This window comes from Drosophila grimshawi, unplaced genomic scaffold (genome assembly GCF_018153295.1).
Source record: "Drosophila grimshawi isolate 15287-2541.00 unplaced genomic scaffold, ASM1815329v1 contig_1377, whole genome shotgun sequence".
NCBI lineage: Eukaryota > Metazoa > Arthropoda > Insecta > Diptera > Drosophilidae > Drosophila > Drosophila grimshawi.
In genome coordinates, this window is record NW_025062900.1 from 1,178,937 (window position 1) to 1,249,084 (window position 70,148).

The 70,148-nt window shown below is 41.3% G+C and overlaps 8 protein-coding genes across 12 annotated transcripts; 3 read left to right on the forward strand and 5 right to left on the reverse strand.

Annotated features, from left to right (window-relative positions):
- Positions 1–4,403: 4,403 nt before the first annotated feature.
- Positions 4,404–30,469, reverse strand: LOC6562548 (transmembrane protein KIAA1109 homolog). Of its 5 annotated transcripts, XM_032736293.2 has the most exons (23): positions 30,279–30,469; positions 27,377–27,656; positions 24,167–27,317; positions 23,905–24,108; positions 23,201–23,759; positions 22,877–23,139; positions 22,686–22,806; positions 22,145–22,240; positions 20,833–21,413; positions 17,706–18,042; positions 16,406–17,641; positions 16,139–16,303; positions 15,822–16,074; positions 14,778–14,886; positions 14,512–14,627; positions 13,616–14,446; positions 12,660–13,530; positions 11,602–12,211; positions 10,458–11,378; positions 6,465–10,191; positions 6,197–6,397; positions 5,991–6,121; positions 4,405–5,693 (listed from the first exon to the last, which is right to left on the reverse strand). In XM_032736293.2, the coding sequence occupies exons 1-23, from the start codon at positions 30,393–30,395 to the stop codon at positions 4,971–4,973; spliced, it is 15,603 nt and encodes a 5,200-aa protein (XP_032592184.1). In that variant the 5' UTR covers positions 30,396–30,469; the 3' UTR covers positions 4,405–4,970. The 5 variants fall into 5 exon arrangements, with proteins under 5 accessions (XP_032592181.1, XP_032592177.1, XP_032592184.1 ...); XM_032736290.2 differs by having other exon boundaries at positions 4,404–5,693; positions 5,991–6,397; XM_032736291.2 differs by lacking the exon at positions 22,145–22,240 and having other exon boundaries at positions 14,512–14,567.
- LOC6562547 (putative mediator of RNA polymerase II transcription subunit 26) lies at positions 18,600–20,543 on the forward strand. Its single transcript, XM_032736294.2, has 5 exons — positions 18,600–18,694; positions 18,753–18,930; positions 19,003–19,837; positions 19,950–20,211; positions 20,268–20,543. Exons 1-5 carry the CDS (start codon positions 18,632–18,634, stop codon positions 20,394–20,396), a joined length of 1,467 nt encoding a protein of 488 aa, XP_032592185.1. The 5' UTR covers positions 18,600–18,631; the 3' UTR covers positions 20,397–20,543.
- Positions 28,598–29,583, reverse strand: LOC116805277. The gene has a single exon (XM_032736295.2). The coding sequence runs from the start codon at positions 29,448–29,450 to the stop codon at positions 28,698–28,700; it is 753 nt and encodes a 250-aa protein (XP_032592186.1). The 5' UTR covers positions 29,451–29,583; the 3' UTR covers positions 28,598–28,697.
- A 496-nt stretch (positions 30,470–30,965) lies between the features above and the next one.
- Positions 30,966–31,692, reverse strand: LOC6562371 (transcription initiation factor TFIID subunit 10). Its single transcript, XM_001989342.2, has 3 exons — positions 31,379–31,692; positions 31,170–31,319; positions 30,966–31,113 (listed from the first exon to the last, which is right to left on the reverse strand). The coding sequence occupies exons 1-3, from the start codon at positions 31,607–31,609 to the stop codon at positions 31,006–31,008; spliced, it is 489 nt and encodes a 162-aa protein (XP_001989378.1). The 5' UTR covers positions 31,610–31,692; the 3' UTR covers positions 30,966–31,005.
- A 471-nt stretch (positions 31,693–32,163) lies between these two features.
- LOC6562370 (KIF-binding protein) lies at positions 32,164–34,153 on the forward strand. The gene has a single exon (XM_001989341.2). It carries the CDS (start codon positions 32,250–32,252, stop codon positions 34,035–34,037), a length of 1,788 nt encoding a protein of 595 aa, XP_001989377.1. The 5' UTR covers positions 32,164–32,249; the 3' UTR covers positions 34,038–34,153.
- A 195-nt stretch (positions 34,154–34,348) lies between these two features.
- On the reverse strand, positions 34,349–42,326 carry LOC6562369 (cilia- and flagella-associated protein 44). Its single transcript, XM_001989340.3, has 9 exons — positions 42,184–42,326; positions 41,947–42,109; positions 39,961–41,777; positions 38,904–39,548; positions 38,736–38,843; positions 36,590–38,210; positions 35,938–36,360; positions 35,486–35,710; positions 34,349–35,423 (listed from the first exon to the last, which is right to left on the reverse strand). Exons 1-9 carry the CDS (start codon positions 42,288–42,290, stop codon positions 34,530–34,532), a joined length of 6,003 nt encoding a protein of 2,000 aa, XP_001989376.1. The 5' UTR covers positions 42,291–42,326; the 3' UTR covers positions 34,349–34,529.
- A 488-nt stretch (positions 42,327–42,814) lies between these two features.
- On the reverse strand, positions 42,815–45,820 carry LOC6562368 (SWI/SNF-related matrix-associated actin-dependent regulator of chromatin subfamily A-like protein 1). The gene is made up of 7 exons (XM_001989339.3): positions 44,930–45,820; positions 44,374–44,861; positions 44,119–44,269; positions 43,897–44,061; positions 43,484–43,766; positions 43,234–43,428; positions 42,815–43,180 (listed from the first exon to the last, which is right to left on the reverse strand). The coding sequence occupies exons 1-7, from the start codon at positions 45,649–45,651 to the stop codon at positions 42,977–42,979; spliced, it is 2,208 nt and encodes a 735-aa protein (XP_001989375.1). The 5' UTR covers positions 45,652–45,820; the 3' UTR covers positions 42,815–42,976.
- An 11,939-nt stretch (positions 45,821–57,759) lies between these two features.
- LOC6562367 lies at positions 57,760–58,581 on the forward strand. The gene has a single exon (XM_001989338.3). The coding sequence runs from the start codon at positions 57,792–57,794 to the stop codon at positions 58,206–58,208; it is 417 nt and encodes a 138-aa protein (XP_001989374.1). The 5' UTR covers positions 57,760–57,791; the 3' UTR covers positions 58,209–58,581.
- Positions 58,582–70,148: the final 11,567 nt, after the last annotated feature.

Genomic DNA, 70,148 nt, shown 5'->3' on the forward strand with positions numbered 1-70,148 from the left:
AGTTTAATCCAGCAACAAGTCACACTTTTATAGCATCCACCAAGTAATTAGTTTTAGTATTTGTTCTCATAATACCCCAGTTGGATTGTGAGTCAAAGAACATGGTCACATATTATATATACTTCCATATAGCACTTGTGTAGCAGTTCATTTTCTATGCAGGAGTGCGAATCGTATAACAATGAGCCAAGGAAGTGCGCGTTGTTTGCCACTTGGCGGCAAGTAATTTTATAATTATGCAAGCGCAACTGGCATTGTGTGACCTCCGGACACACTAACACACACACATACACACACACACACTAGCACACACACACTCGCGCACACAGTCAAGTGCATTCAAAGTATGTAATTATTTCTTGTGCCTTGTAATTTTTCACTTAATTTGCATGGTCGGGCGACATCCGGTTTGTGGCAGAGTGTGGAATTATTCTAACCATTTTTGCAGATTTTATAGCCAAGAACTTAAAACTTTAATATACCAAGAGAAAATAAGGAAATCAAATAACCAAATATAATATTTATATTAATTCCTTAACACTTTTAATCTGCTGGCAGTGCAATAAGAAAATACAAAATATATTTCAGCTATAAGAAAAAACCAAATAACAAAATCTAATTAAAATAGTAACATTTACACAATACTTATATTAATTTTTGGGCAAATTAAATACGCTGTCACAGTTATAGAAAATTAAATTAAATAATAAAACTCATTAATTTGAAAAATATTTGACTAAAAGTGATGAAATGAAAAGTAGAAAACTTCTAAACAAATTCTAAAATTAGCAGTAATATTTGTAAAATACGCAATTTTAATTTCTGTTCAATTTTTAACTTCTGTTAATGCAAATTAAAGTGAAATTAAATAAATCAAAAACGGTCATTAAATTTTAATTGCTTGGGGCAACTGTAAGAAGAATAAGTGATAAGAAGAAAACCATAAAATAAAATCGAATATAAATAACAATATTTATTAAATATGCAATATTTATATAGGTCAATTTTTAACCGCTGTCAATGCAATTAAAAACTGAAACAAAACCGAATATAAATAGTAATATTAATAAAATAAACAACCTTTATATTAATTTCTGCTACATTTCTTACCGATGTCAATGCAATTAAATAAAAGTATCCACATTTAAAGGAAATTAAAAAACTGTAAGCTGATCCACAGCCAAAAAAAGCAGTCAAGACAATTCCCACTTGAGACTGAAATGAAACAGTGCATCATTAAATTTGATAATGTCCCAGTTGTTGAGTGCTTTTTATGGACGCCACCACTTGATTATATGCGGCACATAATTGAGCTGGAGCTGGCACAGAGAGTAGTGGGGCAGGGGGAGAGGGGGTGGATGCTTTTGGTGCCCCACGAGAGGGCGACATGAAGTGACACACATTTGCATAATTATTAGAAACAGTTAAATGTCCACAAATGGTAATCGTAGTACTTGGTCACTTCAACAGGCACACGGGGGAGTCATTATTTGCTTGGCCAGGGGAACACAGATCTAGGAGGGGAGTGGTGTGGGTGGAGGGGTGTGGCACATTATTCAAAGTATGCGGCATCAATTTCTTGCTGTTGTTTCCTATTTGTTGTCGTTGTCATTGTTGTTGTTGTTGTTGTTTGCTGGCCACGCAATCTAGGGACAAAAATATCTTAACGTAATTTGTGACAGGACTTTAGCCTGTAGCCTGTTGATGTGCGTGTGTATTTAAAAATGCTGTATCTTTACAACAACAGCAGCAATCGCAACAACAACAACAAGAACAACCACAACACACAAGAAATAAAATAAAATGTAATTTTTATTATGCTCAGTGGTTTTTATTGCCTGCTTTATCGTTCTACAAGTTTGTACGTATTGCCCTTGTCTTGTCTTGTCTTGTCTGATATTTGTCTATGGCATGTCCTTTGTGTATGTGTGTGTTCTATGTGTGTGTGTATGTCTTGGGCATGCCACAATAGCCACACACATACACAGTTAGACAAATAGACTTGGACATGCCAAGCGCCTTGGCCTTTTGCGATATTTTCGGTTTTTTATGGCTTTTTTATTGACTTGATTATTATGTTGCTTCTTGTGTTTTCTGCAACAACACGAAAGAAAAAAAAAAACTTTTCTTAGGCCTCTCAACCCAGGGAAATTAAAAAATAATTTAGCGCCCGGCTCGAGGGCTGTTGCATAAATTTACGAATGTCTGAGCAGGGTGTGTCTGATTGCCCAACGGCTTTGGGCCACATAAATAAGGCTCAATTCCAGCAAAACGCAAGTTTTCTAATGACGCCTTCTGCAATTTATGTGCATATGTGTGTACTTTTTGTATGGGTGGAATCACATTTGTTATGACAGACCCAAGACTCATATTTCATGGTTTCACCGTCAACTAAATCACAGCAATTTGTGAGAGTCTGTGAAGTGCTGCCTCTCAATAAATTGACAAATATTTTTTAGCAAGTTGTTTGCACATTTAATTGAAAAATGTTCAACACTCACGTTTGTAATGTGAGCAGTTTGCTCAACTTGCCGTGGGTCAACAGCTCACAGTGCAAAAACTAATAAAATTTCGGGCGAGTATTGGTTTTTTTGTTTTTTGGCATCATATGTCAAACAAAATTACTAGCTTTGGGCCACAAAATCGCTTGCCGACAAAATCAAATGTCAATTGTTGTTGTCAGTCGCACGCGGCGTATACTTAATTTGATAACAAGATCTTCAGAAGAGTCTTTTAACTATTTTTAAAATTACTTAACTAGCCAATTAAAGTGAAAAAACTAGCTTAGCTGCTGCATTAATTTTACGATTGTTTTGATCCCATTTTAACAATTTAATTTAAAAATAAAGCCAATCTCCGCATTTGTTTCGCTTTTAAAATGCCATTTTTTAAGCCCGCATGTTGCCGGTGGCTCTGTGCCAAAATGACAAAAATTAAATGCCATAGCATCAAGACACAAGTGAACAAAAAAAAATGGAAAAAAAACCAGATGAAACAAAAACATAAAGAAGCGAACCACAAAAATGTAAGGGAAACAGAAAACACAAGGACTGAAAAGGGAGAAACCAAGTCTCATAATTAAAAATTAAGCCATTCGCCTATTAGTTTTAACCCTCATTAACTTTAGATAAACTAATCTCCAAAGTAAACCACTCGCATTCATGGCCTTTTGTGTGTGGGTGACCCTGCCCGAGGGTGTTACCCCCCTCAAACTCAATCCCCATTTGTACCCCTATATGCAATGACTATCAGGGCGCGCCTACAGTGCGTGAAAAGCTCATCAAATGGGCGACTTTCTCTTAGAAAGCGCCCAATGTCTTTTTTGTGTTGTTTCTTCTTCAGTTGCTGCACAAAATGATGTAGAAACAGGCCGAGCCTAATAGTATGCCAAGCAAAATAAAAAAAAGCAAAGAAAAGAAGCTGGGCGCACAAAAAAGCGCCATGAGACAAGAGAAAGGAAAAATAATTAAAAACGCAACCTTGATGAAAATGAAATGTTTACAGAGAGACACAGGCGCACAAAATAAAGAACTGTGACAGGCAAAAAATAAAAAGGAAAAGAAAAAATACATAAAGTTGAAAGGCTAAAAAAGCGAAGAAACAAAAAATAAAAAAACAACATTTGCGCTCTGCTCAAGCAGCGGCACAAAACGAAAACAAAACCGGATACACGCAACGGATGCAAAGTTTACTCAAGCAAGCTCGGAAGACTCTGGGTGGGGGAGAGGGGAGGATGGAAAAGAAACTCGAACTGAAACGGAATGCAAAGTCAGGCAAAAATTAACCGAGAATTTTGTTCAAAGCCATCGCTTTTTAAAATGCCCAAGCCATATGCTACCCAAATAATATCCAACAAACTATCAGAATTACTTAAACTTCTCTTTACTCGCCAGAGCGACAAGCAAATTGCTAAACTTTCAGTTATACTCAGCATTTTAATCCAAGCAGCAGTCCACAAATTGAATAGGCGAGAATTCTTACATAAATATTTCTTAATACTTAAATGTTTTATTGGAGAGGCAGAGCCATGATCAAAAAGACCTGGTCTTTTAAAATCGGTTCAATTTTGACCAAGTTGTGGCTGAGGAATGTTTGGACAAGTCCCTAGAAGCACTTTTTGTCAATTTAATTTTATCCCGTTTTCAACTTTAAACGTAGTATTATTCTAGAGGTGAAACCATAATCAAAAAGTCCTCCCATTTTTTGGAAATATAAAATTAACATGGAATTCGAGGCAAAATTACCTTTCAACTTTGAATATAGTATTAAATTGGAGGTCAAACAATCATCCAAAAAGAACATCAATTAAGTCAAATAATCATTAATAATCTCAATAACTTAAGTAGCCATTCTATAAGTGCCTATAAAGTAAAAACATTACAAGATTTATCGTATGTTGTAAGTATGCACTTTTAAAAGTTGACTTTATTGCCTATTTAGAAACTTATACAGTTTTCGTTTAATAATATAGTAAGTAAGTGTATACATATATATATATAGATATATTTATCAATTAGAGCTACTTATAGTTTAAACATTGGCTCTGCACAATCAGTTTTAAAAACAATAGGTTTAACAAAGCGCTAAAATTGAGCAAATTACGCGATGCGCTTGATTTTATACTTAGATCGAAATGAAACACATTCAAAAGGGGGAAAACGCGAGCAAACAATTTACAATTTAACAAAGCTGACCATTTGGCTAGTTATTAATAATAGTAATAATAATAATTATAATAATAGTAATAAGCCGACGAACTTGGAGCGCAATCAAACTATTCCTTATACAATACATAAGAAATGTTCAAGAACTCGACATACGTATATATATATATAAATTACACAAATCACACAGATATTACAAGTATTAAATGGGCTATAAAGATCGCTATACAATGCTGATTTGCTGATTAAAGCTAATTGATAGATTTCTTAATTGTCATTTTCGAATTGCTCTCTTCCGCTTCAGGCCTATTTTGGAGCTGGTCGATGATGTTGCTGCTGCTTGGCATTTCCCGCATCCGATTTATTTTCGCGCACCATTAGCAACAGTTGGAGCATCATCAGAGCCTCCACCTTGTCCAGTGGGTCCATGAAACCACGCTGCAACCACTTGGGTATTGTGGTGCGCGCGTGGCTAAAGCCCAGCTTATTGAGTATATAGTCGACGCCATATGGCTCAATGGACTTACCGGCCCACGAAAGCAGACGCACTGTCGGCTCCAGGTGCCACGTCTGACACTCAAAGTGGCGCCAATCCCGTACAAAGGACTCAATATCAAAGCTGGGCAGCTGAGCATTTCCATCTGCTCCTGGCTTGCTCTGCGCACTGCCATCTTTGACATCACCTGTTGCTGGATTTGTTGTCGTTGACGGAGTTGCTGCTGTTGTTGCAGTTGTTGTTACCGTTGTCGTATTTGTTACTGTTGTTGTGTTTGTTGTTGTCGTCGTGCTTGGTGTTGTTGTCGTTGCATTTGTTGCCGCATTGCTTGTGGAGTTGGCCAGATTTGTGTGGCTACCCTGCAGCGGCTCCAGGCTGCTCTTGCTGCCGCTCAACTTCTGGGCCTGCTGCACAGTCAAGTTCGTATTAGAGTTGCTCTTCTTCTCCTTGAGTATCTCATCTGTTAGGTATGGCTTCAGGTTGGTCTTTTGCGATAGATTTGGCGAGGCGGCACGCGCCGATTGAGCTCCGATCTGCAAAAGGGTTAAGTTGAATGAATAAAGATACGTTTGTATGGCATACTAGCTGGTATTAATTATTAGTCATTAACTACTTATTTGACAAATATTCATTTTATTTGTTTAGTCCTTAGCTAATTCTTTGGCAGGTATTTATTTTGATTTTATATTGAGTCTTCTTTATTGAAAGCTGTTCAGATTAATCGAATAGTAATCATTTTCCATTATTGTGGGATATTTGCAAAAACTCCAATTACTACCCAGGCATTGATTGCAAATAGTTCCATTTATGGTTATATAAGAAGTACGCACCACTTTCTCCTTTTCGGTGACATAGGACGTAATCAGATCATGCAGAAAGAAGAAAGCATCCGCATCGACGGTGACAAATATATGATCATCAAAATCGGTCATAAAACTGCACAAGACTTCAGGTTTCGTTTCTAGTAAAAAGAACAAATATTTTAATAATGTTTTCGAATGAGTTTTCATGATTTTTTTTGTGTGTTTTTTTTTACCCGTTGGTTCTGGCGTTGTTGGCCCCTGTTTGTGCTCAGTCTTGAAGTGCAGCTGGAGACTGGGCAGTGCAAAGATGACCTCGCGATTGTGATTGTGCTCCTGGGATTTGGCTGCACTGCTGCTGCCCGAGGCACGAGTGCGCTCAATGGAATTGGAGGCAATCTCACGCTCGCACTCCAACATCGGGAAGCGATCAACAGCTGTAAGAGGGAATATATAAGAAGATTCGTAATTAGATTGGAACTAAAAATTGCTGGATAGACTCACCATCGATCTCGCTGTTGGCGAAGGCATAGTGGAACCACTCATTAAGCGTCTTGAACTGTGGCGGGAAGATAATATTACGCGTGATGCGACTAACGATGGCCATGGAATGATTCTGTTGCTGCTGTCCCTCGACTGTCTGGCCCAGACTCGAGGTCAAAGTCTGACAGACGAGCACCTCGCTGGTGTCCTCCAACTGACGCGCCTCGGTGGCAAAATTAATCGAAGGCGACTTGAGACTGAACAACGCCCAAGCCTTGGACTTGAAATTGATGCCATGGAAGCAGGCGAGGGAGATGTTCTGGCCACGCAGCTCAACGGTGCCGCCGAGTACGTTGCCATGCCGTGGCAGCCGTGTGACCAGCGATGGCACCACCAAGCCAATGGCCTGCGCCAGCGGCTTCTGCCAGTGGCGATGATGACGTGCATCCGTATTGTCCACGCCACAATAGTTGGGGGCAGCCGTGGCAGCAACAGCTGCTTGTGGCAACTCTCCGTTGGGCTTCTTCTTGTGCTGCTGGCGACGCCGAATGCTGGCCGAACGATCCTGCAAACGTGGCTCCAAGCTGGAGAAGACACGTTTGGAGGACTTGAATTGCTGGGTGAAGAACTCCTCGAGTTTAAAATACATCTTCATTAAATCGGCTGTCGTCGATTTGGATATCATAATCTGTAGCTGATCCCAGCTGAGATCACCGTGTATGAAAATCAGCGCACGCGGTTGATCCTTGCCACAGGTGGCCGCCGCCTGTGTGGCGGTGCGCCACTCATCCTTCATGGCGGCGGCAAAGGTGCTGATGCGTGTCATCAGCACCGAGGTGCCCATGTAGTCCAAACGCAACTCCAACGCCATAAAGCTCAGTCCCAGCGTATGATACGGCTCCATGCCGGACTCCTCCTTGATGTGGAAACGTTTGTTGATCTTGTTCACCTCAAAACTGCCGCCGACAATGCCACCCTTGGCATCCAGTGCCGAGCCACCCAAATAGATGCCCGCATACATATTCTTATAGCCTGTGCTGCCTATGGACAGCCGGCCATCCGACCGGAAATCCTTGGTCAGCCAGACCACATTGCCGCACACGTTGCCAATGTTCATCTGCACATTCAGCTTGGTGAAGTTGACAGCAAAAATGACAAGAGTTTCCCACGCTGTAATCTGATTCTTCTCCGAGGGAGGAGTGCCCGAAGATTCAGCACTCGAGGATTTACCCAATGATTTCAGTTTGCGGACGGCGCCAAAGTGACCAAGTTGCTGGTGCGATTGTTGCTGCGATTGTTGCTCAAAGTCGAGCCGGAGTTTATCCTTGGAGCGACCCTCGCTCGGAGTGGGTGTGGTTGGTGCACAACCCGTTGGAGTTTCAGCGCCCGCTTGTTGCTGCTGCTGCTGCTGTTGCTGATGAACACTGAGATCGCCAAGGAAGAGACGCCGCACAATGCGACGACGATACCAGGCCTTGGGAAAGGCCAAAATCTCGGTGAGGCGACGCATATCGTATTTGAAACTGGCGCTGCCAATGTCCACAATTGTGGAGAAGCGTATGACAGCCCTGGATTGATCTAGAGCCCTCTTCGAGCTGGGCAGTGGTTCAATGTAGACTTTCCTGCAGCGAGTTATGTGAAACTTGACAAACTCCACATTGATGCTGAGCGAATCTTTGCGTTCGCTGTCGCTCAGCGGTGAGAATTGGGTCTCCTTTGAGGTCTTCTTGCCGCCATAAGGATGGAAGATGTACACATTGAAATCGGCGAGGCAACCAGTGACGCTCAGACCACCAGTGGGCAGCTGTTGATCTGCATGCGAGTGGGTTTGCGACTGCTGCTGCTCCTCCTCGCCACTGCTGCGCTTGGAGCTAAACACAATATCCAAGCTGGGCAGTTGCAGCATGCACTCCACACGCGACACGGGCAGACAGCTAAATCTAAACGTGGATGGTTGCATGTGGAAATATACGATGACATCGACGGGAAACGAGGCATAGGTGGCATAATTTGCCGGCAATATGTCCAGATTGACGGGTGTCGCATGTGAGGGCGTCACGGGAATACTATTCGCCTGCTGACGGGTCGGAATGGGTTCGAGTGTCTGCTCGAGAAACTCGAGGATGTGCGGCGAGATGATTGTCTCCTCGGGTATGCTTTGCAGCGTCATCCAGGCACTCAAAGTGGCACGCTTGTTGCCCAGGCGACGACCAGCAATTGCTGCTGCTGCTGCAGTTGCTGTTGCTGCTGGAGTTGTGGGCAACTCCTGCCCGAGTTCCGGCAGCGTACGCGATTGATAATGCAACTTGACATCCAAGCCGGGTATGTGAAAGATGGTCAGATCTGCGAGCAGAGCATTATGGGCACTCGCATTAAACCTGAGCTTGCTTTTGTCGCGCTGTCGACGCGACGGAGTTGGACTGCCCCAATCATTGCCAATGCTGCGCTCTCGTTTGTGCGTCTTCACGCTGGAGGCGGCGGCTGCAGCTGCAGCGGCACCGGCTGCACTCTCCTCGCCCGCATGATTCTCCTTGGTGTGCAGCACACACTTACCCGAATTGACCAGCACTTTCACATCCAGTTCGAAGTCGATGTTCGGCTCTGGCTGCTGTTTCTGGGCATGCGCATAGGCGTGCTTGCGTCGCATCTCCACTGAGATGCCATCCACATCCATTTCACTGGGCGTACAACAATCCTGACGCCAATCCAATTCATTATCTGCCGTCTCCGCATCGGTGTCCGCATTTGGCAACGACGTTTGACGCATGGCATCCGTAAAAGTCACTCGACTGACGCCCGTTTTGAGCGAAGCGCTGCGCGAATGACAAGATGCGGGGGTGCTCTGCAAACTGGAGATCTCATCGTTAGAGGCAATCGTGTCGAGACGTCGTCCCGCATAGCTATGACTGCCATTGTCCAGTGGCAACTCGCGTTGCAAACTGGCAACACCAGCGGGCAACACCACATTACCAGCAGCTGCTCCAGCAACACCGCTGCCAATATACGAATGGGAGCGACTGTAATTCTTGAGAGATCTACGCAAGGAGGGCCGTTTCCACTTTTGTATCATATCACGTCGAAAGTATTTATAGCAAATAGCTTGCAGCTCCTGCAGTCGTCGCTCCTCGTGCGCCACCGTATTGTGGGAGGCGCCCAACGTGCGCAAGTCGTTGATGATCTTCAGCTGCTCGGCCATCTCCTTTTCCATCATGAACGATCGCTTCTTGGAGTCGATTGTGGGATCAAAGACAAACGCTGGCAGATTATCAAATTCGCCGCGACGTCGCACATAAGTGTCCCGGCTGCTCTGGTCACCCTCATCGCTGTCAGGCGATTCCATCTGGGTTTGATCGTCCTCCTCGAAGCCGGTGAGCATGGTCAGCGTGTGTCCCAGTGATGACAGCTGTTTGCCAATGTTCACATCCAAATGGATGTCGACGCCCTCCATTTGCCACTTGACATTCAACAGCCACTTGGCATTCTCACCCTTCTTGGCCGCCGTGGTGCGGGAGCAGACCTCAAATGTGCCCTCGGAGACAACGCACACATTCATAATGGGCTCCACACTGCTCGGCTTCCAGTCGTCCAGATTCGTCTCAAAATCATCGGCAAAACGCAGACAAAGTCCTTGAAATTTACCCTTCGACACCAACGAACCCGAATTGCAAGCCGAGATTATTGTGTTCTCCAGCGTGATGACAACGGCGCCCTTGGCATCAAAATCCTGATACGAACGAGAACCATAAGGCTGCAGAGAGTAGATATGGGAAATCAAATACTAAATAAAAGTAAACAAGTGCAAAATACACTGATACCAAAGATTAATACCAGCTGATAACAGGTAGCAAAGAACAGGGTGGCTATAGAATAATATCGATCTGTAGATGGGGCGTGATCGACAACAAATGTTGCAGGAGTTTCTAAGTAATCTTTCTATCTATCCTTACGACAGCACAAAATCAATATACCCCTTTGCACCTTTGGTATCAGAGTATAATAATAAATTAAACTCACCACCGTATTGACTTGTTTCAGGGGCAAACAGATGCCCATATCCTCGACGGTTAGTTGCAGAAAGAGCGTAGATAAATTCGAGCTTGCTATTTGACCAAAGGCGACCCGGTCAAAGACCTGCTGGGTGGCATTCGGTGCATGATCATAGCAGAGATTCGCACGCTTCTCCGCCCAATATTCGTAGGCATTCTTATAGTTCAGCCAGACCAATATGGCCTTGTCCACGGCTATCGGCTGTACGTAGACCAGGGGACGCTTTAGCGTCAACAATATGAGCTCCTTGTCTTCATTGAGCAGCTCATCCTGGAAGGCGTTACGCAGACCGATGGTCGTATGGAAAAAGGCATATTGCTGAAATTCCGGCTCCGCCTCATCAAAGATCACATTCCTAATGATTTGACCGAGTGACAAATTGAAATCGATGTGCGCCTTGAAGAACAGCTTGCGATTACTCAAATCACCCAAATTCTTGACACGATTCGACAACTGCAACTCCAAAGTGCCAGTCTCGAATCGCACCGCTGACGAACAGGGCGTGGTGGCTGTCAACTGGATGCGTTTCATGGATATGTTGATGGAGAAGAGGATGCGCTTCAGTGTCGACTCCTGCACACTGGCATTATCCCCGCTATCCTCGGTCCAGAGAGGCACAGGTTTCTCACCACCATAAACCTTCTGCAGCACTTCGTTGATCTCGCGCATGAAAACCTTCTGCACAAATACCAAATGATTCAGCAGATCGGTGGTCAGACAACGCTCGAATTCACCAATCTCCGCGCTGGCATTCACATAGCCACCTTGTCGCAGCACAATGCCCTCAATGCTCTCCGTATTCTCCTGTCGATTGTCCGGTATATATTCGGCCAGCACATGCACCGGCGGCAAACCAATGCACGCCTCCGATGGCAAATTCATTTCGTTCTAGTAAGAGGAAAGACAGTTGAGTTTAGCTCATATAGAAGGTCTTTGTCCATTCCTGGAGGAATGTAAGTAAGGAAGTGTCTTCTTAGATTTTCTACTGGCACACAATAGTCCCTTTGATAGAATTAATGAGTGACTTTTATTTTGAGTAATCCAACATAAGCCGTTTGGTACCTGGCAAATTGAATGTTCAAAATGGCATCCAACTGCAACAGCAACTCACCTGCAGTTTGGTATTGAAGCTCAGCGTGTGCGTGGGCAGATCGATGACAAACTTGGCACGCTGCCCGGTGACACCCATGGAGCTGACATGATTCATGCGATACTGCGCCTGCAGAGATGGCAACAGCGCTGCATTTATGGACAGACTCTGGAGCAGCACATTGAATTGCATCACGAGCGGCTGCAGCAAACCATTCTGTTGCATCGCTGTTGCTGGCTTGGATTGGGCGAGGCGTGCGGCACGTCGGGCCGCCAGTTGGGGCTGCGGCTGTGCTCCGCCGGAGACGGTGCGTTCCCGCATCTCGCTGGCAGTGCCCACGCCGCTGTTGGTGCCGCCCGAGTTGCGTGCATGGAATGGAGAGTCTGGTTCCTCCGCCGTATGCGAACGCAGCGTAGAACGACCTGAATTGCGTTTGACACGCAACTCTTGGAGTGTCGATGACAATTGCTTGGAGCTGCGCGTCATCATGCCATGCAAGGCCACGGGATGCTGGGGAATGTCTATGTTAACGGGTCCAATGGACAGCAGGCCACTATTCTTGTCCTTGCCGCGCTTCGAGAGGCTCGAGTAGAGTGTCTGACTCTTGCCTACGGTCACCTTGACAACGGTTCTGTTGGATGAAATTTAAAATTTTAATTAAAATGGAAAGCAAGTTAGAACTGTGAAATACTCTGATACCAATAAGTAATACTAGCTGATAACAGCTGCCAAGAAACACCGATTTTTTATGGATGTTCTTAGTAAGCTACAAATATATGATTTGATCGATTCTCACCATAAATTTTTATTGATTACTGAAGATATATTCTGGAAGATATAAGCATTTCAGATTTTAAGGGGACAGGAGTGAGCGTATATATCTTATATATACATATCTTATTAATACTCGAAGGGGGCCACGAGTAATATACCCAGTTGGTGACTTTAGTGGACGATAAAGCCATTTCGGCTTTTTTAGGGGTGTTTTATCCTTTGCAATTATCAATTTTTATCAATTTCACAGCATCTTCTACCTCAGGTAACAGAGTTTAATCTTCACAGGACATAATCACACTTACTGTTGACTGGGCGCCACGCCCTCGAGCAGGACAATCATAGCGCGTCCTACTTGCCCAGTGAGGGAGCACTCCAGCGAAACGGGTCGGGCCTTCTTGCGCCAGGTGGCCGTGCTATTCAGCGTGGTGATCTCCGACTCAAGCTTCAGGCCCGATAGAGTCGCCAGCAATCGGGTTTTGTGTATCTTGGCCACTCCGAAGACAATGAGACGCGTTCGCTCCTGCGGCACGCCATCGAGCAAGTTCATCTCACGATGCTGGGGCAGAGGAGTCGGTGCATTTGTCACATCATCATCATCGTTATTATTGAAACTGGTTGCTGGCTTCTTGTGCTCGTTGAGGGAACTGCGCTGAACCACTGTCTTAGTCTCTGGCATGGTGCCATAGAGTTCCAGCAGATGATAGATGGTCTTCCAGCAGTTGGGCGTCTCCAGCAACGGTGGCAGCAATGTTGGCATGCCCGATTTGGTCAGTGTGTTGTTGTAATCTCCACTAACACTGGTCGCACAGCCGCCATTCAACGATGCCTTCGACTCGGTGGTCAGCTTGAGCATGTTCTGCTCGTGCAGCGACATCGTTGGACTGTCTCGCAGCGGTGACGAACTCGACTCGTTCAGATTGGTGTAGCCCAGCTTTCCTTTGACGGATTTGCCCGTCGATCGCAGCTTCTGAGCAAAACTTTGCGGTCGATTTTTGGCATTTGGCGAGGGTGTCAGTTGTATTATGGGCGCCATTGCACTTCCACGTGGCCGATTTGATGGCATCGGCATCGTCTCATTGAACTTGTCGTAGCGCTCATCCGAGAAACTCTCCCCGTGGGTAGCAAAACGCTCCGCAATCGAGGTGAAGGGTAGCATATCCGTTGGCTCGGAGGCTGTAAATGAATAGAGTATTAAATTATATAATTCAAATAGATATTGCGACTTATTAGATTAGTTCTAACCGGATCCTCAACTTACCCAAGCTACACTCATCCTTGGTCTGGCTCTTCTTGCTCAGTTCGGGATGTTCGTGGAACTCGTTCTGCGCATCCTTGACATTCTGATACATGTTGCAGATCTGATGGAGCAGTCGCAGCAGTGGCATATTCACCTGCTGCGAAATGAAGCGCACATTGAGACTAAAATTGATCACAGTGCTCGTGTGCTTCTTGAGCTGACGCCGTGACATATAGATGACATTTTGGCGTGCCTGATCCACCATACCATCGGACATTTTGAGCACCTCGAGCTCAACTCCGACGCGTTCGCACAGAAAGAGCGGTGTGTCTATCATGATGGAGCCACGTGCTCCGTTCGATTTCTTGTTCAACTTGGCGGCGGCGGAAGCGGGTTTGGTATTGCTGCTACTGCTGCTGCTGTTGCTGTTCTTGTTCTTATCGCCCGCCTCGCTGACTACAATATCCACGCGTATGGAATCAAAGGTGCCAATTAGCGATAGATTTGTGCCAAAGTTCTCCAGCGATGAGATATCAGCATTTGAGAACTTGTTGATCATTTGCTGTGGCATAACACCTAGACAAGTGAGCAATGGCTCAAAGATCAGATGTGCATCGAGCAGCTTTATAGAGTCCTGCATAATGTCCCGGCGTGTGTGCGTCTGTCCTGGCAGCTTGGGCGGCACGGGTTGGGCATCGTGCTCCTTTTCAGCGGAATGCTCCTTCTTCTTGTTGTTGTCCTGATGCTTAGCCATCCAGAAGTACAAATCCTCCTTGTGATTCTCGGCGCCCAGCCAAAACTTGTTCACCGAATTCGTCGAGCTCAACGAGCCCTCCTGCAATGCGCCGTATTCTAAGAACCACAAAATTAATTAATAATTTATATAGCTATATGCTATACGTATGCCAAGCACTCACCAAATTCTGGCACTTGTTTCTCCACCAGATTCGAGATAATGGGCAGCATTTGTATGCTGGAACGAGACGAATTGCCATGTGAGAAATTCGAGGCTTTGCTGTGCACTTTGCTCAGACTTAAGAAGCACAAAACAAGACGTTCACATTTAGGTTGGATGTATTTTGGATGGAGAATAGTTGGAGCGGGGTATGAAAGTAAAAACACATGCCATTAATATGCGAGACATGCAATAAGTCGCCACAAGCCAATCGAAGTGAAAACTTACCCACGACGTGTCTGGTGTATATTGGGCGATGTGGATGCTGATCTCTGCGAACCGGGTGCGTGATGAGCAGTCTCATGGGCATAGGACATGCCACCGTATTGTGTATTATCTAAATGTTGCAAGTTATAAAAGGTATTGAGTTATGGCACAAATTTATTGATGCGTATATCAATCAAAATGTTGGGAGCATAAGATTTAATTTCGTTGAGTGCAGTGAGCAAAATAATCAAATTAAATATCATTCAAGACAACTTTAAGTGAGTGTTTTAAATAAATTTGAATACAATTATTTAGCACACTGCACAACAGTATTTGAGATCCTGAACTTGGTTGGATAGTATAGTTGGATAGTATAGTCATAATGCAAAAGCAAAGCATCAAACAAAATGAAGTCGTGAACACTTAAAGCATTTTGAACAGAAAATATATGAAATAAATAATAAAAATAAATAAATAAATAAAAGAAAATACAGAAAATCAAAAAAGGATAATTGAGAGAATTGGAAAAGATAAAATCAAATAATAATAAATGCAGAAGAGGAAAATATAAAATCAAATAGAGTTGTAGCAAAAGGATCAGAAGTAAAGAAGAAATATTTAAATCTAGTCAAAAATAAACTTCCATAAGCATATATATATATATATACATAAATATCAGATGAGAAAGAAAACGGAAAATACAACAAATAAAATAAGAAGAGTTGGAAAATAGAAAAATTAAGTAAGAGTTGCAAGAGTTGCAGGAAGAGCAACAGAAGTAAAGGAAAAACAGGAAATTAAATAAGGATAATTGCAAGAGTTTAAAAAGGAAACATTTAAAACAAGTCAAGAAATGCCTTTGATATAATTCAATTAACATATTCTAAAAAGACATTTCTTGTATAAACACAACGATTTGCATGCACACAAAAATAAACTTCTATATATACATATATATATATACATATACACATATCATTAGTTATATAACAAAAAGGAGTTGACTGCATGCCGACGTGGGCAATTGCAGTAGTTGTTGAGCAGCTGAGTTAATCAAAGGAATACCAATGTGAGTTCGATGATGCTGTGTTTGCCCAAGTAATAAAGCATTCTCACTCTCTTCCGGATGGTCGCCGACGCCCGCATAGGCGCCCATTTCAACATCACCTTCACACTCATCCGCCTCGCACTCCTCCTCGTTCTGCGGAAACGAGAATGTCACATTTATCGGTCGCGCCAATTTATTTTTATATTGATGCTCAAACAATATTGGATTGTACAAGGTGTTCTTCCACTGGCGACTCAACACAATGATGCCCTGTATGAAATGGATACATCATTTAAATATATATATATTATTATATATTATAAGAATTGCTCACCTGTCGCAGCGTATTCAGGTGCGGCACCTCGCCATGCTTGAAGATCTGCTCGATGCGTTGAACACCCTCGTCCAGCACCAGTTTCTGCATAATGTAGCACAGCTGACAGCTGGGATCCTCCTGCAGCGTCTTCGACAACAGCGTGTAATTATTCGCATAGCGACTCTATAAAGGAGAGGGAAAGTGAGAGCGAGAAAGATTGGGATTATTTATGGCTTATATTAGATATCTGACAACATTGTGACTTTACTCTCCATTCCTACCTACCTTCTTTATCTTTGGATTGCGCTGAATCTTCTCGTTTTCCATGGCATCGGCCATGAGGCAGGCAGCAACAGCTGTTTGCCGTGTGTGCAACACTTTGAGCAGCGAGACTATTTTAATGGCCAGCCGATTGCTGGGATTCATCCAGGCAGTGATTGCTGGCGAGGCGGTGCTCAGCAGATTCCAATCCAATCGCGTCAAGTCGATCTTACGTGTGATGGGCACACAGGGAGGCGCCGCAAAATTGAACCACACCGATTTCAACTCGATGACGCAGGACGAGGTTTTATCCGTGCCTTTTACATTGGAGAGAGCCTTGTCGTAGCCACCATCCTTGGCAGCAGTTGCAGCGCCCGATTTCTGTGCACCAGCTGCACCTGCACCTGTTGCACTCTGCGCCGTGCTGGCTGCACCAGTTCCCTTCTCCACATCCTCATCGGGCGGCGGCTGTTTGGATGCAGCTGTGCCGCTATCACTGACTATAATGTTGTCCAGCGCATTTTGGAACTTTTCTTTGGGCGTTTTGGGTGTCGGTGGCTTCTTGGTGATCAAACGCCAGGCGGCCTCTGCTTTCGATGTGGCGCCAGTTGCATCTCCAGTTGTGGCAGCGTCACTTGCAGCATTGCCAGACGCGCCAACCAATTCGTTGAGATTGAAGGAGCCACCAGCAGCAGCAGCAGTCGATGCTGCCTCTGCCCCAGCTGTCATTTCGGCCAGTTCCTCTTTGCTGTTCTCCGATTTCTCGAAATGTGAACGTTTGACGATCTTAACGCCAACACCTTCCAGTCCACACTCGAACATGATGTAACCGATGCTCTCGATGCCCGTGCTCTCAGGCATCTTGAGGCACTCGAAGAGAACCTTGCTCTTGTGCTCCGGTATCGCTGTGACAATCACTGGCGTTTCGGGTGCACACGATTGCCCCTCGGTCTTGAGGCGACGCAGCTGCGCATGCGCTCGTCCAATATCGAGTGTTATAACTAATTCTTCCAGCTGCTTCTCGGATGTTTCAATGAGTATGGGTTCACCTTGAACATTGTCGGGTCGCGTCTGCGAGGAGAGATGAGCCAACAGTGCTCGGGTACCCTTCATAATGCCGCCCTTCTTGTGACTGCTGCCCGATTGAACTGTCTGTTGAATGTAGACATTATGCATGGAGGCACGAGTCGTTTTGCCCAGATGAAACTTGGTGGAGATGCCCTCCATATAAAAAGTGAGCAGTGAAACGCAGCTGAGATCCTGTAGAATTAAATTTACTTGAATATGAAAATAGTCTTGGAGATGGTTTACAATTCCAACTTACCTGAACATTGTCCAGTGCTGCCACGGATATAATCTCCTCCACAATGGATGATTGCAGCATGGTGATGCTCACCTTGGGCAACACAATCAGACCCTGGGTCTTTGTCGATATGCTCTCCTCGTAGACATCGCTTAGAAATGAGTCGCCGGGTCCTTGTAAATGTCGTTCGGTTGTCGAACGCTTGGAATTCGAGTGCACCTGTGACCAGTAGCTGAGGCTTTGATCACGCTTCAGAATATTGTCATTCTTCACTTTGGCTATGCACGAGGCGTGTATGAAATTGACAACAGAGAGCAGATGCATCGATTGTATCGTTGGCACAGCTGCCTCAACCATTCTAAAACAAAAAACATTGGAAAAATATTTATTAGATTGCTAAATAAATCAAATAAAAGTGAAGAGAGAAGCATGAGAAGAGCAATGAATGAAGTACTAAAAGTGCCAAAGCGCAAAGGAACAATAATCTTAAAGAGAAGACATTCGAGTTAAGTTGAAAGAATGAAGACAGAAGCAGAGCGCTGATCAATTGGATAATCAAATAAAATCAAGGTAATTAAGTAAATTAAGTTAAGTCCATATCTAACGAGAGAATCACGAGAAACAAGTTTAGATCCGCGAGAGAAGAACTTAAAGCGACCAACAGGGAAGTCATAATCTTAAGGAGCAGCAATTCGACTTATGCTGAGAGAAGGACGAGAAAATCAACGCGTTGGGCAATTCGAGTAGCTATACAAATCAAGGAAACTCACCACGTTGATTCTTGAATAAGTCCCAGTTTGAAATCACAGTCTCTTTGCTTCTAGACACACACAGTTTGCTTTATTCGAATTGATTGCATCCAAGTAAGCCAGTGAAGAGTGTAACATTGTCGTGCCATTAGACAAAACGTAAAATACAAATTAAAGTGCTCTGATTTTCCCAGAAAAATGCTGATACTGCGTGTAACACTGCTGTTGTGCTTGCTGCCCTTAATGGCAGCATACCCGGTGGTAGGTAGATAAAAAATACTCTTAAATAATCTTAAGTTAAAGCTGAGTATTGCGACAGGAAGCAGAAGTGAAAACTGGACAGGTTGCTGAACTCAACTCAGCCGATTTTGGCGATCTGACAAATGGTCTAAGCGATGCCGAAGTGGAATCTACACTCAATGGTTTATCGCTGGATGATCTGAATGCACTCAACAAGCTCTTGGATGACGCTGGCAATGGGCCATTTGACTTAGAGGGTGTGTAAGACAAGAGAGAGAATTGCTAGATAAATACGATCGATTAATAAATGCATCCTTTTTAAAAGCAAGCAAGCCTAAGAGGTCATCATAGGCAGGCGAAGAAACAGCAGTCCTACGATGACATGGAATCGCTCGAAGAGGATTTGGAGCCAGCGCTAAGCTCGCATAATGGTGATGCGTGCCACGATGAGGATGAACCCGATCAATGCACCGAACAGCAGCAGCAGCACCAGCCACCCAAGTGCAAAAAGCGACCGACCACAAAACGTTGCACGTCCACCACACGAAGATGTACAACGACGTCGTGCAAATCCATGGACGGTTTTCTCGATCTCAATGTGGAGAATAACAAGGGCAGCTCCTCCTCCGCCGGTGCCAAGCAGAAGTACGAGGATGACGAGGAATGTGATCCGGAGGATACAATGTGTCTGCAGCGTCAGCAGCGTTACAAGCAGCGACCGATTTTGCATGATTTTGCGGATATATCATTGAATCAGAATTCGCCCAATTCGCTGGATAGTCTGGAGCAGCTCGCAGCCCAAGCACAACGTGAGGAATCGTTGAAGTTGCCCAAACAACTGGACAGTTGGATCAGCAAAGATGCTGCTCCGGATGTGTTCAACTCTTGGTCGGAGGACAAAATGGTGGCCGAGGATGATGGACAGCCACAGGAGAGTGAAGAGGAGCGCCAGCAAGCGGAGGCCTATGAACGTCAGCAGTTGGCACGTGTGGCTCGGGAGGAACAGCAGCAACTGCAGCAGCTGCAGCTGCAGCAGGCAGCTGAGACTGAGACAGAGCAGGAGAGTTCCTCGCTGGATGAGGATGTGCAACAGAATGCGGCGCCGGCCGCAGCTGATGAGCTTGAAGCGGCTGAATCGTTGCCGCTGGCCAACGATGGCGACAGGTTGGCCGCATATAAATAAATACAGCACACACAAGTAACCCAAACCACACACAAAACCAAAACCAAAAAAAATCTCCACACACGATGTGCCAGTTACTGTTGAATTTTGCAGTTTTATTGCAAATAATGAACGCGAACCGGTTCGCTATCGCATCGAAACGGAGCATGGTGGCTACATCAGCAGCGAGCATGAGCTGGGCGAGCAACTGTTGCAGGCGGACAAGGAGCACAGCGAGTTGCTCAACTATGACAACTATCAACAGCAGCAGCAGCACTCCAACAACGAACACAACAACAACAATCCCAACCAGTATCAACTCGAATCCGGCAAACGCATCAAACGCGACAACAAACAAACTGACGATGCACCCGAGGTAAGTTTGGGTTTGCTTTTGGGATTGCAGTCAAATAACTCGCCAAGTTCTTGTAGAATCCCAACGAGAGCTATCTGAAGAAGCTGATGGACTCGTTTCCGCGAGACCAGCTCAACAGCCAGAGCAATCTGAATGTGGCCATCAGGCAGGCGAAACGCTCCCATTTGCGTGTCAAACGTAGTTAAATTCTTTCCATTTGTTTTTAGTTCACAATACTTTAAATGTGTATGTGTGCCGTGTGTATCGTGTGTGTGTGTGTGTGTTTGTGTGCGTGTGTGTGAATATATATTTTATAGGACTAATTCAAATAAACATCTCAATGTAACAATTAAGAGATTGCTTTAAATGTAAATCTGATGAATCTAATTGGTTTGGTTTGGATATTTTTATAAACAAAGATGTTGCTCATGCAGCTAAGCAATATGATATAGTTATTCGATCTAATCTTCAGCTTCAATTGAAGATCGACTTGGCTAGTGAAACTGATCAAGAATACATATATTTTATGGGTTAGGAGAAATCTTCGTTTATGAGCTATAAACTTCTCTACAAAATTATAATTCAATCAAATAAAATAGCTCTGTAGAGGTGTATTTTTGATACCCTGTACTTTTTACTCACCGCTGCAGGCCCTCCAACAGCAGGGGGGTGAGGAACACATTCAGCTGGCCTTTGAGTCTGGCCACCACCGAGGTACAGGCAGCACCGCCCTCCGCTTGGAGACTCATGAACTCGCCATCGTCGAAACCGTTGGTGGTCTTATCCGATTCCTCCTCCTTGAGCAGTACACTCGGATCCCAGGGATGTGATTTGGGACCACCCAGAAAAGTGGCCGAACTGTTGCTACCAGTGCTATTCTCATAGCGTGGCACAACTTTAATCTCACGCCAGCACGAATACAAATCGAAGTGGGGCAACATTTTGCTGCCAATATAGGTTAGGCCACCGTCCTCGTTCTCGTGGAAGAGCGGCGTGGAGAACACATCCGGTCCGAGGGGAAAGGAGCAACCATTCCAATTGAAGCATTTCACCTGCGACAAGTGATTCAAATAGCTGGCCATGAGAAGCGGTGAATCGATAATGGGTCGATTGACCTGCTGATGCAAGTTGACCAAAGCAACATCCTCCTGCGACGACATCGCCGAGATGAACGAGTTGGAGGACAACGATGGAGTGCCCGATGACGAGCCACGCGAATCAGCCTGTGAAATGCAGAGCAGTGTGTAAAAATAGAATTAGAAATTTTGAACAATTCAATTTCAATTGCAACGGCTACAAATCAAATAGAAATTTAGTCAGACCAAGTGGCGCAAGCAAGCAGAAAAGTTATTCTTTCCTTTTTGTTGATTGGCAATGAAAAAGTGCATTAAACACGTAAATTCGACGAGTTCTTAAAACTAGACTAGAAATCATTAGACTTAGACTAACTCTAAGTTGCATGCAGAATTGTGGACATGCACACAAATTTTTCTATACCCTTGCAGAGGTTGTTAGAGCAAAATAAGAAATAAATGAATTTATAATTATAAATGTTACTTAAATATTAATTTATTTTATATTTTAAATTTGATATCAATGTTCCAAATATAAATAATATTAAGTTAAATTTAAAATTATACTGATTCTGATCTTATAATAAATATAATATTTAAAATAAAATGTATATAAAATAAATATATATATAATAATATTTTGAATTGATTTTAAAACTGCCTGCAAGGGTATTTTATTTTCCTGTGCTTTCTTATTTGTTATAGATAGAGATACGAAAACTATACTCGATATTTAAATTAGGTTATACATAAAGATTTGCTAAATAAAGAAAGGTTCAATTTGAGTAGAGCTACGTGTTAGTTAAAGATTTAGTTTTAGTAGGAGTTTTTTTTTTTTGTATTTATACTTTGGTTTTGCGGTTTTTCTAAGAACTACTCACGTCGTGAACAAAGTGTCGGTACTCGGGTCGTGATGAGATATTTGTTAATTTTCTTATTGGTGTGGCAAGACCGTGAATGCGTCTCGCGTCTTCATTCTGGATGAGTTTTACGGTTGTTTTTTTTGTTTTTTATTTTTTGTTATTTTTTAACGGTTTGGTTTAGATTTCGTTTTTGGATGAATCAAACAGTTTCAGTTTTTCGTGGAGAGGAATAGATTTAGGTGTGGATTTTTTTATATAAATATAGCAGAGATAACAGTTATAGTATAGAGAGCAAGAGATAGAGAGATAGAAATCTTATAGATATACTTGAAGGAAACATGCATTAAATGGCAGCTCTGCGAAAGAACTGTGGAACAATGTTTTCGTTTTTGGGTGAAAGTGAAAATTGAACAGGAGCCTCGAAAGCAGTAAAGCTTTTGGTATATATATATATTATAATATATAGATATAGGATATACATAGTACATAACATAGTGAGAGACCTAACATAAAGCACTAAAAAAGTGTTTTGCACAATTATTCGCATTACTCTTTTTACCAATTCTGTGGTGCTCTGCGGCCGCTTGGGCAAAGTTTTGTTGTTCTCCGGCGCATGGATCTCCAGATCGCTGCGATAAGTGGGCAGAGTGTGGCTGCTATTCTCATTCTGAGCACCAATGCTGCAAAGATAAGAACGACTTCATAAAACTGAACTGAACTGAATTATAAGGATGAGGTAGGAGCACTAACCTCAGATCGGAGGAGAAACGTTTGCGGCCGGATAAAATGATTGAACCATTGCCGTTGCGCTGCTTCATGGAGCCGCGCTGCGACATCACATTCGAGATATCCTCCTCGGCGGAGAAGAACATCTCGGAGGGATTCTCCGAGGTCAGCGATATGGTGCGCTGTACCTCGCGCGGCAACTGTTCCCCCACATGCAGCGCAATGTCAGCGATCTCAAATTCCAATGGATGTGAGTGCGGCGCAGAATGCGACATCTCATCGGGCATCTGTGTGGGAGTATACAAAATTAATATCTAGCCAAGACTGGACTACAATTCCACTGCTCACCTCGTGCTCATCGTCGAGCGCCGCCTCGCCGGTCAGTCTGGAGTCCGAGATGCTTGTCTTTGGCGGCGAGACGCGTAATCTGTGCGAATCCGAGCCACGTCTTGGTATGCTAGCGGCAGCATTGGCCACCTCCACGGTGCAGTCATGTTGCTGCTGCTGCAACTGCAGCTTCTTGGAGGGACTGTCCAGCAGTCGTGCGTAGGGCACCTCTACCGAGGTCTGCCTGGTGCACGTATATCGCTTGCTGCGTCGCTCCAGTGTATTTGGCGAACCAATGCTCTCCCGCGATTTGTGGCGACTGCTGCTCAACTCTGGTTTGTCCACAACACCACCGCCAATTTTAAACTTAGCACCATCTGGCAGTGAACAGTGCTCCGATTTCTTCAAGCTGCCATTGCGCAACTCGACAGCGGGTCGATACAACTTGCCCTTGCCATTGAAGTCCGCGGCGTCGTGCAACGAGACACAGTGCAGACTGTACGGCGGCGTGTGGAAGACCAACTGACCCTGATGCAAAATACTCTCGCCAAAGCCAAAGTCCTTGTTGTTGTTGATGATGCTGCAAGCGATAGAAATGTTGGATGGATTAGCTTAGGTTGGGCTGAGGCGGTTGTCTACAACTGTTCAGAGTAGACCCCGCCACCTACTTTAACAAGCAATAAGGAGATGACAGCATTGAAATCGACTGCTAAAAAAAGACTCACAAATAGCGTGCAATATTATAATTGTCATGGACATCCTGAGCGGTGGGCTTGAAGAACTTTTGCCCGTTGCGATTGCTGCCAAAGAAGACGCAGCCACCGATGCAGCCGCAACGCGATGTCTCCGACGCGGAGCTGATTGCGTTGCCATTGTTGGACCACAGAAACCACAAACGTTTAAATTTCGCATCATGTTCGCGCAGAAAACTAAGAAAAAAGAAAAGAAAATTAATTTAAGCCAAGCTGCTAAATGAAAGCTGCTTACTTGTGCTGCACGAGATGCAGTTCGTGATCGGGTATGGGCAGAGCGGAGGCACCCTCCAGCAGAATGGGTCCCAACGAGGTGCAGCCAACCTCGACCCAGTTCTCGCTGAGCTCCGCCGTTTCCGGGGTGCGTTTGGGGCCATGAGCATCAGTGAAGCATCGGCGATCCTCGCGTGAATCGCGACGCTGCGAAAAGGAATTCGAGCTACGCTTGCCGGACTTGTGACCGAAATGTGCACTGCTGTTGGGCACATCCTGACTGGACTTCAACGAATCCTGATCGGCGCGACGCAGCTTGCCCGATCGATTACTGCCCGTGGTGTTGGTATTAAAAGCGCTATTGGGCACATTCCCAGCGTGCAACATAAACAGTCGCAACAAGATGGAGGGCAGCAGACCCGAGATGCCCGATTTGACGCGCTGCCCGTGCAGATTACAATTGGCCAGTCGAATGGGTGAGATCCAAGCGTGCAACGCTGTGCCGCTCTCAATGAGATAAACATCGACGGCATCCACAGAGACACGAGTCATTTTGTACTTAATATCCTCGGCCGAGGGACATTTGTATTTGTTCTCCTCCTTGGTGTGCGGACAGAGATTGCTGGGCACACCATGATGACAATTGCGCACCGTTTTTGGTGACTTCAGGCAGTTCTCAGGATCGATGGCGAGCAGCACAAGGGTCTCCAAGCCAGTGACAACATTCACCAGCTGTGGCAACGTCAATTTCCCTGTCAACTTGCCCAGTTGCACCTCGACGAGCCAGGAATATTCGAGTGTATCCTCATCCAGAGCACAACCCTCATTGCTGAACATTGCATGGCCGCGCACCTGCACCGCCGAGAGCAGCAGGTGACCCTGTTGGATGTGCTGCTCGCGTTGCTGGCGCTGCAGCGAATCCGAGGTGAGCAGATAGGCGGGACTCACCAGCACCTGCAACGTTGTCTCCGTATACCGTTTGTTCATCTCGAAGCCAAAGCGTTCGATTAACACCACCGGACACGGTGGATCATCGGGATTGCAGTTCTTCATCACATGCGCCTGGATATCATGCACAATCACCGAGACCATCACTTCCAGCGGACGATACAGTCGTGGATCGAATGGTTTACGTTTCTCCTCCGGTGCCGTTGTCTCTGATATGGATTTGTTGGCCAACTCCTTCTCCTTGGCCAACAATTGATCCTTGGGATTGTTCGGTGCACCCGTCTCCTTCAGGCTAACATTCGATTGTTCCATATCCGTAAAGCTTTGATCCTCACCGAAGATGTTCTCTTTGAGGTTGATGAAATTCCGCAAAACATTGCCGTAGGCCATCAGCACAGAGCTGCCGATTTCCACCTCGACGGTGACATGATCCGCTGCCAAAGTGCCCGGATCGAATTTCTGTTGCTCCGATTGCTGCCAGCTGCTGCTCACGGGAGATTTACGCACCTTGGGTATGCGCATGGGGCTCAGTAAAATCTCCTCCTTCTCCGGCGTGGTAATATCCGCCTGAGGATCTGGTCCCAGCGGCGGCACTGGATGATATACATATTGAATGGACAAAGCTAAAATGGGCACCGCCCAACAGTCAATCCAACCGGCGCTGCGCTGACAAATCTTGCGCCATTTTTTCGTATACAGTTCGGGTCGTCGTATCAATTTGCCCTCGCGGGTCAACAGTCTTGCGTTCTCGTCTATGGCTAGGACAATGGGACGCACCGAAGACACCTCCGGCACATACAGGCTCAGGTCGAGACCCTCGCCATGTATCCAAAACTTGAGCGTCACAGTCTTGGGCAGAAAATCATCAAAGGGCAGCGCGAAACTCATCTCGAAAACATCGCCGCAAAATCCCAAATGATTATTCTCCTGGTTGGCGCTGCTGCAATCGATCCAATTGTATTCGTTGCACAGCATAAGGATCTCAAATTCATTTAAGCGTATATTGAAATTGCAGGTGTATGGCACAAAGCTGAGTATATCGGGTCGTGCCTTGTTCGCCCAATCCTCGATGAGATCCTGGAAGAAGCACTTGTGCTTATACACAATATAAGCTGTTGTTTTACAACCAGCCAGCGAAATATTCCAATCCTGTGGTGCATTCCATTTGGTCGGATAATGAATGCGCACTTTGTACTCCAAGGATTCGAATTCGGCGAGGCTGCGATACTGGAGCGATGTGGTGGCCTCCACATGAAAGAGTTGTCCCTGTATTTTGGACGTATATCCATCGATGTGGGTTATCCAGGGTATGGTGACCTCCACATAGGAGGCGGGTCCAACGGTTATGTGCATGGCATTCGTCTCCTTCTCCTTGGAGAAGAGTATATCGATGGTGGCCTCATTCAAGACGCACAGCGTCACATCAAACGACTGATAGCTGCGCAGCTCGCCCGGCTGTGGTGTGGGCGTCACTTCTGCCTCCTTCCAATCGGATGGATAGAAATAGCGATACAAATGATCTCGCTGTCTATCCGCCCAGGGACCGTAGCTAAAATCGGTGCCCTTCAAGCAGTGCGCATTAATGCCCCAAACAGGTGGCGATGGCTCCACCACATCACCATTGGCCAACTCAATTTGTACGGGCTGCTCCGGCACCAAGCCCGGCTCATCCATATAGAAATATAGATCCATTTGATTGGACATCATAACCACAAATCCCTCGCCCATATAGCGAGGTGGTTCATCAATCAAACCGGTGTATTTTGGGCTGGGACAGAAGAGCACCTTGGCATTCTCCACCTTCGCCTTGACAAAGTGCATGAAATGATCGAGACGACAATTGGCGGGCTTTGTGCTGTACGTGCAATGAGCTTCCTCCACGGAAATGGAGAGTGTCGTCGGCGTCAGACGATTGCCAAAAACAAAGCGACCCGAACTAATATCAATCTTGATGACGGGTATTAAATCTCGCCAGGTGGTCGCCTGCATTGCCTCCGAATTCTTAACGCTATTGACACGTTTACTTTGACGGGCATTTTCCACGTTCATGTTGTGCTCCTTGAGCTTGTTGCGCTCCTCGTTGCTAACCACATCGGTGGGTATCAGCAGCGATGGCTCCAGCCCGAAAGTCTTCTCCAACTTATCGTACAAATCGGAGCGATTATAGATATGCAACTCATAGCCATTTAGCTGAACAGACAAACGCGTATCCGAATGGGAGAGATCTGTAAAGCAAGGGAATTATTAAAGTTCATTTGAATTTTAATGCATAAATCAAACTAACCCTCGGAGACATCCTTGGGCACATAGGAACGCCACCAGCGGAATATGAAATAGCCATCCTGCACCCGCATCGTATAATCGTAGGTGATGTACACAAAATCCCGGAACATTATCTTGCCGGCCAACGGATTCAATGCCACAGAACCAATCTTGAAGTAAGCACCTTTGATGAACCAACGATTGGCAATCTTTGTGATGAGCATTCCGATTACACGCGAGTTGTAAAAGGTGTTGTAGGTCACCCATGTGATCGTTGTCAGCAGCGAGCACAGCAGCCATATCTATAAAGAGCACAGCAGGTTGATCTTTAACATTATATCATATTTTTTATAGGTTTGGCAGTAAAACTAAAGGTGGAATGCGCTTGTGGAGAGAGCGAGACTTGAAGTTATCACAAATAAAATTGTTGGTTAGAGTTAGCTCTGAACGAGAAAGCTAGACTTAAAGATACCCTGTACCCAACAGTTCAAATCTTGCTTGGTATTCAGGTAGTTTTCCAATATGAAAATGGGTTTTCCTTAACAGAATCTGAGTTTTTTAATGTAACTTATAAAGTTGATCAATAAGATTTTATTTCTTTTATTATTTATTTCCGGCAGTTGAATTTGTTCATGAACATATATGTCTTATGGGGTCGTAGATGCTTCCATCTGCCTGTTACTCACTTTTTAACAACCATTTTCACATTTTTAATGAGTTCCCAGATTAGAAATATGTACAAATATTTTATTTTTTATTTACTCCGTGTTGCTCATTGTTATTTACAGTGTTTAATGGCATTCTCGGTATTCATTTCATTAATCAGAAATCTTGAATAACTGTTTTAGATAATGATATAAACTGTTTGATTCATGAGGAAATAAATCAGCAACTTTTATGAATATTTCTTTGTGCTTATAAAAATATATACTCGTATGTTATAATGTTGTAAACATACATATATAATTTTATGTGAAATTTATTATAGACATTATTAAATACAGCAAAATATCAGTTATATTTTTATATATGTATTGCTATGGCTTTTATATACTTTAATTAAATGTGAATCCATAAAACTTCCTAGGAACAACAGCTTTCGCTTTCCAATATTATAATTTGAAGAAGAAAAAAACTGAACAATCGTCTTGGAATAACCTGAGATTAGTAAAGTTTACCCATATATTTCGATTTATTGGGCAATCGATTCACCCACACAAGCACACACAGTACAGTATAGAAAAAAAGTTGAAAACGACTTGGATATCGGCAGACAATCAACATTTTATGATGAAAAGAATATGATTAAAACAAAAGAGGATGTGGAATACATGATTCACGGATTAGTCAAAATGATCGACTGGCACATCACTGAAAATGGAGCCGGAGAAGGTGCATGTTGTGGCCTCATTGATGATGGTGCAACCGTTGATATCCCTGAATTGCATATTGTGGCCCAGGAAGCGCCAATACCGCGAATGATGATGAACCTTCTGCGGCTGCTGCTGCCGCTGGCAGTTGGATGCTGCAGCAGGTTGCAAATAGGCACGACCCGTAAACGGATTGACAAAATCCGACCAATAACCGTCTTGCATGAAGTCAACGGAATATTGGGAGGCGATCAGGACGAAAGCTTTGACGGCGCTATTCACATCGCAGTCAAAGTACAAATTAAAAATGCTAAAATTCGATGGATGCCGCAACTTGGAACATGGTATAAAAAAATGACACTTCAAATGCGACAACAGCAGTTTGGGGCAACGCACAACTTGGGCCCGGATTGGTTTGATGCTGTGCCAGGCCAAGGATTTTTGATATTTACTGAAATCAAATTGATCGACGGTGGTGAAGAGATTCTGGTAGGCGGGCCCAACGGCCTGTGGCATATAGAACAAATCGGAGCAACGATTATCCAATATTGAATATGACGAATGCATGTTGTCCAACCCGAAACCATCATCATCCGCATCATGATCCATGTCATCCTCGTCCTTCTCGTCTACCATGATGAAATTGGGCAGGCTGCTGCTGCTGCTACTGCAGCGACGACTTCTCAAATCCTTCACGCAACGCATTATGACTCTAAATTTTAGCATTATTATATAGTATATATATATATTATAATTGGGGGGGGAAAAACCAAAATTTTAGATAACAGATGCAGAAAATCGATCTAAACGAATTGTAATTATTATTATTATATGTCGTCGTGTTGTAGATTCTCTCGTAAAGAGATCAAAGATATATAGTACGTACAATATTAAAATTTTGAACTTCTGTTTTAACACGATAAAAACAAAGGCTGTCCGATAAATATATTCGTAAGAAATGACACTCAAAATTCCCTCCAAGCCCCTCAACTGTCAGAAATTTGAATGGGGTCTGCCAAAATGTGGAAATTCTACGCCCAATTTTTCTTTTCAAGGAGAGTTACGGTTATTTTATATTGCTATAATAAACTCTCTTCATATTTTTACATTTCCATCGAGGAAAAATGTCATTTATTATTGTGTTGAATATTTTTTTCTTATTTTTCTACGATTCAGTGGAGTTATTACAATTGGTAAAAGAAAAATAAATTAAAAAGATTCATCAACTTAAACCATTTTTAAATGTTGAAATGGGTTAAACTGTTGTCAACTCTGTTATCAGCAACAATGTTGAGCAGTATTGAAAGTGTATAGTGTATAGTGTATAGTGTGCCAATGGCCAGTGATTGATAAGACACAAGAATTATGGCGACGATCGCTTCAATTAACTGTGACTATGACTGGCTATTGAAGAGGAAGCAGGCAAGAAACAGCAGATTAGGCGACGTTCGCTGTATGAATGATAAAGCTGTCCTCGGCTGATTCACTCTCGCTCACTCAAAGTGCATATGCACGCACACACACATACATATATACATGTAGATGCATATTTACCATTGGCGCATCGATTTTCATGTTTTCCAGCGGCACATTATGTGTGCGATTCCAGGTGCCCACTTCTGGAAAGCCAAGTGCCGGAAATCCAGTGTCGCTCGTCTCTTCCAGATCCATTTTGTGATTTGCTTAGAGGGGGCGGGTGGGGGGTTTTGTTTACTTTTCGTTTATTCAATTATCGATTATTCGATTCTTGCTGCGTAACATTTTTGCAATTATTGGCAAAATAATTTACATATTATATATATATATATATATATATATATAATTATTATATGTATTGCATTTGATATTTGCTTTTGTTTGAAATTATACACTCACACACACTCGCGCACAAATTTCGATTTTTCCCACTTTGTCGTCGTTGTCCCAATTTTCGTTTGCTTTTTTCGCACGCTTTCATTGATGTGACGTCACTGCCGTTATAAGTATTCAGCCCGCGCAACGTTAGCAAGTTGTTTTAACTTCTTTTCAGCAGTTAATTGCGTGTATTTTGCACTTATGGGATAAAAAAATAAAATTGCACTCTCAATGAAAACACTCCCATTTTGTGCTGCTTCTTGTTACTGAACAGCTGTTTGCACAATCGATAGTACTCATCAACTTGTTTGATTTCGATAGCGTGCCACAGTCAAGTAACCGATAGCTGTAACTAATTGTACTCGTATGAAAATAAGTACTCTTACATTTACTTTTATTTTAAATAAATTTTAATTTTGTATTAATTTTAAACGAAATATTGGGGCTTTCGCATTGTTATGCCATGATCAGCTAAGGCTGGAACCAAATCCTCCATAGCCAAGGTGTATTTGCGATCCTTCGGGTTCTTTTTGTCCTGCAAATATAAAACTAAATTAATAAATTTAATAGGAACTCAATAAATTTGTTTACCTTGTTGGAACTATGACCGCTTGAGTGTTGAATATTTGTTGTACGCGTTTTGCAGTGTTGCAAAGCATCGTTGGCAATATCCGAAATGAATTTTTGGGCAGACACCGAAATAATGCGCACAATTCGTGGATCAACAGACGCAAAACCAGACTGGCAATAAATATAAATAAATGATGAATATTGTTAGCTGAGTGTCGAGATTAACTTACGCTATGCAAAATGCGCATCGTGAGTGCATCTGGCACTGTAGGCGTGTAATCCTCCAGTTGTCCCAGCAGCTCCTCCATTTCTGCTTCTTCTGTGGAAATTGGCACAGTTTCCACTTCAATACTCTCTGCGTCTGATTCCACGCTGCAGTCCTCTGCTTCTGTGTCCGTTTCTGTTGCAGAAACTTCACTTTCTACTGGCGTCATGTCCATTTCCTCGCCCTCTGATGCCATTAATTTTTATTTGTTTACTTTTTCTTGTTTACAAATTCTTTCTTTAATGGAAAATCGCGTTGGTAGTGCTAACAAGTTGCTAGAGAATATCAATAATATATGCGATATATCGATTGTGCTAGCAATGTGACCAGCTGGTTGACTTATCGACCGACCACCGCATTTTAATAGCTGCATTTATAATGTATTCGATACAGTTTGATGTCAGTTTAGGAATGTGACCAGCTAACTAAACAAATGAATATAGCGAAATAATGACACAAAACTAAACAAAAATGTAAAATACCGAAAGAAATATCGACACTGTATTCGATGTATCGATTTTCATTGCAATGTGAGCAGCTGGTCACCTTATAACCCATCGGCACACCTCTGCAATTTAGATGGATAAACAGACGAAGATTTAGAAATAATAACTGCTAATAAGTGTCAACAAATATCGACACTGTATTCGATAAATATTAGAAGGGTGACCAGCAGGTGAGCATATAAGAAATCGACCCACCGCCGCTATGAACCGATGTCTTTTGCCATGTGAAACATCTGATATCTTATCGACCAGCCTGCTAAACAATTGAAGTTGAAGAAAATAATAGCTCAAAACTAGAACGAAAAATTGTGAAAAATTGCGAAATTAAAAATGGTAATACCTAAAGAGGTGCTCAGCGACTACCGGGAGCTGTACGAGAAGGCGAACGCACTGATCGAGCAGGACAGTCGCAGCGATCCCCCAACCGACCCCTATCGATCCCATTACAAAGCGCGCGATATTCTCCACGATTTAAAGAAGCAGCTGGAGGACCAACTGATCTCGATACGAGCCAGCGAAGATGAGGGCAGTCATGATGAATTTGCCTATCAATCAATGTTGGGTTTTATTTGCCGGGACTTGGGTCGCATTCACATCTACACCGAGGAATCGATCGATGGGGAAAAGATACTAAAGCGTTGCTTGGAGTTGGTGGAGGAGCGCAAACAACGGCCGCAGTGCATCATTGCCTATGTGGGCGCCATCAACGAGCTGAGCATTGTCTATGCCGCCAGGCTGGAGTACAAAAAGGCGCTGGAGCTGCTGCTGCAGGCGGAGCAGAATTACGAAGAGTTTCAGGCTGGAGGAGAGCTGCCAATGACCATGTTTGATCTATTTAATCCAGTCTCGGAGGATGTGGAGTTGACTGCAGCTGCCACTGGCAGCAAGGAACTAGAGAATCTGTACACACTCTGCTGCTTTTACCTGGCTCAGATGTGGGGTCATGTGGGGGAACCAGAGAAAACCGCTCAATGCTGTCATCGCACTTTGCATCGCCAGATCAAATACAAATGCTACGAAGCAATTGACTTTGCTTTAAATACGGCAACACTCTCCCAATACTATATAGGCCAGGAGCGCTTTAAAGAAGCACGTCATCTTTTGGCTGCAGCCACATTAATAATGGCCGAGCACGAGGCAAACATGTTGCAGCCACAGATGAGTCAGCAGCAGCAGGCGGATGTAGCCGAAACATTTAAGCATCGCTATGCGGATGTGGCACGCTGCTGGGCCAAGTACGGTTTGCTGCTCTTGCAGTCGTCCAAGGAGCGGCTGATGCGGGATGATGAGGAGGAAGAGGAGCATCTCGCCCAGGCCACCAAGCAGCTAAAACTCGTTGAGGAGGATTATCGCTTTCTGGATCTCGATCTCGCTGCCTGTGAGAATCGCATCAGTTGCGATTATTGTTTGACCTTTGACGATGCCAAGCTGGTTTTTCACTTTGTCAGCGAGTGGCTGGATGTGGCCAAGGATTACTACAAGGCGGAGTCGGAGGCCACCGAGTATGCCAGAATTATGCAGGATTATGCAGAAGCCTATGATCACATTGCCTTCTTTGAGGAGCTGCCCGAGAATCAGGCCAAGATGCAAAAGCGACGCGCCAAATATTTAGAGGATTTGCTGGAGCTGCTCGATCATGGTCATTATCTGAAGATCTGTCGCGAGTGTTGGTATGTGGCCGGCACAGCACATGCCGCTATCCTCGACATACGCCTCGATGCCATCAAGGCGCAGTCATCTCCCACACCTGCGGATGTCAAACGGGTCAATCAGAGCTGTTGGAAGGCCATCAAACATTTTGAGTGCTTTGTCAAATCGTATTTGGTGCAGCCGGATGCAGGTGATCTCTGGCGACCCAATATGGATGTGGGTGAGTTGCGCACCATGCTCTATGCCCATTTCCATATCGGGCGACTCTACTACAAGCTGATCAGTTCGCATCCCCAGCAGCAGTTGGAGCAACTGAATCAATCTCTTTTGTACTATAAAAGGTTCAGTGAATCCTGTGTGGAGCACAAGGAGGCTGCCGAGCGGCTACATGGTGAGATTGGCGTTGTGCGCGAGATGCTCGAGCTGCTCCCATACAAAATTAATACAGTCAAGCGGCGCTTGGAGTGAATATTCAGATTCAGTTTGATATTTAACCCAGACTTGGCCCAATTATGCATTCTTTATTCTCGTTATATTATTATTGCTTAATCTGACTATTAATCTTACACAAATAAAACATTATATTTAAATATTTTCTATTATTGAAAAGCATATAAGTATATGTATATATATCATGATGCCAATTCTTATTCTGTTATTCGAGATAATTAAACAAAAAGCTTCGACGGAGCGAGTATATCTAGCAGCAAAGACTATAGACTATATATCTGTATCTATATTTATATATTTATATATATACATATATATTTATATATAGTCTGTGCCACTAAACATATTATTTCTCTGTCTAAACTTGCTGTTTAACTAGCCCCGAAGAAAATTGAGTTTAATCGTATTTTACATAAAGATTACATCTTAATTACAAATAATATCAATGTTAATATTCTCCGATGAAAACTTGCACCCAAAATTAGAGCAGGATGCTCTAAGATTTCAATACTAAAAGGGTAATCCAGTTTTTGGGCCCTGTTTCTTGCTGGCACTGCGAACCGCAAGCGGAGATTGGCAATTGGGTGGCTTGAATTGGCGCCGCTTGAGCAACTCCTTCTGGATGCTGTTGCCCAGCTGACGGATGGGCAGCGCCGTAATCCCATCGAGCAGGTTATCCTTGGCATGCTTCAGGGTGCTCGCTATGAGATCCTCCACATTGATGGCACGCGGATCTGTCATCGGTTCACGTTCGAGCACATCGACAATGATGCGCAGCGTCTCCTCCGCCTGGAACTCCTCCAGCGGCAACACCTCAATCAACTCCTTGAACATGTGCAACACAATAAACTGAGTGCGATTGACGATCTCACAGATGCCACGAGTACACAGCGCATCCTTGGCATGCTCAAAGATGCCCGAAATCAAATCCTCCGTATTCACATCGGATCGCTCATAATCGAAAACGGCGACGACTTCATTGAACAATTTACGCAACTCCTCCGCACTGATGTGTATCAGATATTTCTTTGGCACAATGGTCTCCAGATGCTCCGTTATACACTCGGCAATTCGGTCCGTATAGCGTCCTTGGAAACTATATGCGGCCTGGCATAAATATAGCGATGATCTTTGCGCAAATTTGCGCACATTTTCCGGCGTCGTATGGCGTCCAAGGAAATGATTGAAACTCTTTTGGACAATGGTGTGGACACGGTCCATGATGAACTCATCCGGCATGGGTGGCAACATATACGCATCCACATTGAGTATGGCCGGACAGAGCTCCGTCTCCGCTTGCTCCGGCATCAGCTCACTGTTGGCCACACGAGGCAACGCATCCGTTTCGTTAATCTGCAATGGTTTCGCCTTCAGGCGCAGCGTGCAAATCTCCCGTTCCAAGCACTGGTGGGACAGTTTAGAGATTAGACTGCGTAATGTGGGAGAGAGTAGAGCTGTAAACCCACCTCAATCTGTTGCAGCAGCTGGCTGTCGATGCCCATCAGTTTCTCAATGTCGTAGCTCAGATTGAGCACTTGGGGATTTGCCCACTTGTGATAGTTGCGCTCCTGCACATCGAGGATAACATCCAGCATATTCTTCTGCTCGAGGAGCACCGTTTGTATGTTCACCTTCTCCGTGTTGTTTTGCGTCACCTGCACCAGCTCCTCCTCGCAGCGGGATAATTCAATCTGGGTGGGGCAGAGTGATGTAAAGTGATAAAGTGGATTCATTTTGGAGGCAACTTAATATAAGAAATTATTTTTCTCATAAATAGAAAGGCTTGAAATAATTTCTAAATGCAAGGAAACTAGACAAACTGTGCTTTTTAGAAAGATCTTTGTGAGTTACTCCTGGCGAATTACTAAAATGCACTTCTTTTTCTGAGTGTATAGTAACAGAATTTCTGTACACTGACCTGCCGCTCCTTGAGCTCCTTTTCGAGGGCTCGCAACTCATCCTCGGCGGTTGACTCCAGGTCAAAGATGTAGCGACGCAGCACCTCCTCTTCGAGCTCATCGAGATTGATGATTAGGCCGAAGCGCTTCATCATCGCCTGCCTGATCTCCTCCTCCAGGCGGGTGATCTCGAATCGCATGAATTTGATGTCGCGGTTCATGCGACGCAGATGGATGAAGTTGATGCGATGCCACCGCCTTGTGGCCAGCGTCTCCTCGTGCAGCTTCTCGGCACGGCGGCGTAGATCGCTCAGTATTTCCGCATCGAACAGTATCGCATTGGACACATCCCGATAGTTTTCACCCTCGCGGAAATGCTGCAGTTGATCCATGCGCAGCACCGTACTTATCTGCACCTTGTTTATCTCCGTCTGCCGGTTGCGCTGCAATATAAGTCACATAATAATATATTATACATTTTTACACTTCTTGTTGGTATTATTAGGTTCAAGGCATGACCTTCCCTGGGAATGGATATTAATACATGTATTAATATACAGTTTAGAAATTATTTGCAAAATGGAAGAAAAATTTTCCAGTTTTTAGTGAGATTTTCATTTGGGCGGTTTTCTATAAAGTCAAACTCAAAAGTACTCTCCCCCAATGACCTACCCGAAAGTCCAGCAGCTTATTCTTTTCCTGCTGATAGATCTCCTCGTTGTGCTTCATCTTGGTTTGCATTTCGGCAATCTGGCGACGCTTGTGGTCCACATCGCGATGACTCTCTGTGAGGATGCGCTCCAGCTCGTGTCGCTCCGAGCGCACAGTGAAGGTCCATTCGTAAAGGCTGCGTTCCAAGCCAATGGGACACGTGGCCTCATCCAGCCGGATGGTGGTCATGTCCAGCGAGTCAATGCTCTGGGCATCGGCAGCCTCATCCTCACTGGACGACGAGGAGGACGACGACGAAGACGAGGACTCGTCGTCGCCATGGACACGCTTCGGTGGACGCCATTTCTTTTTGAAAATGCGGCGCAAGAAATCATAGAATCGATGTCCCTTCACCGAATTCATGAAACTCAACTGGAGCTGGCCAATTTGTTCGTTGAGTCGATCGATGATCTTGCGGAGTTCCTCCAACTGGCGATTGGTGGCATTGATCACAATCTGCATTTCGTTGCGTATACCCATCGCCTGTTTGGCGTTCTGGAGCAGCTGCGTCTCGATCTCCTCGCTGTCCCGCAGCACATACAGCTCCTGATCGAGACTGATCATGAACGAGGAGAGGAATTCCGAATCCATTTTCACCTGGAACCGCTGCATCTGTATATTATCCAGTGCCATATCAAACAAGCGGATCTCCTCATCAATCTCGGCCATGATGTGTAGTTGCTCCACAACCATCACTCTGAGCCAACGATGACGCACCTCTTGCATCATGGGCACATTTCCCTCCGCATCGCATTCAAAATACGCCGGATCACTGGTGGCGGGCAATCTTTCAATAAACTCCCTCATTTCATCGTCGGGCAGCGATCTTTCCACCTTGGAAATTTGTAGTGCTTTGTATTTGGTCATCTCTTGAAGATCGGGATTGCCGAATGCCTCCATTTCGTATAGACTAATCCTATCCAGGGTCAGTTTTGTTTTGCGCGCAGCGATTAACTGTTCAACATTCGCCTCCAGGTAGAGTATATCATCGACATTGACACCGCAGCCGGGCTCAAAGTGCTCGATCAGATTCAGCTCGGGATATTCCGTTTCCATATCGATATCTTTGATGTGCCGCATCTGTATGCGATTTGCTTCCGGTAAAAATTGATGAATTCTTGCGAGTCGTTGTCGCTTGGATTCGATGAACTCCATGAGCTCCCTTTTGCGATCCCGCAACATCATCACCTGCACATTGTACGAGTCCAGCATTTCAAAGTATCGCTCGCGACACTCCACAATCTCAATGTATTTGGCTGTAAGGGTTTCCGAGCTCTTCGGCTCGTATTCGGATCCGGATTTCAGTTTATAATCGCCCAGATTGCGTTTAGCTGCTGCAATCTGTGCATCGTCATCGGGATGATTGCGGTTCGGATCGGGTTTCTGTCGCTCCAATTTCTCCCAGTCGAAAATCCGTCTCACCTCGTAGAGTTGTCGGTTCCGGTAACGTGTCAGTAATCGCATCATTTTACGGCTAAATTTGGGCGTAACACTCGATGGATCACGGCCAAAGAAGAACGTCTCCGCCGGCGGATTACCAATCGAATCCTCCTTCTCATCACTGACAACCACTTCAGTTAGACTGTATATTTAAAGAGAGATTAATTTGGCATTTTAATGATGAAAACCGAGCAAGAATAGATTGCTCCCGTCGTGAGAGAGAGAGTGTGTGCGACTAGGTGAAACTTGTGCTTATTATTATTATTCAGTTAAGTTTTGAATTAAACAACAAAAGTTATAAATTTACTATATGTACGATTATATATATAGTTGTTCCAGATGAGAATAATAGCATTAAATGAAAGATTAGCAGGTTTTTGGGAACAATAAGCATGGTGAATAAATAGGATTATAAATAGGTGCAATTAATCTTCGTTAATTATTATATAAATATAATATATACAAAGATTATATATATATATATATATAATTGATATCTCTTACACTTCCGGCTTGTCTGGCACAAGCTCATCGATCTCTCTGCTGCTTGTGTTTGTGTGGGATGATAAAACATATAGAATACGAGTATATATATATTTAGTTGTACAGATTATGGTTTCAAGAATCACAAAATATATAGAAAATATACGGAAAAATAAGAACTCACCGCATATCGTGCTCCATTTTGAGGCGTTCCTCAATATCTCGTTTGATTTGCTGAAATTCCTCGCCAAGCGTCTCCAGACGAAAAGTGGACAACGGCTCAATTCTAGCACTACAAAAGACACAAGATTAAATATTTAGCCAAACAGTCTCGGACTCACTTTGGACTCACCAAAGGGGCGTGACAGTATATGGCACATGATCCAGTTTCTTAAGGAAATTATTGTAGAGCTTTGTGTGTCCAACATGGGCAAACTCTAAATCATAAGCGAGATCCTCACGGACATCGTCCAGCTCGGCTTGGAGTTCGTCCCGAACTTGTTGGACGATGCGCTGATCGAGGAGGAGATCCTTGTCGGGCACTCGCAGACCTTGCGGCAATTCATCGTTGCGTTTGACAATCTCAAAGTACACACTCTGCAGTGCCCCGATCTTGGCGAGGACATCGCGATCGTGTGCCTCGGCTGCCTCCTGTTGTCGCTGCAGTTCTGCATTGATCTTCTCCTGTTCCAGCGATGGCGTCTCCACATCCACAATATCCTCGACCTCCGGTCTGCCGGGCATCGCTGGCAGATGCCGTCTCAATGAATTCCTCACCAACTTAGGGCCGTTCCACTTGTACAGGAAGATATTGCCATCGTAGCCAACGCTCACCAATTGTTCGCCGTTGTAGCTGCTGATAATCGCCGGAATTGTTCCTTTGATGGCATCGTGCATCGGATAAATGCGATAATCGGCTAGGTCGGTGAAATCCTCCGGATTGAGGCGATTGATGCGCAGACTGCCATTCATCAGACCAAACATTATATACTCATCGCTGTGTGGGGAGAGGGATTTTACTGAGTTAGACAAGAGTTGGTGGCGAAGGAGAAGACTATAAAAAGTAATTGTAGGTATTCTCAATAACTAATCAGGGACCAAGAACAACCCTAGCCTTAGATAAGTATTCAATCCTGTCCCAAGTGAAGAAATAAAGGAAGTTGAAACCATCAGAATTACTCGGGTTAAGAATCGACAACAGGGTTTAATACTGGCCTAAGTAAATTCATTCAGCATTCTCAGTTATTAATTAGACTTTATCGGGGATCTACAATATCGTTTGTCATACCTAAGGTATGAGAGAAGGAGCCTCCGAAAATTAGTTTTAGGTACTCTCAGTACCTTATTATAGTTATCCGAACTAGGGAACTAAGGGCAAGACACCTTAAGGCATCATTTCCCGCACTTACACAATGAAGTAGGAGTGTATTTCGATGTCATCTGCATCCGTAATCTCAGTGCACACCTTCGGCTCGGCACTCTCAAAGTCCAGCTCGTAGATATAGCCCGCATCATAGCCGGCCATGGAGACCCAGATGGTGTCCCGCTCTGTGTAACGCAGCCAAATAACCCGGTTGGGTATACTGGGTATGTGCAGCGGTTCCTCCTCCTCATCCGGTTCGGAGTCGGCCAAAGCGCTTTCCATGTCAATTTGCAAGCCGGGATTCGCTTGCTTCAATTTCTCAATTTCACGCATTTTCCGCTCCCTTTTTCGCTCCTTGCGTTTCTTGGTTCGTTCCCGTTTCAGATCCCGCCGGATGCGACTCTTCACGGAAACAAAGCGAGTGCTGCGCATGCGTGTGGCATCTGTGATGTTGTAGGACAAATAGGTCTGCTCCTCGGAGATATCTGTGCTTATACTATACTCATAGACCTCGCCACTCTTGCAACCAATTAAGACAACAACAGGTTGCGCCAGACTCCAGTGGAAACAGTTTGGCACCGCTTTGAACTCCACAAATCCCAATGGCTGCAGTTGAACCAACCGATTCACATCATTGCCCAGCCGATAGATGAACATGCTCTTGTCCGCGGAGCCTGTGATGATCACGGTGCTCTGACGATTCACACTCAAGCAGGTGATGGGTGCCGTGTGTGCCTTGTACGCCTCAACGAGACGCACTGAAGCCTTCGACGGGACACTCAAATCCAGGAACAGCTGCCTCAATATGCCATCCTCAAAGGCAGCGAGCAACTCTGTGCCATAGCTAGAGACTTGTGTGTCCAGCCAAATGATGTCCACTCCATGTGCCACAAATTGTTTCTCCAACAGCAGCCGGCACTTTTCATAATCATACACAAAGATCTTCCCCGTCTCGGAGAGCGCCAACAGATGCGGGGAAACCGGTGACATTTGGGCAGCGATCACACGTCCACCTACACACGAGTAGAGCTGCTTGGCCGGCTGTGGCACATCGAAGGTATTGATGTCACAATACCAAATCCCGCCACCGCCATCCTGCGCATAATAGCCAAAATTTGTGTCCTCAAATGGTTTAATCTTTTGCAGACAACGCAATTCCACATCGGAGATTTTGAACTCATAAATCGGATCGATTTCGACGAAGAGATTATCCTCTGGCGGATCGGCCAGATCGACCGTCTCCCAAAACCAGACGCGCACATAGCCATCCATGCCCACGGTGGTCACCTCACCATTCCGCATCGTGATGCGTGTGATCGGCTTCAAGTGGCAAGGCTTGCGTCCCTTCCGGCATACCTCGAACTTGATCAGGCCCGCTTCCCACAGCAAAATGTTGCCCCAATCACAGCCGGAGATGACATTCTCATCGGGTAGCATATACATGGCACATATATCACTGAAATCCGTCTTGCCAAAGCGACCCAAATCCCCCTTGAGTTTGAGGCCGGTAAAAGTATTGGCCATCTTCCAGAATTTGATGTGACTGAGACCCGAGGAGCAGAGCAGTATCGGATTATGTTCAGAGAAGTGCACAAAGTGTATGTTGCTCTGAAAGGATTTGGCACGCAACACAACCTCGGCCTGCTGCCAGCGCCAAATGGTGATGATGAAATCCGGATAACCCGCCTGTGAGGCAAACAGTTCCCCACTCGAATTGTAAGCGCCGGCAGTGAAACAATTCTTGGCCGCATTCAGCAGCTTGATGCGCACCTCATGCGAGGGATACTCATAGATGAAGATCGTCGGACGCGGCCCATTCTCGGCCACAGTAAACAGATTCTGGAACTCGGGACGTTCGTTTTTCTGTGAAGAGAATTTGGATATATAAAAATTGTTTATGATTTTAATTTTTATATTCTGATATCGAAGAGACTTCAAACTTGCAATAAACTTCGGCCCTATAAGGGGCTAAATCGGAAAACTAATATCTTTAAGGGCTACAGTTATCAATCTCTCCTTCATACGAACGCACCGTTATAAAGCCAATGCCGCAGCCAAAGACTGTCTGGCGGAAAGTCACCTCACGTCGTTTAATGCTGAAGTAGTGCAGAAAGTTGCCGGATGCAAAGATCAGGGTATCATCATCCACCAACACCAAGTTGAACAGTCGCTTGCAGTCATAGCCAAAAGAGTGTCTGCAATTATACAGTTATATATATATATATATATATATATATATATATATATATATTTGGTTGTTTGCACTTACTCCAAGCTGATGATGTCGCGCAGGAATGAGATGCCGTAGTCATCCCCGAGTTCCTCTTCCTCGCCATCAACATCCTGTGTATCAAAGTTATCCACTGAGCTAGTCATGCCTCTTGTTTATATCTCAATATCCATACACATATTCTTTATACATATGTACATACATATATAAATATATATATCTGACAGTTTTGAGTCAATTCAAAAAGTTTTGTCGACAATTGTTTGATTTGTTGCCAAGGCAGTGAACAAGTTGGAAGTTTTTCTCGCAGCGCATGCGCAATGAATTCTAATCACAAAACAGTTTTAATTTAAGATTTATAAACAATACATTTAAATGAAGCTATGAATTGAATATGCTTTGAAATAAATATATATTGTATTCTTAAATATGTTTTGTTGCCGACTTCAGGACTCCATACAATAAATAAAAAAAATCACTTGACCTGAAGCAAGAAAAAAAATATTAGAAAATAAATCTAAAATGAATATGTTGCACACATAAAATATTAATAGCAAATTAAAATAGTTTTTCTTACATTTAACTGAAGTTTGATTTATTGTTATACAGAGCATTTACAACAACAACAAACTCAAAATATATGAAATAAAATGAATTTGTTTTACATAAAATGAATTTTTAGCATGTAGAATATTTAACATGTTAATGATAATTGACACTTAACTGCAGATTGATTTATGTGAAAACTGACTGATTAATATAAATTCCAGATCCATCATCATCATCAGCACATCATTCGTATACAGAACATTCGAAAGCCTTGACTAAACCATCAAATATTCAGTTCCATAAAAGCTTCATCATCATCATCATCTTTGAAAAATGCTGCAATATCCTGTGCACTGTCCACTTCTGAACCAGTTGGTTTTTCCATATTGCTGTTTGATGTAGTCAATGCCTTCACAGGTAAACAATACTGCTCTATTGTGCCCGATGTGGACTTGACCGGTGAAAAGTACTGCTCTATTTTTCGGGACTGCAATGAGAAAGTTGAGTATCAAATGCTTTGCTGCTGTTTTATTAATTTACGGTTGTTGGCGCTGCTGTGTGTGTGGCCTGCTGTAGATTGTCGCCAAAGATGCCCACTTTGCTGAGCACCTCCTGCTTGCTCTTCAGCATATTCCAGATGATATCATCCGCTGTTTGATGAGCCATCAAATAACGACAAATCACTGGCTTTGTTTGGCCAATGCGATGGGCTCGACTCTCTGCCTGCGCCAAAGTCTGCAAAACATATATTAATATTATATATAATAAGAAATGAGAGCTGTTAACATACGCTTGGATTCCAGTCGAGCTCAGCGAATACGATCAACTCGGCTGCCGTCAGAGTGATGCCTGAGTTGCAGGCCTTTAGGGATAGCACAGCCGCCTTGCAGCTGCTCTTCTTTTGGAATGTGTCCACATAGTCGGCTCGAACATCGCTCACCGTTCGACCATCGATGCGTACGAATTGCACTTTAAGTTCACGCAGGCAATCACTAATCGCATCCATCATCACGCGATGATGCGCAAATATAATAAACTTCGGCTGCTCCTTGACCAAAGTCTTTAAATATGCGCTGCATAAGAAAATGATTTGTGGCACATATATATTTATTTAATAATTTATAATTGAGGTGGAACTTGATGCACATATAAACATTATATAAAGCCATTGTTTTATGATCGATATATATCTCGCCATCTTACCAGACTGCCCTCGTTTTCACCTCCGCTGTGCGCGCATAGAATCGCAGTAAAACCTCCTCCCGAGATTTGCCTTTGGCATTTTGTAGAGCCGTATTAAATTGATTGCATGTGCTTTTGGCATCATCATTCGTCCAGACCAAAGCCGGATCCAACACAACTGTTTCACTGCCAGCGAAAAGAACAACAATAAAATAACAAACAGACTGAGAATATACAAATTACCGATTCTTCTCGGCCAGCTGTGGCAAGACCTCAGCTTTGGTACGCCTCAGCATGTATTTGAGCGTTAAGATCACCTTCAGCTCCTCCAAATTCGATTGTCCATTGGCATCCCAGCCAAACTGCGTCTGTTTGCCATCACAATAGCGACTAGCTATATAAAATATATATAATCATTTAAAACAAAAGCTGTACAGATTTAACTGTTGTAATTGGAGTTATTTCCCTTACAATAAAAAAAATAATCGTTTAACTTACTGAACTCCATGAAGGTCATGAAGCGACCATCGATGAGTTGCAGCTGCGTAAAGAGCTCCAAGGGACGGGACAATGCCGGCGTCCCGGACAACAAAATGACTCGCTTGGCTTGATCCGCCAAGCGCTTGGCAACTGCTGTGCACTTGGCTTTGCCATTTTTGAGCGTGTGCGATTCATCGTAGATGACAAAGCCGAACTTGCGCTGCAAGAGTTTGTCTATGGAACGCTCCATCATGTTGTAGCTGGCGATGAGCACCTTGGCATCCTGCAAATATTGATTATTGGCCAGCACCTGGACACAGTGCACCGGCACCGACGGTAACAATTCGGTAATATGTCGAGCCCAGGTATCCCTTGTGCTGGCCGTGGTGCATACGAGCAGTGGCCAATCCTCCCGAAAATAATCAGCAACAGCCAACGCTTGATATGTTTTACCCAGGCCCATTTCATCACAGATCATGACACGACCTTGCTGCGCAATCGCAAAGCTACAAAGGGGGAAAGGAGGAACATTAATCGGAGCATCACTTAGAGTATAGAGTAGTCAACTACTCACCAGACGCCCTCCTTCTGGAAGGGCATTAGTTTTTCGGCCAGTTTCTCGTCTATCGAAGCCAAAACGCTGCGTTCCAGCGACTTTGCTGGCTGCTGGCACAACTTAATCACTTTCTTTGGTATGGTGCCCAGGAGCACTTGAGGCTTGAGATCGCCCACATGTTGCTGCAACAACTGATAATCCTCGAGTTCGAAATTCCAAATGCGCGTTTGACTATCGTAAGATTTACTGGGTATGTTCTTAAAGACCTCAATCAATTTCGCATGATAGCCCGAGGGCTCGATGGCGAAGCGTCGAGCGCTTATCATATAAGTGCGACAATTGATGGATTTTGTAAAAACAGGCGCCAAAGCTCCATTATCTACAGGCTGCTCCAATTTCTCGGGACTTAGTTTTAGAGACGATTTTGGACGCTGATAAGGATGCGTAGATTGACGGCTCAATTCCCGCGCGGATGTTGATTTAATTGCCTTGAGTGCATTCAGAAAAGCCGAGCTCTTATTATTACTGTTATTATTATTATTGTTATTACTAATAGCAGCTGCTTTTGTTGTGTTTTCTGGCGGAGATTTATAAAAATTGGCAGCTGGTTTTGCGCTCAAAATATTTGAAGCAGGTTTTGCATTTGAATTTGTTGGCGGGCCTTGTTTAGTTTTTGCCTGCAGCTTAGCCAGTGCAATGCGACGTTTCTCTGCTATCTCAGCGGATGTGCAAACTGACATTTTATCACTATTTTATATTTATTTCTAGTTGCTTATAAATTACTCCTTTAATTTCAATAAATAGCTAAATTCGTATAGACAAAAACAGGGCTGTTTCGTAATCAGCTGTTCGTTGCGGCATTTGGCGCACATTACCGTCGTGATTTAAAACTTTGTGTAAGTTACTGTTTAAAGTTTAGTTTAATGTGCACGTTTGTTGAAATAATAATATTTATTTGATGTTAACTAATAGCATGCTACAGTTTAAATGTCTTATATGATTTCATGCAGTTTTGTACACACTAATATGTTTTGAACTTGTTGCAAGCGATAGGTAATTATCGATAGTTGGAGTGCGGCGTAAATCGTGTGGCAGCATTTGTGGTCTTTCGATCGAGAGTTTGTATATCGTGCTATACAAACGGTGGCGGTGGTCTATTATCGAAATCTTTTGCATATTTATGGAAGTGTGTGTGTTTGATGTATATTAACTCTTAAGATTACAAACACAAATTCGCAAATTAAGAAATTCTTAAGCACCGTCAAATATAATCTGATTTTCAAAAACTCGGGTGTTTTGGTCATGGCTTGACTACTTTTTTATCACTACATTCAAACCTGAAAACTAGACTGGGTTTCGAAATTCATTTGAAAATTGTGTTCCAAAAAAAAGTGGTCGAAACTTTCCACAATCATAACTTTGCCAAAACTTAACTTAAAGTTGTTTGGGAAATTCATATTAAAATTATACTTCACAAATGCGTTTGTAAGAATGGGCTAAGATTTTCCAAAAACAACTTTGTCAAAAATGATCAGATTTTTGGAACACCAGGAATTTTTTATCATGACTTAGGCCCTTCTTTAATACTACATTCAAAACAGAAAATGCAAATCTGGCATTAAATTAATGTTGAAATTAAAGTGCATAAGCGCTTCCACGAACTGGTCGAAACTTTCCGCAACCATAACTTTGCAAAAATGATTCTATTTTCAAAACCTAGGGCATTTTAATTATAGGTCGACCTCTAGATCAAAACTACAGACGACTTTCCCTCACTCAAACATTTTATTAGCTACTTAACTTATGTCTATCGTTTACCAATTTAAAGTAAACCAAATCTCATTCCAGAGTATTTGCAAGTCGTGACGTCAACGCGAGTCCTCCTACTTGTTTATCTATTTGTTTGATAATGGTTAACATAAAGATTATATTTTCACTCACTGTGAGCAAAAGACGTTTTTTCGAATTCTCAGCAGACAGGAAGAGCTGCAAGCGCACTTTTCCCATTCCATTTTCGCATTTTCCACAAGCAGAATTCAAATTTGTCATATGCTAATGTGATATGCAAAAAAAACTGAAAATAAATTCTCAAAGTGTTTGTTTGTTTGTTCTGTGTCTGTCTGTCTATCCATATGACCGTCTCTGTTAGTTTCTGCTGTCCGCTGGCAAATAGAAAATGTCAATAAAGCCGGAAAACATGAAAGTAGTTTTGTAACAAGAAATAGAAATATTGCATATAACAGCTGCATACACTTGGAAAAAAATCGCTTTTAATTGTGTTATTTAGAAAGTAAATTTCTAAAAACTGCGATTTGCATGACAACATATCAGGTGAAACTTCCTTGGAGATGTTTTTTATAAGCATACACATTAGCAATTTGTTACTTATATTATTATTAAAATATTAGTATTTTAATATTTCACATATACAAACATTTTAAATAGTTTATAAAAATGTATCTACTTCATTAAAAAAAAGGCTTGCTTAACACTAATATAATTATTAAATTTCATACTTGTTTCTGAATTTTACAAAGAATTTTTTGGTTTTTGGATTTGCATTTCTAATTTTAGAAATATTTTCTTAATAATATAAAATATTACTAAGAATTAGAAATTATATTTAAAATTATTTCTAAAAATAAGGAAAACGTTCCGTTTTTTGGACGACTTTCATATTGGGGTGATTTTTCTTCTGAGTGTCGAAATGCCATAATTTAATTGATTTATCTGGCCTTGACACACTCGCACACACTCACTCATACACACACACATACACAGGTACACACACACAAACACACACACACACACAGAGTGAAAGCCCTTGGGCTGTGCTTTGTTTGTCATTTTGTGCAGTTTCCGTTGTCGACAAGTTTGATGCTGTTGCCATGTTTCGATTTGATTATATTCAGGCCGCCAGTTATTTGCATTTGATGTGCTGCGCTTCGTTGCTTTGTTGCATTGTTGTTGTTGTTGTTGCATTCTCAACGTTGTCAGGATCATCATCGCATTAATCATAAACAAAGGGCGCACAAACTGGCTCAAGGACAAGAGAGCAGGCCAACTTCCTCAGCGGAGCGAGAAAAACAAGAACCAACAAATCCTGGCTTACTCTTCTTTTTTTGGTTTTATAATTTTTTTTATTTCGTATGTAACGCTATTGGATATGGATGTGTTCTGTCAGCCTTAAACCTATGTTGATGAATCTTGGATCTTGGTTTTGCTGCTGTCAGTTACATAAATAAACTCAGCAAGACAATGCGCTGAATTTTGGAAATTCTCCATACAGATAATATATTTCTTGAAGCTATGAGTTTTTCTTAATTTTGAGCTATAATTTGCTTAAATAAAAAAAAAGAGAAGAAAAAATAAACTTATCAGCTAGTAGGGTTGAGAGTATGGAATTCTCGGTTTGTCTCAGCTAGCTGGTCTTTATCATTTTTGCTGTTGTATTTTGTGTGTTTTGCTTTTTTGACACTTGCAAGTCGCTGCTTGGCCCATTTGCAATAAAATCAAATGATGCGGGGGCATCGTAAAGTTGCTCGTCGCGTTTTCTATCGTCGTTAAAGCGCACACTGCGTATACGTTATATGCGAGTTATATTCGTTATTGTGATATTCACGCATACTTTTGCGGGTATCGCTTTACAACCGTGCAAATCCCTATGCAAAACAACAACAAAGAATACTCTCTGGGCTCCGCCTGTCAGCAATGGTCCGACATTTGTGGCTTTTAAAGCGGCATAAATGATTTTAACATATCTCGCAGAGCTCGCTAAAAATAAGAATTTCCATGTGCCCAAAAAAAAAGCGAGCCGGCAAAACAATCATAAAAAAATGTGTGCGCCTTTTCAAAAAAGAATGAAAAGAAATATATACGGTATTGAAATGAAAAGCCGATCAGAAATATTTATGGCCATTTGCTTTTGATATTTATTCAATGGCCCATTTTTGGCGATAAGTCGAAAATAGTTTGGCCAATTTTTTTCTTGTTTTTTCCTTTTTCGCTTTCTATTTTGAGCGTGTTGTTTGCAAAGTTTTGTACAGTTTGGCAAATGTCAATAAAGAAAAAGTTTATGACGAGATTTTGAAGTCAGCAAACAATTCTGATTTCCGCATTTTTGACTTTTACTCGTTTCGTTGCACGTCAGTGGAAATTTAAGCTGTCAATTTAAACCAATTTTCCACATTATTCTTATACATTGAACACATTAAAAATTGATAAAAATGTTCATTTTTAATGAAAATCAGATGGAAAAATCTACGACATTAAAGTAAGTATACATTAAAGTTAATCAGCATCATCCAGCGAGTCAATTTAGCCACATCCGTCTGTCTGTCATATTATTGATCAACAACAAATATTCTTAAGTCGGTTAAGAAACACAGATTTTGTTAACATTTAATAATCTCCTCGTCGAGCATTCTCGGCTGGAGCCTTAAAGCTTATTATATAAAAACTGCAATTAAAAGTGTAATTAAATTAATTAAAATATGAGACAGGCCACTTTCTTGCAAAGAAACCAATTTAAAAATGATACAGCCTTCAATTTTTATTTATTATAAAAAGGTAAAAAATGTTCAAAGTGAAATCAGTTATATATATTTCTCATCTGTGCTTCATTTACGACTTTCTTTATTTCTACGATCAGCTTGCTATATAAGAGCTCTCATTGTTAATGACTATTTTGGAAATGTGCCTTTTTGTTGTTTGCCTTTTAGGGTGCACTCGGCATGTGTTGCTGGCAGCAGCAGAAGATGAAGAAAGGACTAAAGAACCATTTATTACTGCCTTCCCATTTTGAACAAGGTCAGGCTGCATTCGCCATTTTTTGTACGGATGCGGTGCCATATTGGAATGTGACAGCCATTAGCTTGCATAAAATTCGTAATGGAATTGTGGCCCTGCAAATGGTTTTTCATATTTTAACAGTTGTCTTTAAAATATTCATTTCGTTGCTTAAAATTAGCAACACTAAATTGCATTAAAATCTATTTTTTTGTATTTTGCATTTTGCATTTCACATTTTGCGGTTTTCGTTTGACTTGCATTTTAATTATTTCATTTAGGGATTTCTTTCAAGGTCGCATTGCTGTTAAGGCCATATACAAAATGTGCATATTTATAGTTATTTATTTCAAAAGCATTATATATGCATATGCAGTCGAAATTTCTCATTCTGCCAACGAGTTAATCATAAAATATGCATAAAAATTCCACAACTAAATTGATTGCTGGCTTAAGAAATATTTGTTGCAACTTCAAATGCCCATCGATTCAATTGACTATTTACATTATTTGCTCAGCTTTTCCAAGCTACTCTAATATTTAATACATTTATTGCTCTTATTCCCAACACAAAAACTAAAACTAGTTTCCTGCATAGATTAAAATTATAAAACCTGTGAATCGTTTTAATATTATTAGCAATTAATTAATATTGGCCATAAATATTGCCAAATTTGCATTTGGCTTAAAGAGAGGTGATAAATAAAAGAGAAAACAAATGTGTTAATAGTCATTGAACAAAAGTAAATACCAAATAAATCATAAAACTCTTTCAATTATCATAAAAATGCTATAAAATATGATAATTATTTTTTAGCAGCCCATTCATTTTAGAATTAACTGCGCACCTGTTTTATAATTTATATTTTGCGAGAGCAAACACACACACACACACGCACACACTTGCAACGTGTTCAAAGTCTGTTAATGGAAGACGTGTGTGTTTTAAGGCGATTTAATTTATTTGGCTTTATGCGTGACGCTGCGCCAAAAAACTGGCTACAATATGTATATATTTATAGAATTGTGTACACAAATAAATTATATTCAACAAAGCCTTTGCGCAAATCACGAATATACAAAAGGTACACCGATGCTTACATACCCTTTAACAATTTTGGTGCACAATTTCAAATATTGTTATGAACATTCAAAGATGATTTTTAATTTTAATACAGATGTTGTATCAGCAAAGAAAAGTAACATAATAATACTTCTTTGCATTGTAGTTATTGTATTATAAACTCTAAAAGAGTATATCAATAAACTATACAAAGACAGAGCTATCTAACTATCTAACTTTAACTATCGTCATTGCATTGTTTATAAATGAAATTTAAATAATAAATACAATGTATCCTGTCTATTTTCTATTACTGTCAGTTATTGATAATTATCGATATTCAGCAAGTAAAGCTAGTTAGCTAGATGGGCGACATACAGACAGAAGAATTTTGTTCAAAATATGGAATAAATGTATATACCTCATGGGGTCAACATCAACAACTTAATGCTTTGAATGGGTTGGTGGATTAAATTTATGTACATGTGTAGCAATTTCAAAGCGTGCAAAAACCCACTTAATTAGTGAAAGCAGTGAATAAGTTTACGAGTAGATCGCATTTCCTCCTCCGCCTCTCCGAAACATTCACTTTCTGCTGTTGTTTCATTTGTTCGCGTTTATTGAACACATTTTCAATTGAATGAAAAAAATACGCTCATTTGCCGTCCCTTGTATGCGAACACACACACACACACACAGACAGGCAAACAAACACACACATACACAGACAGGCAAACACACACACACACCCATGTCCGGTTTGATTTGTTTAATTAAATTACACTCAGACAAAGCCTTCAATCATTCACAGTTTTTCAATCACTCATTGGCTCATTCAGGCGCAAAGTCGAACAATTCTCAATATGCAGCTGTGCACTGTATTTGTGTGTGTGTGCGAGTGTGTGAGTACGAGTGTGTGTGCGATGTGTATGTGCGATGTGTGCGTGTGTCTGTGCGTGTGCTTGAAGTGTGCTTCAAGTGTTCAAATGCGCCCACATTGAGTTATTTAGCTTTAGCTGCAAGTGGAAATCGTGCGTTCAATTTGGTTGCTTGTGTGTTGTGCTTAATACCCTAAGATTTCATAGTGCATATTCGTTTACTTGCTTGATTAGCAGCTGTTTGATTTATTTATTAATCTATGAAGGAATTTCAAAAAATACATAATAAAAGGAAGCCAATTGGAGTAAGATAGCTAACGGAAATTGATTATGCTGAGATCAGTTGTTGTTCAAGTTGAGAAAAGTGCTAGCCTTTTAAATGTTTTACAACAAGCCACTTTCGATAAGGCATTTGCTTTTAAGTATTCCCTCAGATATCCAAGCCAAAGCTCCGGAAAGCGATAGATCGAAAGGATATGTTGTAAACTACTCAGATACGTTTGCGATTCAAGTTTTGGAGCTATCTCATTGTACAATCATAATTTGGCACGTTTGCATCTAAAGAGCTGTTTGTTCCTTTTGTTTGGCATTAAAACCAGCTGCCGCTTTATTTTGGATCTGCCAGTGAATTCAAGTCTCTGAATTTCGAGCTGAAAATGCTGGTTTGCTGCTGGAGCGCTGTGGCATCAGGCAACCCGTTCAGGAATCCAGCAGCTGCTTCAAGTATTTGTGTATAAGCGAATTTATAACACGAAAATCTAAATAATAGCACACTCGGAAAAACAATCCGCCTTAAATTTTTTAGCTTGGATAACAGGTCAAGTCTAAGAGCCGAATACCATTATGCCCAACATTTCCTACATTCACATTCACATTCTTAACATATCGCAAATCCAAAATGAGCCTCCATTGCATCCGTTAACGTATGAATGGCAAAATTACTTTATTTAAGCAAAACAGTTCATTGAATAATAAAACAAATAATTAAAATAGCATTTATGACATTGATATTATCGTACTATTCCTAAAGTCTTCTGGACTTACTATATAATTTCTATATTTATAAATATATATATAAATATAACTATATACTATAACGTTTCTTTTCAATATAAGCTTTACAGATTTATTTATTATTATCTATTTTTTATTATATCTAAGGAAACATTTCTAAGAAATTGAAACATATTATTTGTAATTTTAAACGTTTTTTTTTTCAAATTATGCTTCTAGGGGTAATTTTTTGTCTGAGTGTGGCAGCTTAGCACGTAGGGTATTTGAAGTCCAACATGTTCTGTATTGATTTCTGAATTTATTGTCTTTATATTTGCTTATGGCCAAACAGAACTTGCCACGACTGAGTGCGTGTCGAGTGTGCATTGGAACGTTAATGATTCTATGGTTAGATAGACAGTCTAATGAAATTGAAAGCAAATACGCTGCAGCGCCCAAAGTCAAGGAGCAGATAGAGAGAGAGAGAGAGAGAGAGAGAGAGAGATAGAGAGATGGAGAAAGAGGTAGGGAGATAAATCATGGTGGCATTACAAGTTAATTATGGCTTCAGAGGAACTTCTATTCTTAGCTGCTCCAAGCTAATTGCCAATTATTGTAAGCGCTGTGAATAATGTCAAGCACCAATAAAGTTTCCTTTTTTCGCATTCACTTTGTATTAATCAATATTCACTTACTCGACTTTCGCTTGAGTGTTGCAAGCAGCATTCGCTCAATGTGAAGCGTTAAGCATATTTACACGCTAACTTATCTAACACTTTGGCTAAGTAACTTCTCAAATTGACACACATTTTTCCCCATTTTTTTTTTTTTGATAGAACAAAGGAACGTCATTAGAGATTGATGCACAAAAGGCAGGACTTTGCCAGCTACAAGCTGCATGCTACATGCTTTCCGCATTATTGAAAACTTAGCCGTAAGCAGGCGCTGCAATTAAGCAAGCCCAGCTTCGTGCAACAACAGCAACAAAGTACATTTTATGCTAACGGGACAACGAGGCATATGCAAGTTTTATGCAAATTGCATGTAGAGTCCTGGAATCGTCCAAAAAAAAGGGGGAAGAGAAGAAAAGAGAGAAGAAGGATAAGTTACTTTTAAAGTGTTCCGCCTGTGGGCCTAAACGCTTCATTGGCCCAAATGCAAGTGGGCCTGCATATTTGTTGGCAGTCTGATGGTTTTCTGATTTGCATTCGAAGCAGCAAGTTGCTCTGTGTTTTTAGGCGCTTTTTGTTGCCAACATGTTTATTATTTGGCAATTGAAATGCTAGCAAAAAGTTACGCATATGTGCAAGGGGGGAGGAGTCGAGCAGAAAGTGAGTTGCTACAAGTGGCAAGTAGCCTGATTGCTGCTGTTGCTTAATTTGCTACTCTCCTTTTTCGTAATATCTAAATCATTGCCATCAAAAGTTTCCTTGAGCCAAAAACAATAACGCCAATAACTAGGATAAACAAGTTGGAATTTTGCAGACGTTTGAGAGCTCGAGATCATTTGCGATGGACTCGGGGCATAAAAAATAGTTTGCTTGCAGAGCCAAAGCTTGAATACAACTTGAATACTCTAACATTTCTATTTTTTCAATTCTTCAAACTTTCGAAATTCTGAACATTTTAATAGTTAAACAGATCTGCGTTTGCTATAGATATATTTCATATTTATGCTAAGTTAGTTATATCTTTGCTGTTGTTAATTAAAAAATGATATAAAATATAAACTGATGCCAAAACCAAGTCAAAGTAAGTCCAGGGTATTGTGAAATTATGAAATACAAACATGCAGGTCAAGTTATTAGACAAGTTCAGATTTAGTGCTGAGGCTAACATTTTGCTTAGGTGTGGTACAAAGAACGGCAGCAACAAAAAGTCAAAGAGTAAATTCTGCTGCAGGTGCAGATTCAGGTGTGTCTGTGTGTGATTGTTTGTGGCTAGAACAGGCCGAGTAAGCTAACCAAACCGACGCCCTGCTGGGCTTGTTTTTGGTTTTTTGGCTTGTGTAACTATTTTCTATTCATTTATGCATTTTGGCAATAAAAATTTCATTTTTTGCTTAACTAAGTGAAACGAAAAGGTTAAAAGCGGCAACGCAACAGCGAACGGATATCAAGAAGAGGAGAAACCGGAGCAGGACCAGGAGCAGGAGCAGAAGGAACAGGAACAGGAACTAGCAGCAGGACATCGTCTCTGGAAATGAATGGAACTTTTTATCTTGGCCGCTGTTGTTTGTCCCGCTGTCTGCCCCTCTGTCTGTCTGTCCTACTCTCTGTCTCTCGCTCTGTCTGTCTGTCTGTCTGTCTGTTCCATTGCCTAGATAACATTTCCGTCTGCTTGCTTTTTGTATGGTTTATTGTTGTTGTCGTCGTTATTGTTGTTTTTTGCTCTTGTTTGTTTGCAAACATTTTTTAAATTGTTTGCTGTAATTTGTTTCCGGCCAACGGCAAATGGCCGTTGCGCCATTTTCTTCATAAAAAGGGCTGTGCTAAAGGGCAAGGTGGGGAAAGGGTGTTGGAGATATCGCTCTAGTGACCCATTGTAACCGCACTATGTCGGTGTACAATTTTTGCAGCCTTTTCGTTTTGATTTTATTTTTATTAAAATTATAATTTAAATGTTCGTCGGACCATTTGGTCTTTTTTTTATTATTATTATTTGTTTTGAATTTGGCTGGCACGATTCAACCCAGTTTTGCCAGCTGTGGCAACAGCTGCAGAATTATATCCTGATCCCGGCCACCAACTCCAATTAGTTGTGTAATGCGTCTCTGCATTTCGCTCGAACATTTATTGGTATGACTTTTTGCAAAACGATTTATGGCATGCATATAAAAAAAAAAAATATATATATATATATATATCTATGCAAATGCGATTTTGCAGCTGTTGTTGCTGGCGTTGGCAAAAATATTTCATTGCCAGCAGAGCAAAGCTTAGAACTAGATCAACTAGGAGTTGCCCATTCTGGCAGAGTTCAGCAATCAGACAGACTGTATATTATTGATAAATAATAAAAATATATACTTAATGGTATTGTATAGATTTACTTTTCTTATATATATTTCCACAGCCTCATGCTATCCTTCCTTACCAATTTTAATGGTTGTAGGGTATTACAAAATTTGCTACGCTTCCGTTGCCCATTTTTGGGCAAAATATCTGCGCACTTTGCTGCTCAATTATTCCCGTTCATTTTAAATTGCATTACTAAATTATGCTTGTGAATTCAAAAATTAGTTGCTATTAAATGTAAATGAATTATTGAATGAGTTTTTTTTAAATAATTATGTTTGCAAGTCTATTGGAGTGTTTTAGGTTATTGAATTAGCTGGAAAATCATTAAACCTGGTACAAATAAGTTATGCAGGAGTATGAAACAGACAGTTGGATGTATGTCCGATACCATAAGGTATTTATTTTCATGGTCGACGTCAAAAAGCGAGTTGAATTAGCCATGTTTGTCTATTTATATATATGAAGAAGTCAATCTCAGAGATTACAAGAGCTAGCGACTTCAAATTAAATACGAGTCCTCTTTTACCCCAAGCATATGAAGTTTATTACATGTAATCGATAACTGCAACCGTTTCGCGAATATCTATATTAATCGATTACCCATAGCAATTAAATGCACAATCTTAAAGATCTATAATATAATATAAATGTATTTTGACACTGAGCAAAATACATAATATTATCAAAAAGGTGATTTTAGTTACTGGTGTAAATAAATAAATTTATTTTTGGTGTGTTTATTTTCATTTTATATTTATATTACTATATTTTTCAACTGGTTAGAGGGTATCTTCTAGTCGAACTGTCTCCACCGGCGCATTAAAAGTTGTTTTTATTAGTTTTGAATTTACGTTTTTAATTGGAATCACTGCAGTTAAAGCTTCGAAGTGTTGGTTAAAAATTCTTCTTGTTAATATTGACGTTGCTGGCAATTGAGCGTCAGCATTAGGCAAATAAAAGTTTATCATGCCGCTGCTGATGCGGCTTGCCACGTGCTGCATTTGAAATTGTTGCAAAATCACGTAGCCTCGACGGCCATCCAAAACTGAAAACCAAGTTAAACATTAAACATTCGCATAGTTCTCATATCTGCAACGCATTTTGTGCATACTTAAAAACAATGTCTTGTTTCAAAGTATCTGATTGCATTCCAGCTATTGAAACTATTTGATTGTATTTATACAGAATTTGTGGAAGTTAAGTGCGCAAATTTAGCATGCTCTTCAAATGTTTTGTAGAGAAACAATTGAATTATTGCAATTACATACATAACCAGCTATAATTACTTAGATATAGACTCCTTAATTCTTCAGCACTGAAGAGAATAAGTCTTTTTAATATTTAAGTTAAGTGATTTGATTTTATTGCTTATAGATCGATATGGCTCAAATGCTGTTAAATTTACGCAAAGAAATGTGCAAACTAGTAAAAAACCAAACTTTCAATACTATTCTCCGTTCTCTAGATTGTTGTGCATGATGAAACTGTAGACTTGAATTGTGAAAATCAGTGTTTGAATTGTTTGCTTACTGCTATTGCTATCAACTATAGAGAGCACAATGCAGTTTTGTTTTTGCCCCTGAGCAGAGCAGAGCAGAATTTAGCAATGGAGCTGATACTATTGCTATTTTAAGGTTCATAGCTCTAGCAATAGCAAAACGAAAAAGGTAGCGTAGCATTTTTATCACTGACTAAAAATTTGGAATAATCTTATTCGTTATCCCTAATTTGCCCATATCAAACTCAACAATAGAGTTTTAAACATTTTATTCCTGCTAAAAACTGCTATTCAAATTTGGTACATTTTTTGTACAATGGTCGGAAATGGGTTGAGTAATTGAATACCTCTAAGCTGAGCTCCAATTTTGTTTATATATCAGCTGGAATTCAACGCTCTATCAAAAAAGCTGAGCTGACGCAGTTTGAGCTATGCACAATCATTCTGCTCGGCTCACACGTCAGCCAGCCAACTCAGCCAGACTGAGAGACTTGAGGCACCGAAACATAAAGTCACGTATTTGTCTGAGGCAGTCGACAGTTTAATTTACACTTTCGATTGGAACTAACGCGATTTAAATTGCTGAAGCAAATTACAAACTACTCTTAGATAAAAGCGTAAAATTAAAGTTTTCTCAGTCATGTTTAAATTGTGCCACAATCTGTTGATTGTAAGCTGTCTGAGCCTGCTTAGCTATCATTTGCACTTTGTGAATGCCACCGAGCAGGACAATAATCTGAAGGATTTGCTCCATGCCTTAAACGATGACTTAGATCTGACGAATGTGGAGTGGAGAGCAATGATTCCACTGTTGCTGCAACGTCAGCAAGTGCGTCTCTGTGTGGCAGTCTATCTCTACGAACCACATCTGGTGGCAGGCACAGATTGTGAGCCGCTGTTGCGCAACGGCCAACTAATGGCATACTGCGATATTGGACATGTCGAGGATCTGAGCATGACAATGCGTGATGCATTTGGTGGCATGCTCTTCGATACACAGCAACGTTGCCGCCAGGGCCTGGAAATCTTTGGAGTACGCTGCCGGCGACGTGCCTAAGAGAAGGGGAGAGAGTGGAGGAGTCGCAAACTGGAAGAGATTGAGGCCAGAAATGGAGCACCAGTGAATTTGCTAATTCAGTTTTCTTAGTTCGCCTTCCACACCTCATCATCAAGTTTGCCTTGCTGCTGCTGTCGTTGTCGTTGTTGCTTTCGTGTCCCTTGTCATTTCAATGTGTCAATAAAAATGCGATGTGGGTGAAGGTCTTTGCCTCATCTCATCTCATCTCATCTCGCCTCAATCTAACTCTCTCTCTCTGTGTACACTCGGAAAATAATTCGACTTGAATTTTAGATATTCTTTTGGTGCCAAGTGTAACTCACCTTATTATGCAGAAAGTAGACTTCTAAAAACCATTTTTTTCTTTCTTCTAAGTTCAGCATACACTTTTCTCAGATTTAGAAAAAATATGAAACATTTTCGGTGTGTTTTTATCATATGTGTAAATAGAGAACTCTAATCACAAGCTTTATTGTTGCTTATCTTAATTAATAATTGGTATTTTAAGTTTTCACATAGAAACTTTCTTCAGTTCTAGTTTTTCTTTTTATTTTTTTGAGTGTGCTGTTCGGACCAAACACAGCTCCGAGTTCTTGCTGCATGCTTAGAGAAGCATCATGACAAATGACGATTATAATTTGTAAAATTTGCACCCTGCTTGTTAAACCACGCCGAAGGCGACAGGCAGCCAGGCAGGCATCCAGGGAGGCATCCAAGGAGGCAGGCAGGCAGGCAGGCAGTTCTCTGGCCTAGTTTTTCTTGCTTTCAGATGCAGTTAGTCCATTGCAATTGTTGTTGCAATTAGCAGTGACAGCAACGTGGCAAGCGGTGGGGAGGAGGAGGAGGCGTGTTGCATTGGGGGAAAGCATAAGCACTATGGACAGCTGAAAAACTGATGGCTTGATTTTTCCATTAAACATTGTAAATGGAAAATTGCACAGCGCACAGAAAGCAACAGAAACATTTTCGTTGTGCTCGGTTTTTGATGGTCGTCGTTGTTGTTGTTGTTGTTGTTGCTATTGCTGTTTCTTGTTGGCAATTACCGGGCAATGGGCGAAGCATTTAGCTTGAAATGATGTCCATCATGAGTTTCCATTTTCACTGCTTTACTGTTTGTAATTGTTATTGTTTTTATTTTTGGTTTTCTGTTGTTGTTGTTGCTATTTTCAGCTTAATTTGTGTGCTGATGTGCTAAAACACCTCTGCATCAATTTCTCCCATTCCCTCTCCCTATAGATATATATTTATATATATAGATAAATCAAGAAAAGCTGCAGCATACTTTTCAGCTCAGCTGCAAATTGTGCTCGCCCCCAGAAGACTGCCCATTTTTATATACAAAATGCAAAACGGAAATTGCTTAAAATGATTGCATGAGGTTGCGACTTGTGTGTGTTGTGTTGTGTCTGTGTCTGTGTGTGTTGTGTGTGTGTTTGTGAAATCAATATCAATATTGAGTTCCAAATGGGATTTCTTGTTTATGTTTGAAATTTGGATTTTAAGTGTGTCATTCGAAATTAGAGTTTTCCATTACAATTTTCTCTCAAACTAAAAGCGATATGGGAATGTAAAGAATTTAAAAGCCAAATTAGTAGGAGTCTTAGTCTCCTTCTAAAATGTAAACTTATATAGATGATAGAGATAGAGATGTAGAATCCTTCCATAAGCATTGCGAATTCTAGATAAGGTCTTAGTTATTATACGAATAATTGTGGAAAGCTAAAGATAATTTAAGGTTTCATTGGAATATATACCAAAAGAAGTTCAAATTTATTTCATTTTATAACCGATTTCCGATAGCAGCAAAATATGAAAAACGATTTTGCATTCCAATTGAAATATAATATACCCAGCCATATCATTTGACTAACTTTAAAGATTTCAGATTAAAGACTTTATAGTCTACTAAGTATTTAAAATCTGATTCTCGCATTGTAGCTTGTTTTCATGTTCTAGTTGTTATACATTCTTTACTAGGACTTATAGGAATTCACTCTGTTTGCTGTTAGCTGCGACTTGACGTGCCTTCAAGTTTAAAATAACGCATTCAGCATCAACATCGCTTGTAATGCAAATTAATGAATTGTTTAAAGTACTCGGAATATTTACGCTCAAAGCAACTGAAAAAGATGTTTGTGTGTGGTATGGTGAGGGGTAAAACTGACCAATGAATATGCAAACGACTTGCCACCGGGCTACGCTACTTGAAGGCGCGACTAAAGGTCAAAGGGCGTGTGGGGGGTCGGGGTCGGTCGCGTCGAACGGTCATTAAGGCAGTTGCCTCGCTGTTTGTGCATCTGGTGCAACAACAAAGCTGCCACTGTTAATGTGGATGCAGCCTTGCCTCACTGAAATATACATAAGCAAACCAAAACTGAAGTACACTCGATGCCGGGGCATCCTTGACTGCCCCGTGCAACCGGAAGGCGTCCTCTCCGGATCTCATCTCTTTTGACGCAATTCCGCTGTAGCTCGCCGGTCTTAGTTCTCTGTAATTAAATTTTACGCGAAATTCTTTGAATTTGCTTCTTTGATTTCGCAATGGCCTCGCTATGCCACGCCTCGCCACGCCTCGCCTCGCCTCGCCTTCATTTTTTTATTTGCATTAGGAGCAGCAGCAAGAAGTCTATTAACTTCCACTCAGCAATTGGTAATAATTTATGCAGCGATGCTTTCGCTATTTGTAGTATTTCAACTCCTTTGGGCCAGGGCTGCATATCGAATCCGAATCGGCAATCGCAATATTTTTGACTTTTCGCAATAAACTTGGCATCCAATATGACTTCAGCTCGAATGGGAAATCCGCTTTAAATCATTTACTTTATGTGTCAAGAGGAAAGTGCTTTAATGGCAGCTGATTTTATATTAACATGTACATATATCGAGGGTAGATTTTTCAATAAAATAAAATTCTGTTGAGAGAGATTTTCCACTGCAATGGAAGATGTGAATTTGCTTGCCGTTTATATACCTATAAATATACATACATATATATATATATATATATTAAGTGAAATCTTTCATTTTTAAAAGCTTCACATTAAAAAAATTAGTTAAAAAGAATATTAATGATATCCGGAAAAAACAAAAGGCAAGTGAAAGTTGAGGAGTGCCGTAATAGAATTATCATATTTAGGGATGCCTGCTTTTCAGTCAAGCTCACAGCCATACGGCCCACGAAAGATTCACTCCTAATTGGCTACACACAAAAATTAGATTTACAATCCATTAAGGTCAGCTCTCGAAATTGTTTTGTAGCCCTGTGAAATAACTCGCAAATCGAAGTCGCAAAATTATTGCAACACTTTATGTGCCATGTACCCGCTTAGCCCTGTGAACTGTGTGCTCTGTGTGTGTGTGTGTGTTGCAAAAATTGAGATAACAAATGGGGGGCAGGCAAATTGATTGCATTATCGAGTCAAAGACAATGGGAAGAGGTGTAGGGGAGGGGAGGGGAGAGAGAGAGAGAGGAATGTGCCATATAAAATCGAGCGTGGCAACAAACTTAAGTGCCATATGAGAGATATGGGAGTGCTTCAAGGCTCATTTATGGTCCTTGCGTGCTGGTCACTGTTATGCATTTTCCCACACACTGAAAGGGAAAGGGAGCGATGAGGTGGAAGTGGAGGGGGGTAAAGGACATTGTCAGACATTTTGGCACGTTGTTTACTTTGTGTATAAACGAGTGCCACTTACTTATTTTGTGCCACATAATGAGCACTCCTGATGGCCGCTTATAAATTATATAACCCACAAAAGCACACACACCAACACTTAAATAAACTCGCCAGCGCCACACACACACACACACACAGACACACAGAAACGCCCACGCAATTTGATTTGTATGGCTTTTCAATTTGCTGCTTTTGCTGCTTTTTGTGTTTTCTTTTTATTTTATTTCCTCTTTTTTTTGCCTGCTTTTTTTTCCTTGGCATTTTCTTTTATTTTTTTTTTATTATTTTTTGTGCTGCATTTGCCATTGTATAAATTTTTGGTATTTGCGCCAATTTCATTCCAAATTGAGCGCTGGCCACAGTCGTTTATTTTTAATGCACCCGACAACGAAAACCAGCCAAGCAAAATGGCCCCAACAGGAAACAGGGTGAAGGGGCAAGGTTCACAGGGGTGTGTGTGTGTCTATATAGGAAACCTGGCAGAGAGAGAAATAGAGAGAGAAATAGAGAGAGACAGAGAGAGAGCAGAGTGCAATAAAACTAGATGCCTTCAGACTGCTTTTAGTTGCATTGCTTTCTTGGCCATAGAGATTAAAATAGAGTATTATGACAATCCGAGTAACTGCAAAGCATAACTACTTAACAAGATTAGAGTGAGCGATAAGGTATATGTATAAACAAAGTTGTCCAAGTAGTCTATGATTTCAAAATGTATTTACAATTTGTTTAAAAAATAATCTCTCTTTGTAATATGAGAATGCAGTGTTGTAGTTGTAGTGGCAATAGTATTTGCTATATCACCCGGTGCAATTTGATATTGTGTATATATGTTTGTTAGAGTACTAAATGATTTTTCAATTAGCTTACCACAGAAACAGTTTACTTTTGAAATCAAAACTTAACTGTCTTTTCTATAACTAAGTATGTGAAATTGGTTAAGTAAATTTACAATTATGGACAAAACATCAGAAGAAACTGTAATATATCTAGCTATAGCTCTTTAAATTATAGTATAAAACTAACTGTCAGAGTCAATAATATATATTTCTCGATGTAATATGGAAATTTTTATAGTTATATGTGAATTCTTTGATTTTGAAATGTATTTAAAATTTACTTAGAAACGGATTAGGTAATCTTTAAAATCTCACTTTTGTCTGAGATATCTTAAGATTTAATAAGAGAATGTATCGAGTTGTTGCAGATTATACATAATATATAATATTTTTTAACAAAAGAATCAAAATCCAAAGAATTTGTGTAATTCATATTTTTATCTATCTCGATGCAGTCTCAACTATTGAATTTGAATAAAACCGAATTAAATAATAAGTTTAACTCCTCTCGATACAATCAAGTATTGAACTTGTGTAAAAACTCGTGGAATAGCTTTATATATCACCTCTCCTTGCAATATCTCTCCAAGTAATCCCCAATATTGAATTTGTGTAAGACCCATTCGGATAATAAATGATTAGCCCAATGGCAACTCGAATCAATTTCGCATTCAATTGTAGCTGGATGGCTTGAAGGACTTTCTCTCTGTGTGAAGTTCGCGAAAGTTTCTTAGAGAGCAACCCAGTGCGGTAATCGGTTAGAAAGTGTTGCCTTGGGGCATGGGGATAGGGCATAAATATGTCGCTGCTTTTGGCTGCTGACTGCTGACTTCCTGTTCAAACTAAGCATTGCTTGCTGGCATTTCTCTGGTTTCTCCATTGTTTGCAGTGCTGCGTTTTGAGCATTGTGCCAAAAACACTCGTCGAGGACCCTTAGGCGATTGCAGGTGGGTGGTTTTGGGTGGTTTCACTGGGTTGACTGACGAAGTGGCACAAGCAGCAGCAAGTGCGCTCAAGATTTATGGCTCAAGCCACGATGCTTTCCTCAAGGAGTGGGTGGAACCATCAAATACAATCAATTTGATTGCTTTAGTTCTTATTTCTTTTGGCTGTGCTGGCTAAGTAATGTGATTTTGATTTTTATTATTAAACACCAATTAGGCAATTAGCTGATGTGCGCCGCAAGGGTATTTGACTTTGTGCTTTAAGTTTAAATTTAAAGGGAAAGAGTAAGAGAGTGAGAGAGAGAGTGCGAGAGAGTGAGGGAGAGAAATTGTCGACACACGTATAAATAATGCGTTCAATATCCGGTAACGGAAGTTTCAATAAGCCAAAGGATATGAGCTCAGATGACTGGTCAATAAAAATAAAGAAGGCAAATGCGAAAGCAAATTCAGTGCCACTTTTTGGGGCGTCTCCAAACCCAACTACTCGTATGTGTGTGAGTGTGCGTCTGGGGCAAGTTTAAATTAGTTGCGCGTCTTCCATTTTGCATAAATCATTTCCTGTTGTGTGGCCAAAGATAAAAGCAAACCAAAAGACAACGACGAATGATGACGGCGACAATTTAAAAGCAAGAAAAAAATATATAGAAAAAACAGTGGAAAAAAGGAAAAACAATAATGAAACAAGCACAAAGCATAAAGCACAAAAGCGGACAATGTCAAAGTGAGCGAATCAGCAACAATAACATAAAATTAGCATTTTTTATTACTTTTAGTTTTGGCCCGCTTGTTGTTTAGCTTTGCCTTTTCTGGCCCCCATTTGCATAAGTTAAGAAGAGCTACTAAGCATAAGTATATAATATCGCGCATACGACGTGTATGCGCCACAACAATTCTTATCTTACAAATCACATATACATATATGTGTGAGTAATATATATATATGTATATATATATAGTATATGTAGTCATTTTTAGTAACTTTAAAAAAAAGTTTTCTTTTCATCTTTTTTCTGCAGCTTCAATACAGAATTGGGGGTAAGTTCATTTCTTTTCTTAGTATATTTCAAACATTGTTAAATTCTCAAATTTGTTTCAGAGCTAGAAGAATATATAAAATGTTGTTCAATGTGTGCGGGAAGATAATTTATTAACTCTTTTAGCTGGTTTTTAGCACATGCCGCAGTCAGTTTAAATTGAACTACTAAATTAATCAGAATTATCCACTTCTATTTCGACATTATGCAATTGCAATGCAAGAACTTACTCAATTTGGGCTGCAAAACAAATGTTTATTCAAATACAAATGATTAATTCTTATATCTGATTTTAGCTAGCTTAACAGCTAGCTAGTCGACATTAAACAACTAAATCATCTTTGGATTATCCACATTCAATTATAGCATTAAACAATTCCGACACAAAACAAACAAGTTGCTTGTCAAATTTAAACTTTAAAATACCGCATTTAATATTCCGATAATGTTGAATTATTTGGACAACTGCTTCGACAATATTCTCTTTATGCAACTGAACAACAACAACAATGTCAACTCTGCTAAAGAACAAGCAAACGAGACTTTAAAGCTTTGTTTTCTTGTTCTGTATAAGGTTCCAATGACACAAATTGAATTTGGCAAATGTGCGCTGCATTTGCTTCGATTTTCGATTGATTGAGACCAAGTACACATATATATTTAGATATACACAAATATATATGTGTGTATATATATAAGTGGTACGTCTCGTTGGCATTTGCGTTGTGTGTCGCATATAAAATCTTATATATGTTTATTGCGAAACAAAAGGGCAGAGTCAAGAAACTGGTCACATCTGCATATATTTCCATGGTCTGACTGCCTACTCTGCACACCCCACATGAGCTGAAATAAATTTTATGTACATTTACTTACGTCTGCAAACAATGAGCATCCTCTCCTCTGACTTTTGTGACGTGACTTAGTCACTGACTGTGGAACGGTCAGTTGACTCTGGAACCCAATTGTGAGGCGACTGCCTTTTGTCTGAAATTGCCGCCAGTTCAGTAACTCCTTCTCTGCACCTTCCCCCCCTTTTTTTGCCCATTTCCTCATCCCTCTCTCTCTCGCTTTGTGTTTTTGGTCTGGACTGTTTGCTCAACGCCAAGTGCAACGTTTCAAGTTTCAACGCTTAGAAGTTGCCCAGCAGCGGCCAGCGGATAGTTGCCAACAGCATAATATAGTTTTGGATTACACTAAAAATACATAGCTACTAATATATACATATATATATATTTATATATTATATACGCATATACAGCTATGCACAGTTAAATAGTTCAGAGCAGATGGGCAAAACTTTTGGATAAATTTCGTAACAAATTTCTTCCACCTTCTTCAAGTTTTCATGCAAGTTTTCTTAATATCCAAATTATCAAACTTTCTGTGATCAACCTATTTTTGAGCACTTACACTGAAACATAAATAAATGCTAGTTTTATCCTGTATTTGCTACAACTTTTTATGTAATTTTTTACTACTTTCAAACCAAATTTTCAACCTTTTTTGTGATTAACATAATTTTAAGTGCTTTTCTTTTAACATTTATAAGTTTCTACAACTTTCACGCTAGTTTCAATTCAAATTATCTATGACTTCTGATCCAACGTTCTTTGACTGCTTTTCCAAATTGTTTTATAATTACTTTTTACCCCAACTAAATTCTGCTGCGTAGCTTAAGAAATTTGTGGCTTAAATAAATTTTAAAATGTTAAATAAAGAACTTAATTTTGTATGTGTGCTATTTATATATCCATTGCTGTATAGAGTCGAATAAAGACAGACACTGGACACCACTGCATATTTATGCTACAGTCTGTGTGCGAAAGTGAAACATGTCGTTTGGCCATTGTGGCCAAGAAATTTCAGACCAACCTCCGTCTTTCTCTGTCTCAGTTTTTCTCTCTCTCTCTGTCTTATCCTCTCTTCCTGTCTCTTTCCTTTTGCCTGTTGACCATTTACACATGTATAACAATTTCGCATTTGTTTGCATTTCTCATTTGTACTCTGCGGGAGTAAAATGGTTCCATAAAGCATTTTCTTCTTAATTTTACTTCTGTTTTGGTTTGTTAAACCTCTTTCCAGATCTTTCAGAATTCTGTCAACTTGCTGGTATTCAACTGGCATATGTTTGCTAAAACTAAAGCGAATTTCAAGCAAGATTTGTTTTAATATAGGAAAGGGTGTGACAAACAGAGGGAAGCAACTGCGATCGCATTAAGATTGGATACAATTCCGAGATTTTGTTGAAATTCAATCTCAGCTAAATTAAATTTTAGTTGAATCCATTTACTTTTATTATTATTATTTACTTTCTTACTTAATTTATTTTACTCAATGTGTTAATGGAAATGTTGAGAAAATATTTACATGATTATATCTGCATTTGAAATTTTCTTTTACTGATAATTTATACTTACAACTTTTACAGTTACAACTGTTTGGAATATTCGTGATTTGTGTTGAAATTGAATTCGAGAACAATTCGAGTGAAAGTTGTGCAATTAATTTTGGATTTTGCTTTGAGATTTGTCAGCTGAACTCGGCCAACAAAAGGGATGGAAACAGAATGCGGCACGAAACTGAAAATGCAATTTGTGGTCATAACTGGCGTCGGTTAAATGGCTGCAACAGCTGTTAACGTAACATACTCCCAAAAACCGCCAACAACTTGTGACAGCTGCCAAGGGGCAAAGGCCAAGTGGCAAGGGGGCAACAGCCAACAATCGGGTTCAATGTGGCCAATTACATATAATTTTTGATGAGCAGGTAAATGCTTGCCGCCGCATGTGTTTATTGCAACTTGTGTGGCAGCAGAACATAAAAGTTATGAACATGCCGCATTAAAATTAAGCCATAATGCACTCCACGTCCGGCGTGTTTTAATGCCACTCCACAGACGGCCACATTGACACGCTGCCACACTGCCACACTGCCACACTGCCACACACATTGTCAATGAAATTGGCACAACAAACTACAATGTCCGAATAAGCGGCACGAAATGCTTTTCTTATTGTCATCACATAAAATGCGACACTTAAAACCTGCCGCATGCGGCATGGCACTCCAAAAAAAAAGAAGAACAACAACATTTGTGGCAGCGATTGTTTGGGACTCATAAATTGTGCGACAGCGCTCGATCATTGAACGCTTTTGTGCCATAAACTGTGGCAACAAAATAAACAATTTGTGCGCAAATGTTTTAATAAATTGCGTTAAGCTGCCTTTTGGCCCTTTGCCAGTTTGCTTGCCAGTGTTGCACAATTTCGTTAGCATTTGAAAATTAACACGTATATGAGCGCACTTAATTTGTCACTAAATACTTTCGTGCAGCGCATGTGGCATGCAACATGTTGAGCGCTTTAATGAAAATGCAAAAGAAAACACAGAAGCGTACAAGAACAAGAACCAAATAAGATTCGCGCAGGGGTAGGGGGGGGGCGTGTCAAGTCTTATATGAGCTACATTTCGGTTGGGTTTTGCCCCCACCACCTGCCCCCACTCCATCAACCACTTGCTGCCCCTTGTAGCATGCTTCATTGCCCGTGTAACCGCAGCAGCGCGTGCTGTGGGCGCGTCGTCTACTTGTGAGATGAGAGGCGGGGAGGGGCGGGGCAGGGTAGTGTTAGGGAGGGACTACTGTAGAGCAGGCATCGTTGAGGTCCTGCGTGCGTTTTGTGTGTGTTTTTGGCGCATTTGTTGACGACGCATATGAAAATGCTCACAAAATTTATTGCCATGCTTAAGCAGCGTGCGTATGGAAATAATACACAGACATGCCATCCAACCAACAACAACAGCAATAACAACACGCCACAGCTACAACAACAACAATTATTACAAGTACTACAACAAACACAGTAAGAAAAAACAGTAAAAACGGTTATCTGACGCAAGCCGAAGAAAAAATACACTTATAGAACGGAGTTAATCTACTAACATCATCATCTATTGTTTAAGACAAGCTCCAATCAAGAGATTATAAAAATAAAATACCTACAAATACAAATACTTTTTTTGCTGGCAATTTAAAATATTTATCCTAATGTTTCTATTTGGTTGCTGCAATTGAATACGGATGGTTATCTGAGGCACGCTGTAGATAAATTATACTTATACATTTTTAATCTGCTGACATCTGCACCTGAATCGGGCACGCTCCAATTTGCGAAATTGCTACATTTCTGCACTTTGAAAACGAACACTTCGAAGAGCTTCTAGATTTAATAGTAAATTCCAATTATCATATACAAAAAAGTATCAGATACGCATTTGAACATTTTATTTTTATATCTTTTGTATTGTTTTAAGAATTATTTTGCCATACTCATTAGTGAGTTAACACTTAATTATACGAGTATATTTTACTTCATCATTTCTAGTTTTACATAAAGAGAAGAACGCCCGAAACAAAATGTTTCTGTACTGAGTATTTCACATTTGTGTAATTTGTTGTACCAGAAAGAGTAGCAAGTATTTATATATGGAGTACAGACTTTCGCACGGGCATGGCTATATCCACTCCACACTACTGATGCTGATTAAGCATATATATATATACTCTATGTGCTTACAAGATAGACGACAAAATTAGAATACCCTCTGACAGGGTATTTAAACAAAAAAATAAGAGCGCAACATTCGGTGCCGTTTGCGTTAGCTGAATTTTAAAACGCTCTTTAAACATTCCACTGAGAACTGATGGCAGCGATTTGTTTTGCTCCCCCAACCCTCCCTCACTTAAAAATGGGGCAGGGGTAGTGTATGGGGGCGGTGGAAGTGTAGAAAATATTGGGCATAAGTACTGGCTACTTAAAGTTATGATGGTATATGCAAATATGTGCACATAAATCAGCATTTCTTGAGCGGAGACAACACACAACTTGCATAGATCCTCGTCTCTATTTCGATTACAATTGTGATGCAATTCATCAGAAAGACTGAACATGCATATACATCCATCAATCATCATAAAGACATTGTAGATAACCTATTGATTGGTTTAATTATTTTTTGTTTATTTGTTTTTGTTGCTATTAATCAATTTACAACTATCAAAAGAAATGATAAATGTGTTTCTTGGGTTCAGCTAACATAATTTTATCTTATCAGCCTAATATGAAATTGTCAAGTCGATCGTGTTTTAGCTACGTATTCAGTAGTATTTCGTGTTTTTCTGTAATCTTTGTTTATGTATCTTATCTATTATTAGGAAATGCTCATTGAACTTGGACTTTAAGCAAACCCATGCTAAATATCAAACCAATTCCATATCTCAAGCCGTGGGGACTTTCTTTTAAATTTCGGTTTTTATTTATTTATTTATTTTTAACAATTTCTGACTAATATCCATGACTATGATTTATTTTTGGTATAAATAAATTTCTGCAGAACCTCAACTGTTAGCCATGTACTTTATGTGATGTTTTAAAGTGGCATGGGT

Excerpts from the sequence above, each read along its gene's own strand:
- LOC6562547 (XM_032736294.2), top strand. The coding sequence starts at position 18,632 with ATGCTGATACTGCGTGTAACACTGCTGTTGTGCTTGCTGCCCTTAATG. Across the intron at positions 19,838-19,949 it reads CTGGCCAACGATGGCGACAG|TTTTATTGCAAATAATGAAC; the intron begins GTTGGCCGCATA and ends TGAATTTTGCAG. Across the intron at positions 20,212-20,267 it reads AAACTGACGATGCACCCGAG|AATCCCAACGAGAGCTATCT; the intron begins GTAAGTTTGGGT and ends AAGTTCTTGTAG.
- LOC6562367 (XM_001989338.3), top strand. The coding sequence starts at position 57,792 with ATGTTTAAATTGTGCCACAATCTGTTGATTGTAAGCTGTCTGAGCCTG.
- LOC6562548 (XM_032736290.2), bottom strand. The coding sequence starts at position 30,395 with ATGGATCTGGAAGAGACGAGCGACACTGGATTTCCGGCACTTGGCTTT. Across the intron at positions 22,241-22,685 it reads CGCAGAGCACCACAGAATTG|AATGAAGACGCGAGACGCAT; the intron begins GTAAAAAGAGTA and ends AAACTCATCCAG. Across the intron at positions 14,628-14,777 it reads ATACACCAGACACGTCGTGG|TCTGAGCAAAGTGCACAGCA; the intron begins GTAAGTTTTCAC and ends GTGCTTCTTAAG.
- LOC6562369 (XM_001989340.3), bottom strand. The coding sequence starts at position 42,290 with ATGACTAGCTCAGTGGATAACTTTGATACACAGGATGTTGATGGCGAG. Across the intron at positions 38,211-38,735 it reads AAAATGGAGCACGATATGCG|TCTAACTGAAGTGGTTGTCA; the intron begins GTGAGTTCTTAT and ends TTAAATATACAG. Across the intron at positions 36,361-36,589 it reads ATAAGCTGCTGGACTTTCGG|CGCAACCGGCAGACGGAGAT; the intron begins GTAGGTCATTGG and ends CTTATATTGCAG.
- LOC6562370 (XM_001989341.2), top strand. The coding sequence starts at position 32,250 with ATGGTAATACCTAAAGAGGTGCTCAGCGACTACCGGGAGCTGTACGAG.
- LOC6562368 (XM_001989339.3), bottom strand. The coding sequence starts at position 45,651 with ATGTCAGTTTGCACATCCGCTGAGATAGCAGAGAAACGTCGCATTGCA. Across the intron at positions 44,270-44,373 it reads CATGACCTTCATGGAGTTCA|CTAGTCGCTATTGTGATGGC; the intron begins GTAAGTTAAACG and ends TATTTTATATAG. Across the intron at positions 43,429-43,483 it reads AGCTCGACTGGAATCCAAGC|ACTTTGGCGCAGGCAGAGAG; the intron begins GTATGTTAACAG and ends TATGTTTTGCAG.
- LOC116805277 (XM_032736295.2), bottom strand. The coding sequence starts at position 29,450 with ATGCTAAAATTTAGAGTCATAATGCGTTGCGTGAAGGATTTGAGAAGT.
- LOC6562371 (XM_001989342.2), bottom strand. The coding sequence starts at position 31,609 with ATGGCATCAGAGGGCGAGGAAATGGACATGACGCCAGTAGAAAGTGAA. Across the intron at positions 31,320-31,378 it reads CGATGCGCATTTTGCATAGC|TCTGGTTTTGCGTCTGTTGA; the intron begins GTAAGTTAATCT and ends ATTTATTGCCAG. Across the intron at positions 31,114-31,169 it reads GCGGTCATAGTTCCAACAAG|GACAAAAAGAACCCGAAGGA; the intron begins GTAAACAAATTT and ends TTATATTTGCAG.